The sequence below is a fragment of the Zea mays genome, chromosome 9, assembly GCF_902167145.1.
Source record: "Zea mays cultivar B73 chromosome 9, Zm-B73-REFERENCE-NAM-5.0, whole genome shotgun sequence".
In the NCBI taxonomy this organism is placed as follows: domain Eukaryota; kingdom Viridiplantae; phylum Streptophyta; class Magnoliopsida; order Poales; family Poaceae; genus Zea; species Zea mays.
Window position 1 is genome coordinate 119,895,964 of NC_050104.1, and position 72,089 is coordinate 119,968,052.

At 47.6% G+C, this 72,089-nt stretch overlaps 1 protein-coding gene across 9 annotated transcripts; it reads left to right on the plus strand.

The window, feature by feature from the left end:
* Positions 1 to 3,123: 3,123 nt before the first annotated feature.
* LOC103638919 (protein ARABIDILLO 1) lies at positions 3,124 to 55,204 on the plus strand. 9 transcript variants are annotated; one of them, XR_004852737.1, is made up of 13 exons: positions 3,124 to 4,886; positions 4,975 to 5,133; positions 5,223 to 5,303; positions 5,652 to 5,783; positions 10,285 to 10,412; positions 10,536 to 10,623; positions 11,183 to 11,277; positions 11,949 to 12,012; positions 12,995 to 13,170; positions 29,868 to 30,089; positions 30,268 to 30,352; positions 54,034 to 54,466; positions 54,553 to 55,204. XR_004852737.1 is itself a non-coding variant. In XM_008661709.4 (13 exons), exons 1-12 carry the CDS (start codon positions 3,525 to 3,527, stop codon positions 54,434 to 54,436), a joined length of 2,649 nt encoding a protein of 882 aa, XP_008659931.1. In that variant the 5' UTR covers positions 3,124 to 3,524; the 3' UTR covers positions 54,437 to 54,466; positions 54,553 to 55,204. The 9 variants fall into 9 exon arrangements, 6 of the variants coding, with proteins under 6 accessions (XP_008659931.1, XP_008659929.1, XP_020401916.1 ...); XM_008661709.4 differs by having other exon boundaries at positions 54,380 to 54,466; XM_008661707.4 differs by lacking the exon at positions 54,034 to 54,466.
* The last annotated feature ends 16,885 nt before the right edge of the window (positions 55,205 to 72,089 follow it).

Sequence of the window (72,089 nt, forward strand, 5' to 3'; positions counted from 1 at the left end):
GTTGAAAGAGACCCGGCCTTTGTGGCCTCCTCAACGGGGAGTAGGTTTGTGAGAACCGAACCTCGGTAAAACAAATCCGCGTGTCACACTTCTTATTCGCTTGCGATTTGTTTTCCACCCTCTCTCGCGGACTCGATCATATTTCTAACGCTAACCCGGCTTGTAGTTGTGATTAACTTTGTAAATTTCAGTTTCGCCCTATTCACCCCCCTCTAGGCGACTATCAATCGCGAACCTCCCCAGCTCGCCTTCCACTAGTTCCATCTTTGTGATCATAGTGGCATCGTTTCCCTCATGAGATATCTTGAGGGTGTCCCAGATTTGCTTAGCATTGTCCAAGCCACTCACTTTATTATATTCATCCCTGCAAAGTGAAGCTAGCAAGACAGTAGTGGCTTGGGCATTCTTATGAATTTGTTCATTAATGATCACAAGATTATCAGTGCTACCGAAATGCATCCCATTTTCTACAGTTTCCCATATGCTAGGATGGAGAGAAAATAAATGACTACGCATTTTATGACTCCAAAATGAATAGTCCTCTCCATCAAAGTGTGGAGGTTTTCCGAGGGGAATTGAAAGTAGATGCGCATTTGAGTTATAGGGAATGCGAGAGTAATCAACATAATAGTTTTGATTAACCGTCTTTTTCTTGGACGAGGAGTCGTCGTCATCCCTTGGTGAAGAAGAAGATGCATCGCTATCGTAGTAGATGATCTTCTTGATGCGTCTCTTCTTCTTCCCGTCCCTCTTTTTGTGACTCGATCCTAAGTCAGTGGGCTTGTCATCTCTTGGCTCGTTGAAGAGGGACTCCTTCTCCTTGTCGTTAACCACCATCCCCTTTCCCTTAGGATCCATCTCTTCGGGCGGTTAGTCCCTTAGATGAAGAGTACGACTCTGATACCAATTGAGAGCACCTAAGGGGGGGGGTGAATAGGTGATCCTGTAAAATCAAACACTAAATAGCCACAGACTTGATTATTAAAGTGTTAGTTAAATCAAGTGGCTATGGAACACGCTCGTGCGAGAAGCAACACACGAGACACACGATTTTTATCCCGTGGTTCGGCCAAGTAACACTTTCCTACTTCCACGTTGTGGCGTCCTAATGGACGAGGGTTGCACTCAACCCCTTTCAAGCGATCCAATGATCAACTTGAATACCAGGGCTTTCTTCCTTATAGTCTTTCTCCCGTTTGCGAGGAATCTCCACAATTTGGAGCCTCTCGCCCTTACAATGATGATCACAAAAGAAACACAGAAGTAAGGGAGGAGAGCAACACACACATGACTCAAATACGCAGCACAACCACACACACAAGTGAAGACTTGAGCTCAAAGGACAACACAGGGAGTTCTCAACTCGAATGGAGCTCAAATCTCTAACACAATGAATCAAATGCGTGGGAGCGGAGCCTGGATGCCTTAGTATGCTTAGAGAATGCTTGGTGTGCTCCTCCATGCGCCTAGGGGTCCCTTTTATAGCCCCAAGGCAGCTAGGAGCCGTTGGAGATCAATTTGGAAGGCATTTCTTGCCTTCTGTCGAGTGGTGCACCGGACAGTCCGGTGCACCACCAGACAACCACTGTTCATGTCCGGTGCACGATCTCCTTCTATATCGGGCGCATCCGACCGTTGCTCCTCCGGACCCGTTGGCGCACCGGACACTGTCCGGTGCACACCAGACAGTCCGGTGTGCCCAACCGACCGTTGGAGCGAGACACACGTCGCCCGCAGATTGCGCAGCCGACCATTGGCCGCGAGCGCCGTTGGCTCACCGGACAGTCCGGTGAATTTTAGCCACGTCACCTTTTTCATTTTCCGAGACCGACGAGTTCGTCGCGGATGACTCACCGGACAGTCCGGTGATTTATAGTCGTACAACTCCGTCGATTCACGAGAGGAGCCGGTTCAACGTCGGCCAGCCTGGGGCACCGGACACTGTCCGGTGCGCCACCGGACAGTCCGGTGTGCCAGGCCGAGCTGGAGTTAGCTGTACACAACCAACTATTTCCCATTTCTTTTCTCCTTCTTTTGTCACTGTTTCTAGCACTTATACAAACACATTAGTATTCAAAAACAATGTACTAAGTCTAGAACCATACATTGTAATATGATTTGTATTTCTCTCTTTGTTTAGCACATAAGAACTTAATCAATCGTGTTGGACATTTAATCACCAAAACATTATAGAAATGGCCTAAAGACACATTTCCCTTTCAATAATGCATATACCGTATTGGTATAGGTAGGACAAAATAGTGTTTGTGCTGTACAAATGGTGAGCCGTCCATGTAATAGAGACCGGATTAGTGACCCAAAGCAGGCATAACTAGTAGACTATAACCCCTAGTCAGACGACTAATCGTGATTAGTCGGTGACTAGGACGACTAATCTCTTCCTAGTCACTCTAGTTGAGTCAGAGACCCTAATCGAGCTAGCTTTAGCGATAAGGCCGACTAATCATGACTAATCACGATTAGTCGGATGACTTTAAAATCTTGATGTAATATGATCGAACGAATGCACATTTGGTGTTTTGAAGATGAAGTGGAGAATTTTGTTGGATCTACCAAGACAAACAATAAAAAAATACATACATGCATGACTCTTCATTTTTGTTTGGTTTGTTTAGTCATCCTCTTAAACTTTAAACTTTAGTGACTAAGTTTTAGTCACTAGAAATTTTATTTGGAAGACCTATTTTAGTCACTATGGTATTTTAGAGACTAAAAATAATTAAGGAGGTGTCACCTTAGAGCATCTCCAAGAGACTAGCTAAATAAGTTGCTAAGCTAAATTTTGGCTACTCAATAGTAAAATAAATCTCCAAAAGACTAGCTATATGACTCGCAAGCTATCTAACTCTTTAAATTGGCTATCTCACTAGCTAAATTTGGCTAGCCACCAGACTAGCCAAACTAGATAGATAGTCTGTTGAACTGAGATGTTATATATATAATGTAATCTTTATAAAAACGTAAATAGATAGTCAAATAGAGAAAAAAAATGAAGAGTCTCTTGGAGATGCTCTTAATCCATACGTATTATTGAGATGTATTATTGAGATGGATTAAAGTGTAAATTAATTTAATTTATATTTAAATCCACTCAAGATTAATCAAACAATTTAATAAGTCGTCTGGATCAGTTTATCCAAAGTTTAACAAAAACACTGTTTTTAGTGTAAACTACACAGAAAAACTACACAGAGTGAAATTTCGGAAGCACGCAGACCCGGTCGGATCCACCGGCCCGCGGAACGGATCGAGGCCACCGGCATCCTCCGCTTGCGTCGCATTGCGGCGCCGAGCTCGAAACCCCTGGATCGGTTGCAGCTTTCCCACTGCCCCCGCCCGATAACGCGGCGGTAGGGTGGTGGCCTGTCGATCTCGCGGCGGGAGCCGGCTAACTACCTGCCGTTTTGTGGATTTGTGTGCGTGCTTGATTTTGGTGCGTGTGGTGGCGTGGAGTCGCCGGCGGGGGGGGGGGGGGAGCTAGGGTTTTGGTTTGGGCTTTCGGGATGACGCGCCGGGTGCGGCGGCGGACGTGCAGGGAACGGGAGGGTAGGGTGGTGCGGGGCGCGTGGTGTGTTGTTTCGGCGAGGCCGGAAGGCGAGGACGATGCGGCAGCGGTGGAGGTGGACTGGAGGGCGCTGCCGGACGACACGGTGCTGCAGCTTTTCGCGCGGCTGAACTACCGCGACCGCGCCAGCATGGCCTCAGCGTGCCGGGCTTGGCGAGCGCTGGGCTCGTCATCCTGCCTGTGGAGCACGCTCGACCTCCGTGCACACCGCTACGACCGGGAGGTGGCGTCATCGCTTGCCTCGCGGTGCGGGAGCCTTCGTCGGTTACGCCTGCGCGGCCACGAGGCAGCAGAGGCCGTCCCGGCCCTCTGCGCGCATGGTCTCCGCGAGGTGGTGGCCGATGGCTGCCGCGGCCTCACGGATGCCACGCTCGCTGTCCTCGCCGCGCGGCATGAGGACCTCCAGAGCCTCCAGATCGGGCCCGATCCTCTCGAGCGCATATCCAGTGACGCCCTCCGCCACGTCGCTCTTTGTTGCTCCCAACTCCGCCGCCTGCGCCTCTCGGGTCTCCGTGAAGCTGACGCGGATGCCGTCGGAGCGCTCGCCCGCTGCTGCCCCCTCCTCGAGGACGTGGCTTTCCTCGATTGCGGCACCGTGGATGAGACCGCTCTTGCTGGTATCCACTCTCTCCGCTTCCTCTCTGTAGCAGGATGCCGGAACCTGAAATGGGCTACTGCATCCACCTCCTGGACTCAGCTTTCCTCCCTTATTGCCCTTGACGTCTCCCGCACGGATGTTTCACCAAGTGCTGTTTCACGGCTCATTTCCCATGCCAAAACCCTCAAGCTTATATGCACGCTGAACTGTATTTCTGTTGAGGAGGAACAGCTTCATAATCCTGCTGTTTTTAGTAACTCTAAGGGCAAGGTCGTGCTAACGATTAACAGTGACATCTTTAGATCTTTTGAGACCATGTTTCCAATTGTGGATGCTAAAGAGCACGGGGTTTTCCATCAGTGTAACTGGAGTCACAAAGACAAGATAGCTGGTGATATAACAACATGGCTCGAGTGGATCCTGTCACAGTCACTTCTCCGAATTGCAGAGTCCAACCCACAAGGCATGGATGGTTTTTGGCTGCAGAAGGGCACCACACTGCTGCTTAGACTATTGAAGAGTTTGCAGGAGGATGTGCAGGAGCGGGCAGCCACTGCACTTGCTACGTTTGTAGTTATGGATGACGAGACTGCAAATGTGGATCCTGCAAGGTCGGAGGCGGTGATGCAGAATGGGGGCATCCGAATGTTGCTGGACCTTGCAAGGTGCTCAAGGGAGAGCGCACAGTCTGAAGCAGCAAAAGTAATTAGTTGTTTCTCTCTGCCTGTTATTTTTTAGTGTTCTTGCTTGCATTTACCATCTTCTCACATTAGTTAATGCCACCATGAAGGCTATTGCCAACTTGTCAGTGAATACCAAGGTTGCCAAGGCAGTTGCAGATGAAGGCGGCATTACAATACTCACTGATTTAGCCAAGTCGATGAATAGGCTTGTTGCTGAAGAGGCTGCTGGTGGCCTTTGGAATCTCTCTGTAGGCGAGGACCACAAGGTTGTTATTCTATGGATGCTGATTCATTGCATGTATAACTTATTATTATTGGGATGTTTTTTTGTGATAATTCAATGGTTGCACTTCAGGCGTCTATTGCAGTATCTGGTGGTATCAAGGCCCTGGTAGATCTAATATTTCGTTGGCCTGCTGGAACCGATGGAGTTCTTGTATGAAGCCTTCAATGCTCAATTTCTCATATTTCTAATGGCAACAACTAATATGCAATCAGATCTTATCTGCAAGCGTGCAAGCGAGGCTCCTGATCCGTTAGATCTCGATCCAACCACATATCACATTTAACACATAAACCCTTCCACCACCGGCTCGTGCAGATTTATAGGAAACCCCCTAACAAACTACAACTATATCTACAGTTGGATCATGATCTAACGAACCAAAAGGTTCGCTTGCACGCTTGCACATAAGGTCTGATTGCATATTAGTTGTTGCCATTTCTAGTATAACTAAGTATCTAGACCAATTAGTCTATATATGTTCCTATATGTTTTCTTTAGGAACGTGCTGCTGGTGCGCTTGCAAACCTGGCTGCCGACGACAAGTGTAGCTTGGAAGTTGCAAAGGCTGGTGGTGTCCATGCTTTGGTTACACTTGCTCGATCATGTAAACTTGATGGCGCCCTAGAACAGGTAAACGACACATGGCACCAGTGGCGGATCTAGGATTTTTGTTTAGGGTATGCCGTCATAAATTTTCCATGTGCATTTGGAATAACCATGTGCATTTGGAATAACCTATATATATATATATTGGTAAATAGCACATAAAGCATAACATTCAACAATTAAATACGAATGTCGCAAAATACACACCAATAAGCTTACTCGCATGCTGCTTCTTTGATGCATGCTTCCGAAAAAGTGATGCAATATCCCCACCTCTCTTCATAATTCAACCACTCTAGAAATAAAAAAATCACAGCGCATCAAACACCAAAAATTCTAAATAGTGCAAATTGTCATCCATTAAACACATAAACTATTGCAACTGAAGCTACGATTTAGAAATTAGAAATTGCGGTTAGTTAAACAAACCTTGGGGTTGGGATTCCACCTACTGGCCTAACCCTAACAAGGCCATAAACTTAGACCAGGGGGCAAAAGAGGTGAGGAATAGGAAGGTGCTAACCTGCGGAGAGGTGCCCGAATTCAACGAGGGGAGTACCAGAGCAGAGCGAGCGCCTGGGGGCTGGCCTGCTGGGAGTCGCCCACGCGTGGACTGGGAGCACTAGTTGGAGTAGAGCGAGTGCCCGGGCAGGGGGCTGTCCGATTTGGAGTCACCACACATGCAGTGTGCCGCCATATCGTCACCGCGTCTCGACCAGGCAACGATGCAATAGCTGTTTGCTTAGGTCCCAGCCGAAGGGAAGGGGTGGTCCTTGGTGGTGTGGGCCTTAGGGTATGCCGCAGCCCACCTGGGCCACCCTGTAGGTCTGCCAATGCATGTCACCTTCATTTTTTTTCTGTCAGCAGCGACTATTCATTTATTATAGGTGTTCTGGTACTGCTAGTTATATGAGCTCCATGAAACCAACATGATGTGATAAATGCCAAACACGACAAGGATCATGCAAGCTCTCATCTTTGATTTAGTCCTTCATAGCTACATACCTATGCATTTGGACATATTACATGTACCATCTACATCATATTGCTTGGGTATCAAACTTTGCTTTACCATATAAGAAATAAGCTGCCCATGCGATGGACGTCTCATTAAACACAAATCACTAGCAAAAGCTTGTGAGTTATCATTTTATCGTTTCATAAGTTTATGCCTTGGGTGATGTAGTTGATCATCATGTTAGTCTTACGCAGTACACACTAAAGGTCCCCAGTTTGAACCTGGGCTCGAATAGTCCGTTTTTCATTTTACCAACATTTAAGTATGAAGGAAGGAGAAGGGCGGGCCTGGTGCAACGGTAGAGCCTACCGCTGTAATCGGAAGGTCCCGGGTTCGAGCCCTAACCTCTGCATATTATGCCGGTAATACTTGGCGCTTAAAGATACCACCCTTCCCCAAACCCCGCACAGTGCGAGAAGCCTACGACACTGGGTACGTCATTTGAGTATGAAGGAAGGAGAGGAGCGGAGGACATATATATAGGATGGCTAGGGTCTATGAGAGGAAGACAAGGGACTTCAACCAAATTAAGTGCATTAGGATGAAACATAGCACCTCTTGGTGGAGGATGAGGTCAAACATAGATGGCGAGAGTATTTTAACAGACTGTTCAATCATAGTCACAAGAAACAAGTACAGTGGTAGCGGCCCTGGACCCGGAAATGTTGTCCCCAACCCGAGTACGCATGGTCTTTTTCGTTCCCACCGTGTAAAAACCTCTCATAAGTAACGTACCACGTTCCTCGACCCTATCGACCCGATAACTTTGTGACTATGTTTCAATGGGAGAATGGGACACAACCTTTAGTTATGGCTCTTTTGATGACACCAATAGCCGCTTTGTGCGTAGGATCCAAGAATATGGGGATTAGAGAGGCATTGAAAAGGATGAAGGGGGTGGGGGTTAAAGCGATGGGCCCTGATGGTATCCCAATTGAGGCATGGAGATGCCTCGACGACATAGCTATAGTATGGCTAACCAAGTTCAACCATATCTTCCGGTTGAACAAGATGCCGGACGAGTGGAGAAGTATATTGGTACTGATCTACATGAATAAGGGAGATATTCAAAGTTGTGCTAACCAGGGAACTAAGTTGACGAGCCATAATATGAAGATATGAGAGAGAGATAGAGTTACCAAGCATCGTAGGAATAACGAGGATTTCTATTAACCAATTTGATTTTATGCCCAGAAGGTTAACCATAGAAGCAATTTTCTTAATAGAACAATTGATGGAGTAGAAGGACCTACACATAGTATTCATTGGCATGGAGAAGGCCTATGTCAAAATACCAAGGAATGTTATGCGGTGGGCTTTGGACAAACATAAAGTTTAAGAAGTACGTTGGACTCATTAAGGATATGTATAATAACAATGTTGTGACTAGTGTTCAAACAAGTGACAGAGACACGAATGACTTCCAGATTAGAAAAGGACTACATCAAGGGTCAACTTTGATCCCTTGCCCTTTTGCCTTATTGATGCATGAGGTTACAATGGACATACAAGGGGATCTCTCTTTATGTTTTTTTGCGAATGATGTAGTGCTAGTTGATGAAAGCCGTGCAGGAGTAAATAGAAAACTGGAGTTGTGGCGTGAGACTCTAGAATCCAAACGTTTTAGACTCTTTAGAACTAAAACCGAATATATAAGTTGTGACTTTGGCACTACTACATATGACGAAGGAGATATTAGTTTGGAAGGTCAAGTAGTGCCCTGGAAGGATACCTTTTGGTATTTAGTATCAATGCTACAGAGAGACAAGGATATTGATGAAGAAGCAGAGTGGATGAAGTGGCGTCAAACATCTGGTGTTCTATGTGACAAGAGGGTACCGTATAAGTTAAAATGCAAGTTTTATAGGACGATAATTAGACCTACTATGTTGTATAGTGCAGAATGTTGCCTACAAAAGACGACATGTTCAACATATAAGTGCTGCGGAAATGCGTATGTCGCGTTGGATTTGTGGCCATACAAGACAGGACCAAGTCTAGAACGATAACATACCTAATACGCTAGGGGTAGCACCAATTGAAAAAAAGCTTGTCCAACACCAGTTGAGATGGTTTGAACATGTCCAATGGAGACTTCTAGAGGCACTAGCGCGTAGTGGGATGCTAAGACACAATATCCATGGGAAGAGAGGTAGGGGAAGGCTGTTGACATGGGAAGAGGCAACTAAAGGAAACTTGAAAGGATGAAATATATCTAAAGATTTAGCCTTGAATAGGAGTGTATAGAAAACAACTATCCACGTGTTTGAATCTTGACTTGTGGTTTTTGATGGGTTTCAACTCTAGTCTACCTCGACTTGCTTGGGACTATTTTTGTTGTTGTTGCTGTATAGGTCTCAAATTGGGCCATATAATGTACTACCTCCGTTTACAAATATATGACACCGTTGATTTTTTTCGAAAACTTTGACCACTCGTCTTATTCAAAATATTTATTAAAAAATGTAAAATTTTAAGTCAAGCACAAACTACCTTAAGTGATAAAACAAATCACAAAAAAATAAATGATAACTCATTATTTTTTTGAATAAGATGAATGGTCAAAGTTTTTTAAAAAGTCAACAGTGTCATATATTTATGAACGGATGGAGCATTTATCAGGGTTGTGAAGGTTTGGTGTAAATTTTCTTACTTGATATACTTTCTACAAGCTTATGTGTTTCCCTTCATTGCATATACATATTTATGACTCCTGTTCTGATCAGGAGAATGGAACTCTTATAACCTACGCTCCTACAGTACTTAAGTTGTAGTTTGCTGCTGTATTATCGATACTTCACTAACCCAATCAACAATCATACTGTATCAGACACTTCAATACACTGGTGCTTTCTCTATATTACCGGTGTTAATTCCTTGAAATTGTGTACGGTCGTACCCTTATCGTGTATTACTGGTAAATAGGCTTGTTGACTAGGATTTGGGTTTAGCCTATTGTTTCTAGCTTCAATGTTTGGTTTAGACCTTTTTAATTTGCTTTTAAGCTGCTCCAATGATGTTTTTATGTAGAAGCTCCCTGCCTAACTGTCTTTTTAATGTTCACCATCTCTATTTTTCAGCGTTCACCTAAATACTAAATAGTCGGTCACCTATTATGTAGCCATTTATTTGGGCTAAATGGCTGTTTAAAAAGAATAAGCAGCCTATTAAAAGGATATGATTGTCCACTTTGTAGCATTTAAATAGGCTAAACGCCTGTTTAGTCTAAGTAACATTCCTTAGGTCTTGAGTTTGACTCCTCGTGGGAGCGAATTTCAGGCTGTGATTAAAAAGATCTCGTTCGTCCCACGCCAAAGCGCACTTCTAAGGTTCCGGTCACGGTCGCGGTCATTCTCACATGGGATACGGTGCCGCTGTTTATGGGTGGGGCAGGAGTTCGGGGTTTTCTCAATGTATGTGAGAAGGTCTTCTCTTAATACAGTGCCCAGGGGCTGTATTACCCCCATAGGCCGAGTTTTTTTAAGGCTACTTTTCTTATATCTGCAGGCTGCAAGAGGTCTAGCTAACTTAGCTGCACATGGGGACAACAATGACAACAATGCTGCTGTAGGTCAGGAAGCTGGGGCTCTGGAGGCACTAGTGCAACTAACAGGTTCTCAAAACGAGGGTGTAAGGTATACATATAACTGTTTTGATATGCTCCAACTTGCATGCCTTCAGGGCTCAATACGAGCATTATCCCTGATAGTTCATACAAATCTGCATTAATATTTCACAACTTCTATGTATCAAATTAGACAAGAAGCTGCTGGTGCTTTGTGGAACCTGTCATTTGATGACAGAAACCGTGAAGCCATTGCTGCAGTGGGTGGCGTTGAAGCTTTGGTAAGCCCTTTTGCCCGCCGTCCTCTGCACCCCATGCCCTTTGGTGTCCATTAGCTGTTTTTTTAGAAAAAAAGAATATAATATCCTGGCCTCAAAATTCACAAGTGAATGAGTATAGCCAATTACAACAGACCCATAATACTTAGACTATGCTTCACCAATCAGAGTACAAATTACGGAACAAAGAAAAGAGACTCAAATTCCTATCCTATTTCTTCTTTGACACATAACTTGCTGAAGAGCTTAGAAGACATCTCTGAAGAGACTTGTATACTTTTTAGTGATGCAGAATGATGCTGTCTTAATATAACAGTTAAAGTAGGCTAAAGTTGTTTGGTTGCAATCTTTGTACAAGAGTTATCTTCAATTTTATGGTGAAGTACGATGTCAAAGACACTAAGCCTGTGCAAACATGAGAAAGTAATTGATAATACTGATAGGATGCCAAAATATTTCTAGGAACTCTTCTATCCCAGCCCTTCCATATAGTCTTAATCTCACTTGAATAGAATAGAAGATGTATGTTTCTTCTTTTCAGATAATGACTTGTGTTTCTTAGGTTGCCCTAGTGCAACAATGTTTGAATGCTTCAGAAGGCCTTCAGGAGAGAGCTGCTGGTGCATTATGGGGATTATCTGTTTCAGAAGCTAATAGGTAACTTCAAATGATAAGATTTTCCTGCAGTTGTATTTATACTTCAGCATAAAAGGCATAGGCAGCTTACCACTTTCTTATAATTGGTTCTTATGTGCTAAATGAAATTATGAAAGAAATCTTCTCTGAGTTTAATTTTATCTTTTTCACTTCAAGCAAGGTTGCATTGTTGATGAAGTACACTCGAGTTTGTTACTCTGTTGTGTTTCATGACAAGCTTACAATATGTTGAGTGGATGCCATAACCAGTTCAATCCAAAAGCTTAAGCTATCAGGAGAAGGTATGCAATCCACGTATACACTTCAGCACCCCAACTCACGTGTAGCTAGAGAGAAAGGCTCAAACGTGGAAATTAAGTGGGCGGAGGAGGCACAAATGAAGCCTCTGTCAGTGGGTTGAACTGGTTAGTGCGTCCACTTTAACACAATATACCATTTTGTTGATAACATATGGTAGTTCAGCTTAAATTTTTGTGGAAATTTCTAATTAACCTTTGTTGATGAAGTAATGAAAGGTAGCATAGAAGGGAAGTACATGAATAGAAAATTAATGTTTATTCTTCTATTTCAGAGGCGCCTGATTCTTTAACCTTTTGAAACTTGTGCCATTCTTGTAATCATATTTGATTCCCACGTTGTTGATAACTTCAAATTTTCTTTGCATTGGTTAGCATTGCAATTGGGCAGGGTGGTGGGGTTGCACCTTTGCTCACATTGGCACGCTCAGAGGTTGAAGTAAGTTCTGTTTGCCCTTTATGTAGTCAACAAGTTTGACAAATAACTGTTCATGTACGGAGATGTTCAGTTACTGAAGAATTTTGTATTGTTTTTACTTTATGAATAAAAGCCTTCTGTTGGTAATACATAATATTGCCATGAGAATTCTCTGAATCCTTCACACATTAGTCACTAATGCCCGGATGTACAAAAATCATTAAATATGTGGCTGAAAAATTTTACCCAGGTTCAAACTCATTTGACTGCACCATGGCAGCTTATGATTTACTTAGGGGGTTTTTGGTTTGAGGAATCACTCCATCCAACATGAGGTGGTGCATCATGAGTCTATTCCTTAAATTTGGTGGGCTGATCCTATTTTTCATGTTAGTACTAACTAACTATGAGAAATGAGGTGGTGATGGATTAACTCATTCCATTACACAAACCAAACAAAAAAGTGAGGAGTGAGAAGATGGTTGACTAACTTATTCCTCAAACCAAACATCCTACTAATGTTCTGTTTTTTTCAAGTTAATCACATGGTAGTGTTAGTTGTACCTTTTAAATGTGCAAGCTCTTGATTCATTCTTCTGGATATGGATATGGATATGCAAAAACTATTCAATAACGTGTTGAATTTCTTTGGTGTATTTTATTTCAAGTGATCTCAGATTTGGTGACGCTAGATAGCATTGGCCGTTATGACATAGTTTTATTTGTATGAACACATCACTCTCATTTCTTAAATGCTTGGAAAATTTAAAAGGTTGGCATGCCGCACATGCGCCATTCATTTTTAGTTTAACTGCCTGGTTTCAAGTCAAGTAGACTGTTCATTTAACCATTCCCATCAATTTGTTTTGGTAACTTTTGCTCGGACTTTGCAGCATTAAGTGATATTAGTATATAATAGAAAGTTTTCATACTTAGTACTTCTGCCTTGGAATTGGAAACGAAAGATGTTTGTTCCTTAGACAATGACTCCCTGTTTCCACAGGATGTTCATGAGACAGCTGCAGGGGCACTATGGAATCTTGCTTTTTATTCTGGTAATGCTCTCCGCATAGTCGAAGAAGGTGGGGTGCCTGTTCTTGTAAAAATTTGCTCATCATCAGGGTCCAAGATGGCACGCTTCATGTCTGCACTAGCACTAGCATATATGTTTGATGGAAGGTATCGTTTTTGCTTATTTTTCTTTATTGCTACACGTGTTTTCCTATTAATATTAGAATCTGTTTTTTAGTTCTTAGTTGAGCAAGGCCTACAAGCAGCCGGCACTTCAAGTTTTGTTGTCGGTTAGGCTTCAAAATTCTGTATGTTTTATTGATTATTACTTTTTTTTTCTCGAAAGCGCAGGGGAACTGCGCCTTTAATTATATTAAGAAGAGGAAAAAAACATAATACAAAAAGACGCTCCTTACGGAGGCCAGAAACAAGCATAAAGAAACAAATCCATGAGGAATTCAGGCTACCGACAATGGAGCAGCCAAATAGGAGAGACCCTTGGCTCCTGCTAGTTCCCAAAGGTTTCTCTCCTCATCAGCCTGCTTCAGGATTCGAGAAAGGCTGGGGGTCTCCATCAAACTCACATCTATTGCGAAGGTTCCATATCTTCCAGGCTCCCAAAATGATGAGAGAATTCAGCCCTTTCTTGACCATTCCCTGCACTGCCTCAGCAGCCCCCTTCCACCACTGTAAGAAGGATGTGAGGCCAGGCTGTGGGGCCAGGGCATGTAACCCAAATTTCCTTAAGAGCATATACCAGAAAATTCTTGTGAAGACGCAGGAAATAAGGAGGTGGTTCATGGTTTCATCTTCCTGGTCACAAAGAGGACACCTGTGTGGGTGATTCAGGCCCTTTTTGGCCAGACGATCAGCAGTCCAGCATCTGTTGTGTGCCACCAACCAAATGAAAAAACAGCACTTTGAGGGGGCCCAAGATCTCCAGATTCTTTTGTAGTGATCAAAAGTAGCAGATCCTAAGAACAAGCCTTTATAAGCTGCTTTTGCTGTGTATTTACCATCAGAAGCAAGGCTGAAAACATGTTTGTCCCTTATGTTTGGCTGTAACTCAATCTCTGAGAGGGATTCCCAAAGATTTAGATAATCGACCAAGACTCTTACTGTAAGAGCCCCCCAATATCTGAAATCCATCTCCTGTTTAAAAGTGCTTCTTTCACCGACCTTCTGTTAGCAATTCTTCTTGGAATAGACTTGTACAGGCTGGGGGCAATATCAGAGATTCGAGTGCCATGCAGCCATCTATCATTCCAGAACAAGGTGTTTGAACCATCCCCAACCTTAGAAATAAGGGCCATAGAGAAAAAAACCCTAGCTTTGTTTGGGACATGTATGGGAAGGTTTGCCCAAGGCCGCCCCAAATCAGTTTTCTGCAGACACAGCCATCTCATGCGGAGAGCCCAACAAAGCTCTGGGAGACTAGAGATTCCCAAGCCTCCCAGCTCACCTTCCCTAGGCTACCAAACAATGTTCTCCCTTTGCTTCCTTTCTGCCTCTCCATAGAAAACCTTTTCTTATCTTATCAATGGCATCTAAGGCCCATTGGGGAATGTCAATTGCCATTGCTAAATATACCGTCATGCCTGTGAGAACATGTTGCACCTGAATTCTCCTTCCTGCTCTGGACATCAAGTCAGCTTTCCAATTAGGGAGTTGATCTGCAATTCTTTCAACAAAGGGCTGGAACTGCTGCCTAGAAAGCTTATGCAAGGATAGGGGGAGCCCCAAATACCTGCAGGGGAAGGTTGCCATCTCACAAGGCAGCAAACTCTGAACTTCCATCAAGGTCCCCTCGGGGCATTGGATAGGATATACATTTGATTTCTGTGCATTATTTACGAGGCCAGAAGCATCTCCAAAAAGTTGCAGGATGTCTAAAGTGATAGAAGTTTCTTCAGCCGTAGGATGTAAAAACACAGCCACATCATCTGCATATATAGAAATCCGATGGAGCTTCTTTCTTCTAGATAACTGTTGTAGCAAACCTGCTTCTTCCGCTTTAGAGAATAAAAGGCCAAGAACATCCATAACTAGGATGAAAAGCATGGGGAAAGAGGGTCTCCCTGCCTAAGCCCTCTCCTATGGGCTATATGTTCCCCCGGGGAACCATTGAGCAACACTTGTGTAGTGGAGGAAGCCAATAACCCACAAACAATATCCCTCCAGATATGACCAAAACCAATCTGCTGCATGACTTCAATTAGGAAGGGCCAGGTCACTGAATCAAAAGCCTTAGTGATATCAAGTTTGAGGAGCAGACGAGGCAGTTTTTGTTGGTGTAACAGCCTTGCAGTTTGTTGTACCAACATGAAATTATCTTGGATGAACCTCCCCTTTATAAATGCGCTTTGAATCGGCGAGACCAACTCATTTAGCCTTTTGGCCAGCCGGTTAGCAAGCATCTTAGTGATCAGTTTTGCAAAACTATGCACAAGACTAATAGGCCTAAAGTCTTTGACCTGCTCTGCCCCATCTTTTTTCGGTATCATGGTAATAAATGCCGTGTTGAGCTTGTAGAAATTGTTGAACTTCCTGCTCCAAACTGCCCTAACTGCAGCCATAACTTCTGCTTTAATACTACCCCAGCAATCTCTATAGAATCGCCCTGTGAATCCATCCGGCCCTGGGGCCTTATCCAAAGGCAAGCCTCTAATGGTTTCCAAAACCTCTTGTTCTGAAAAAGGGGAGTCTAGATCAGCTAGATTGTGTCTAGGCAGTCCAAGGGCTTCCAGATCAATAGTCCTTTTCCTGTTTCCACAATGTCCAATGAGGTTTGTATAAAACTGATCCACTGCCGCTGCTTTTTCAATATGGTTGGTTAGGATACGATCTCCATCAACCAACATGGCTACGAAATTCTTCCTCTTACGATGCCTTGCATGCATATGGAAAAATCTTGTATTCGCATCCCCCTCTTTGAGCCATGAGATTTTTGACCTTAATCTTGCCATGGTTCGTTTAAATGAGGACAGCAGCAAAGATTGTTTTTTGAGCCTGTTTTTAAACCAGATCTCTGCCGGGGTAAGAGGTCTTTCGTCATGTGCCATCTCCAGCCTATGCAGCAAATCCTTTGCCAAAGCTAACTGCAATCTTACATGCCCAACCTGCTTGTCACTCCAACCTTGCAATCTTCTAGCTGTCACCTTTAGCTTCTTCTCTAGTGTCTGGAAAGGGCATCTGACAGCGTCGACTGAGACCCAGGCTGAATGCACTTCCTCCTGAAAACCTTCAAGCTTGGTCCAAAAGGATTCGAAATGAAAACGCCATTTTCCAGGCTTATTGTCACTGAGTCCCAAAAGCAAGGGACAGTGATCCGAATCAAGTGACGCAGCACTATGGAGAATAACTCTAGGGAAGGTTAGCTCCCGGTCCACAGAACAAAACACTCTATCAAGCTTAACAAGGACGGGGTTATCTTGCTGGTTAGACCAAGTGAATTTGCGTCCTAGTAGCGGAATCTCCTTGAGGGCAAAATCATTGATCCAACCCCTGAAACGACCCATCATAGCTCTATTATAATTGGAGTTATTCTTATCTGATGTTTTATAGATGAGGTTAAAATCCCCAGCCACCAGCCATGGACCAGCACAGGCTGTTCTGACATCTCTGAGTTCCTGAAGAAAAAGGATTTTTCCATCATCTCCTTGAGGCCGTACACACAGGTAAGCCACCAAGCCTGCCCCTGCTCCCTGCACAACTGGACTGAAACACTGTGATTGTCGATTCTTTGCTGCCCTGTATGACCTATATGTCTTTTCCAAGTGATCAAGATGCCACCACTTGCGCCCATTGATGGCAGGTAGACATAGTCAGAGAACTCAGCTCCAAGCATGGAGAGGATAGTTCTTGTTGAAATGCTCTGCATTTTAGTTTCCTAGACACATACCACATCCACTTGAGAAGAGTCCACTAGCTCTTTAACTGAGTCTTGCCTTACAGAGGAGTTCATACCTCTTACATTCCAGAATAAAATTTTGTTTGGATTCATGGATAACAGTCTACAGAACACTACCACAAAGAACGGGGGGAGGAGCTTAGGCTTAAACAAGCACTTCTGGTGGCGTGGGCCAACCGAAAAGGGCTGACAAGGCCTCCACCTGGTTTTGAGAAAGTGGGTGCTTGAAAAGCTTTGTATAAGTCTTGAGGGCCTCCTGACTGATGCCTTCAGCAGTTCAGCATCAGTAATGATCTGCAGGGCTTTCATGGCTTTTTTGGTGGCCCTGCCACCCCAATCTTGCATGCTGAATTCCACCCTAGCTCCAGCGACCCGTCAGCTTCGTCTTGGCGCAGCAGCAGGTGTTGTTGGAGAGGGTGGAGTTGCTTTCCTGCTGTTTTTGTTTGGTGTCAGCAGACAAGCGTCAGGTCTTCTACAAATTTTGTTGAGGAACTCTTCCTTTCTTGTCTCAGCCGGAGCACCCATGGTTGTGAGGGCGTCAGGTCCTGGATCAGTTGTATGCCCATTCTCCATTACCAGCAAATCCTTTCCTGTTCCATCTTGTTGACCGTCATGAAATTGACTTGCTCTTGACCCTCTGCGGTAATAGACTTCCAGAGTACTAGTTGGCTCTGTCTGCAAGGTTGCAGCTGTCTCAAGCGTCCCAGGCAGATACTGAGGCGAGACAGGCTCAGGCATGGCCATCTCCAGCGGCCCAGTATCTTCAAGTGGCGAGACAGCATCTGGGGTCATCTCTGGCGTCCCAACTCGGGGCCGGGGCGAGACATGCACAGAAGGCACAATCTCAAGCGACCCAACTCGAAGGTGGGGCGAGACAGACCCATACATCGTCGTCTTCAGGAGCCCAGATAGACAATGGGGCGAGACCGGCGTTGGAAGCCTCGTCTCTAGCGGTCCCGGGCAAGGCTGGGGCGAGACAGGCCTTGGGAGCCGTGTCTCTAGCGGCCTAGTTGGCCGATGGGGCGAGACCGAGGCATTCTAGGCCATCTCACGCGGCCCATTCAGGCTCCGGGGTGAGCCCGGCTCTGTTTGTTCACCAATCGACATATCCACCAGCACGGTTTCAACAGTCCTGTCGCATGCAGCAATCAAGTGGCATCGGGGACTATTTATCTTCCCTGGGGAGATCTGTCCCTCAATAACTGCCTCGGGAACCTCTCTGTCTTCCTGGGGCTCCTCGGATACCGGTGTTTCTTCAATACGCAGAGAAGAAAGCGCATCACGCTCAGGATCTCGCTCAGGATTTGATGTTTCCCCTCCCGAGGTCCTTGACGGCGCAGGAAGCGCAGCCCGAGGCACCAGAGTTGCAGCACCACGTCCCAACGACAACTGCGGGCCCAGGCGAAGATGAACCGGTCGCCGCTGGAACTGGGAACCGCTCGAACGGCGAGACTGGGGGTCCTGGTCCTCGCCGCCACCGCCGTCACCATCAGGTCTCCTGCCGTACGCTGGAGGTGGGGGCGGTGGAGGCCCCATGTCCGCCGCAAGTAGGTCTGTCTGGGTAGCGCTCACACTGATCTTGTAAGTGAGGCATCTCTTCTCAAGCGTGTGCAAGCCTGGCTCGACGATGTGGAGGTCCATAACACGATGTAATCTTCCAGGATCGAAACACCAAGCACTGACCCGAAAGGATGAGTAATCTTTCTTTTGCAAAGTATCAGGATGCACTTCCGATATCCAGCATGAGTCTCTCAAGATGTTTGCTGCCGTAGAACGAAACCAAGCGTGCTCTGGAATCCCTCTAATCTCAACCTCCACCATACCAGACATGATCGTCGAAGATGCATGAGTAAACCTCGACCAGCGCTTGAACTTCAAACTGAAATGAGCCCCCCTATATGCCTTGCCATCATTAAGCACCCTTGAGGCATTTTCTTCATCAGGTAGAATCAAGAGGAAATCCTCTGGCAGGACTTGATGAATCCACATGGCTTCAATATTGACATCAAAATTATGAGCAACTTCCTCTAACACTTCAACTCCTAACACCTCCGGCCTAGTCCCAACAACGGTTACGAACAGGGCACGACGGAGAGTTACCTCTTCACGCGCCATCTCGGTGGTGAATTTCAAAACACAAGAAGGCAATGTCTTCTTGAATATCTCCATCTGTCCTCCAGACCTCAGCGCCGGCATATGGACCTTCCGGGGGGCTTCAACATTATCAGATGAAACCGGGGACATAGAGCCTGGACCAGCACCAGGCATCAACGATCCTTTGCCCCGTTTGGAACGTCTTTTCTTCTTGTTGCGTAGGCTTCTTTGAGAGTCGCCTGCAGCAAACATCCTTGAGGTGTCTTCCTTCAGCGCGGGTTCCAATGGAGTGTTGATCCTCCTCCACACCGACCTTCTTCTATGGGAGTCTGCAGCAAACGGAGGCGGGTGTTTCTGCTGCCCTGCCAAACGTTGCCACACTGAAGCTCTCTCACTCTGGTTACTCAGCTGTTGCCACACAGAGTTCTTCTTCGCTGCTACTGGGAGGGAAGGACATCCGGCGGCCTGGTGTCCAAGCTTGTAACACTTAAAGCATCTAGTAGGCCGGCGACAGGTCACAACAAGATGTGTGGAGGAAAAACAGTTATAGCATTTTCCCCGAAGGTCCACATGGGACCAGCGACGGGGAAGGTGATCACCGTGAAACTTACTTCTGCACTGCACCACCTGCCAGCCGTCCTTGCCCAGTCGCTGGGGCACCAACCGACTCTGCACCTCAGGTCGTGAGCCGACCACCGTCTTCTCTTCACTGGCTTGTTTCTCTGTCGTCACCGGGGTAGAAGCCACATGGTTCGTGGGGGTGGCTAGCAGGGCTTCTTTATAGGAATGGGGCGCTAGGCAAGAATCTCCAGAAGAATCTGGGCTAGCGTCACTCCACCGCTGGGACTTCGGACGACCAACTTGGGGGTCAGGGATACTCCTAGCCGGGGCACGTAGAGTGGGTTCACTAGGGTGGTCGCCGGGTCCGGGATGGAGGCCAACGAGGGGTGGTGGTGGGAGGACAGGGGAGAGTGGGCGGGGTTGGGTGTGTGGAGGCCATCTTTGATGAGTACAGAATATAGAAAAGGAATTAGGATACAACTATTTCCTTTATTGATTATTACTACTGGTAGAATGGGATCAATATCATGTTTGTAGGGTTAATATGATGCATTTGCTTATGAAATAGTTTTCATCAAGTTCATTTCAAGTTTGGAGGATTTCTGTGTTGGCATTTAGAAGAGCCATCTGTTAGATCTTTATCATGTTCAATTTCTTTGATCATATATTGCTAGAAGTTCTATTTGTAACTTGTAAGCTGACTTTTATATTTTGCTGCTGATCATTGAATCTTTAGAGTTCAAGTTTAGCAGGTCTAAAATGTTATTTGCAAGATTCATGCTCTGCAAAAGGTCTGCATTCATGTAGATGTAGGAACTAGGTTGGTTTTGTCTGGATGTGTGGTGGTGTGGTTTTCATAAATGGCAAGTCAAACTGCAATGTTGGTTGTTAGAGTGTCCTATAAACCACATGACATGGAGTCTTGCTAGCTTCAACACTCACATTATGGGCCTGCTGGATCTCCTAAAAATTATGAGAATGGGACCCAAACGAGTGGATTCCAGGAGGAGATTCTTCCAACCACCAAATCCAGCTTAACCACGTACACCATCCATTTGCAGATTGTGGGTGTTAAGCACCTTCAACCATGTATAATCCAGGGATCCAAACATACCTTGTTATTTCTAATCCAGAATCCAAATTCTACAGTTACTCTCTAGAATCCAGATTCTAATAGTCTTTTGGAGATCCAAACATGACCTAAATTGCATAAGACATAAGGTAGAATATATTTTTGACACTTCACAAATTTACATAGATGGGGCCAATGGTATATTTCACCAGAAGTAGTATTATTCTTAGTTGTGTATTGTTTTATCAAATAATTTTCCATTTCCTTTGTAACAACTCAAGCGAACTATACATGTAGTTGCTTGCTATATGGCTCATACTATATGGCTCATATAGTATTAATTCACTGAAAAATTGTGTTGTAGGTAGGGATGCAAGTGGGTACCCAATGCCCAACGGTGTTTTTGGGTCAGGCGGTCAGCTAACTAATTACAGTCAAATACCATTCTATTTCATTTTTTCACTCTCCAGAAACTACGGAAATGCCATCCTAGTTCATTTTATCAATTTTTTTGGGGTCAACCTGATTACCCAAAATAGTTTGAATTTGCATCCCTAGTAGGTTGTTTATGAAGCATCTGGTACCCTGGACAAATTTTCCTATATATACACACACGTTAATTGGCATCCTAGGTGCTAAATAACTATTTGACATCAAATATCCCCGAATAGCGGGCGCGCAAGCAGTCCCACCACCACTCTCACATGCAGTCGGTTACATCCAAAAAAGAAATGCATGGAGCCGGTTAGATCCAAAAATGAAACGGTCAAACACATGCATTCATGGGTTGTTCCACTAAAAAAAAATCAATATCTACTAAATCGAGTGTCAAAGTTGAAAACCGATCTCACCATTGTGTCTGTCGCGATTAAAACTTCAAAACTAGACCCCACTTGACATATTTATCTTAAGGTTTTATCAGGGTCAATCATTATAGTTATTAGAGTCAGTCATTCTATGAATACTTAGTCATTCTATCTTTTAGCAGCAGTCATTCATGGGAATTAACGAAACATCAGTCATTTAGTGAGTCAATCATTCTACAAAAAATAAGCATTACTAGAATGGACTCGAACAAGCTCAATAATACTATAAATACTCAGTCATTCCATCTTTTTAGCTCCAGTCATTCATGAGAATAACTAAGATAGTAGCCATTTAGTGAGGGCAACGTATCAGGTGCCAACCAAGTTTCCGTGCAAACTTCATGCAAACCAACTAACAAATATCACAAAAAAATCTCAAAAAATTATAGATGTACTTCATTGCCTACTCTACCACTGTATAAAATTTTAAGTTCAAATTCATCATATGTTAAGAGATACAAAAAAGAGAAAATTCCAAGATACAAAAAAGTGAAAATTATCTCTTAACATATGATGAATTTGAACTTGAAATTATATACAGTGGTAGAGTAGGCAATGAAGTATATCTATAATTTTTTTGAGAACTTTTTTGTGACTTTTGTTAGTTGGTTTGCACGGAGTTTACACGGAAAATTATAGATGTACCTGTCAAGCGCCTCGACGCCCAACGTCGCTGGACCGCAGCTACGCAGTTCGTAGTCGCGCTCCAGACCTTCACCGTGAGGGGTTCCTCACCGGTGGCTTGAGAGAGGCAAGGGAGAAGAGCAGTTTTGGATAATTGATCTTGCTTCCTTATTTCCCAGTCTATTACACGGCATATATAGCCTCTGGTTCAACCAATCTCTCCTATGATTAAGGCATATGAAAAGGAAACTAATCTTAACCAATCTCTCCTATTATTAAGGCATATGAAAAGGAAACTAATCTTAACCAATCCCTCCTATGATTAAGGCATGCAAAAGGGAAACTAATCCTTATCTTTCTAAACTTAGCCACTGATTGTGGCGCCTGCCTTGGCTGCGCGATCTGCAGCCCTCCTGGCGTCACGACGGCGCCTGTAAGTGCGGCCGTACATGACATCTCTCCCCCCCTCGAAGATCAGCTCGTCCTCGAGCTGAAAATGGGGAAATTTGTCGCGGAAGTCGGCGACATCTTCCCATGTAGCATCAGTAGTGGCCTGCCCTTTCCAGCGGATGAGCACCTGCTGAATACCCCTGGCCAACCTGTACCGAACAGCCTGCTCCGGTTCTGGGATCACCGCCCCATTGTGAGTGGGTAGAAGAGGAGGTGGTGTAGCTGGTGGGGCGCCGACGAACTTCTTGATAAGGCCGACGTGGAAGAAATCGTGCAACTTGGCACGCGGAGGTAGCGCTAGGCGAACTGCCACCGGATTGATGAGCTCTGTGACTTGATACGGCCCGACGAAGCGCGGCTTCAGCTTGCCCTTGGGCGCGTGGGGAAGGGAGGAGGCTGCCCGATGACGCAGGCGCAACAGCACCCAGTCGCCCACGGTATAGGAGACCGGTCGGTGCAGGCGGTCGTAGAACTTCTTCTGGACGGCCTGGGCTTGTTCCAGACGGTAGTGAACATCCGCTAGGAGCTCCTCGCGTTCAGCCATTGTCTTGGCCACCGCCGCCACCCGGGTATCGCCAGGCTCATAAGAGCGGATGGAGGATCCCTGCCGTAAACCACCTTGAAAGGAGTGTCCCTGAGTGATGATTGGTACGCCGTGTTGTAGACGTACTCCGCCCACGGTAGCCAACGTAGCCACTGACGGGGCCGGTCCCCAGTGAAGCACCGGAGGTACATGACGATGACTTTGTTGGCCGCCTCCGTCTGGCCATCGGACTGCGGGTGGAAGGCGGACGTCATGTGCAGCTTGGTGCCTGTGAGGCGCATTAACTCCTTCCAGAACGCCGAGGTGAACACGGAGTCCCGGTCCGATACCATGGACTGAGGAATCCCATGGAGGCGAACGATCTCGCCGAAGAACGCCTGGGCCACAGACTCAACACTGTAGGGGTGAGCCAGAGGAAGAAACTGAAAATATTTGCTGAACCTGTCGACCACGGTGAGGATCACTGATTTGCCCCCAACGCGGGGCAGCGCCTCGATGAAATCCAAGCCGATGTCGGACCACACGGCCTGGGGAACAGGCAGGGGCAGCAGCAGGCCCGCCGGGTGTAGGTGCTCATACTTGTTGCGCTGGCACGTAGCGCAGGCGCGGACGAAGTCTTGGACCACACGGCGCATGGCGGGGAAGAAGAAATCGCGGCGGAGGCGATGGAGAGTGCGCTGCACCCCTTCATGACCGTCGTCGTGCGTAGCGCCACCACTTCTAGCAGCAGCGGGGAGTCCGGTGGGATGTACAACCGGTCTGCGTATGCCACCATGCCGTCGAGCAGCGACCATGGTGCGCCCCTTGTGCCGGCCGCGAGTTCATCCCAGATGGCGACCAGGGCCGGATCCTGAAGTTGAGCCTGACGGAGACGGTCGACGAAGTCGAAGCGGGGCGCGGACAGCACCAAGACCGAGCCTTCCGTGTCGGTGTCGCGCTGAGACAGCGCATCAGCTACGGTGTTCGTGGCGCCTGACTTGTACTCCACCGAGAAGTCGAAGCCGAGGAGCTTGCCCACCCAATGGTGCTGCGGGATTGTCGAAAGGCACTGGTCGAGGAGGAACTTGAGGCTGTAGTGGTCGGTGCGGACGAGGAACGCGTGCCCCCACAGGTACGGCCGCCAGTGTCGCACGGCGTGCACCAGCCCGATGAGCTCCCGCTCATAAGGTGCCAGCGCGCGGTGACGGGGGGCGACTGGCCCGCTGAAGTAGGCGATCGGATGATGTTCTTGCAGTAAGACCGCCCCGAAGCCGTGTGTGGATGCGTCACACTCGACGATGAAGGCCTTGGTGAAGTCCGGCAGCGCCAAAACCGGAGCCGAGGTCACGGCCATCTTGAGGTCCTGGAAGGCTGCCTGGGCCTCGTCGCTCCAGGAGAAGCCCTCATTCTTCATCAGCGCGGTGAGGGGTGCTGCAATCTTGCCGTAGTCGTGGACGAACTTGCGGTAGTACCCGGCGAGGCCCAAAAAACCCACGCACCGCGCGCGCCGACCGAGGTGTCGGCCAGTCGTGAATGACCTGCACCTTGGCCGGGTCCATGGCCACACCGTGGGCGGAGATGACGTGGCCTAGGTACGCCACCGATGGGGACCCAAAAATGCACTTGGATCGCTTGACGAAGAGGACATGGCGGAGAAGTTCGTCGAGGACGGCGCGGATGTGGCGCAAGTGATCTGCCCAGGTCTTGCTATAAATCAAAATGTCATCAAAAAAGACAAGAACGAACCGACGGAGGAATGGCCGGAGCACGTCGTTCATGAGCGCCTGGAAGGTTGCCGGTGCGTTGCATAATCCGAACGACATCACCAGGAACTCGTAGAAGCCGTCGTGGGTGCGGAACGCCGACTTGTGCACGTCAGCCGGCCGCATCCGGACTTGGTGATAACCGGAGCGAAGGTCCAGCTTCGTGAAGAACTGCGCACCATGCAGCTTGTCAAGGAGCTCGTCGACGATGGGGATGGGGAAGGCATCTTTGACGGTGAGGGCATTAAGGGCGCGATATTCCACGCAAAACCGCCAGGCCCCGTCCTGCTTCTTGACCAGCAGAACCGGTGAGGAGAACGCCGAGTCGCTGCGGCGTACGATGCCTTGGGCCAACATGGCGGCGCATTGCCGCTCCAACTCATCCTTGTGTGCCGCCGGGTAGCGGTACGACCGGACCGCCACAGGTCTAGAGCCTGACTTGAGGACGATGGCGTGGTCCCGAGCTCGCTGCGGGGGCAGACCCGCCGGCTCAGCAAACACCCCGTCGAAGGAGTGCAAGAGCTCCTCAAGGAGGGCGCTCGGTGTCGTGGTAGCGGCGAGCAGGGGTGGCTGGCGGTCGGCGACGTCTGACCAGGAGACCTGGCGGCCTTGGTGCAGGAAGGAGACGGAGCGGTCGATGAAGTCCCACACCATGCGACCAAGGGTGACCATCCATTGAGTCCCCAGGACGAGGTCGTACCCTGCGAGCGGCATGACGAAGAGGTCGATGAAGAATGGCTCGCCCTCGATGATGACCTGGGCGCGGCGAATGACTCCTGGGCAGGTGACGCGTTCACCGTTGGCCACAGTGGCTGTGAGGTGCGGCCGCGGCTGGATCGGCAGGCCGGTGCGGCGGGCGGCATCCTCCCCGATGAAGTTATGCGTGGAGCCGGTGTCCAGGAGCGCGAGGAGGGTGGTGGCGCCTAGGGTGGCCCGCACCTGCATGGAATTGCAGATAGGCATGCCAGTGACTGCCCTGAGGGAGAAGACAGGGGCGCCGTCCTGCGGGTCGTCCCCTGCGGGTTCCTCGGCAGCGGCCGTGAGCTCGACGCCATGGAGGTAGAAGATGCGGCGGCAGACACGGTTGTGGCCGCGGGTGTACGGCTCATTGCAGTTGAAGCAGAGGCCGAGGCGGCGCCGTTCCGCCTGTTCCTCCGGTGACAGTCGCTTCAAGGGCGGACCCTCTGGTCGCGACTGGGGCGCGCCCGCTGGTGGTGCAGGGAGGGCGAGCAGCGGCTGCTTGGGCGCCGGCGCTGGGGGAAGAGCGCGAGGGGCTCCCCTGGCGGCCGGTGGCGGTCCCCGTGCCAACTCCAGCTGCTCGGCCTGACGGGCGAGACTCATGGCCCCATCAAGTGTCTCCGGGTTGTGGATGCGAACGACGTGGCTCAACGGGGGAAGAAGACCGCCTGTGTAGAGTTGGACGCGCTGGCCCTCCGTGAGGCGACCCGCGCGCGGCAGTAGGGCCTGGAACCGGTTGGAGTGTTCCTCCACGGTCCCGGTGCGGCGACACTCCGCCAACTCGAACAGGGGCGCTGAGCGGAGTGGTGGCCCGAAGCGAAGATTGAGGAGGTCCTTGAACCGCCCCCAGGATGGTGTGCCCTCGTCGTCCTGCAGCTGGATGAACCACAGCTGCGCGACGTCCTCCAGATTATAAGAGGCCATCCACACGCGTTCCTCCGCCATGGTGCGCTGTTGGCGAAAATAGGATTCACATTTGTTGATGAAGAGCATCGGGTCGGTGGTGCCATCGAACCGGGGAAAGTCGAGCTTCTGGAACCTGGGGGGCCGATCCACACGAGGGGGATCCTCGCGCTCGCCGCCGCCGTCGGTGGACGACGAGGACGACTTGTCCTTCATGGTGGCTTTCACGACAGCCAACTCGGTCTGGAAAGACTGCATCAGCTCCATGAGGTCCTTGATGGTGGGCTCAGCCATGGTGATGGAGTGGTCGGTGGAGGCAGTGGGCGTGGAAGGGGATGGTGGAGGGCAAGAGCGGGTGGGTGAGGATCGACGTGACGCTGATACCAGGTTGTCAAGCGCCTCGACGCCCAACGTCGCTGGACCGCGGCTACGCAGTTCGTAGTCGCGCTCCAGACCTTCACCGTGAGGGGTTCCTCACCGGTGGCTTGAGAGAGGCAAGGGAGAAGAGCAGTTTTGGATAATTGATCTTGCTTCCTTATTTCCCAGTCTATTACACGGCATATATAGCCTCTGGTTCAACCAATCTCTCCTATGATTAAGGCATATGAAAAGGAAACTAATCTTAACCAATCTCTCTTATTATTAAGGCATATGAAAAGGAAACTAATCTTAACCAATCCCTCCTATGATTAAGGCATGCAAAAGGAAAACTAATCCTTATCTTTCTAAACTTAGCCACTGATTGTGGCGCCTGCCTTGGCTGCGCGATCTGCAGCCCTCCTGGCGTCACGACGGCGCCTGTAAGTGCGGCCGTACATGACATCTCTCCCCCCCTCGAAGATCAGCTCGTCCTCGAGCTGAAAATGGGGAAATTTGTCGCGGAAGTCGGCGACATCTTCCCATGTAGCATCAGTAGTGGCCTGCCCTTTCCAGCGGATGAGCACCTGCTGAATACCCCTGGCCAACCTGTACCGAACAGCCTGCTCCGGTTCTGGGATCACCGCCCCATTGTGAGTGGGTAGAAGAGGAGGTGGTGTAGCTGGTGGGGCGCCGACGAACTTCTTAAGAAGGCCGACGTGGAAGACATCGTGCAACTTGGCACGCGGAGGTAGCGCTAGGCGAACTGCCACCGGATTGATGAGCTCTGTGACTTGATACGGCCCGACGAAGCGCGGCTTCAGCTTGCCCTTGGGCGCGTGGGGAAGGGAGGAGGCTGCCCGATGACGCAGGCGCAACAGCACCTAGTCGCCCACGGTATAGGAGACCGGTCGGTGCAGGCGGTCGTAGAACTTCTTCTGGACGGCCTGGGCTTGTTCAAGACGGTAGTGAACATCCGCTAGGAGCTCCTCGCGTTCAGCCATTGTCTTGGCCACCGCCGCCACCCGGGTATCGCCAGGCTCATAAGAGCGGATGGAGGATCCCTGCCGTAAACCACCTTGAAAGGAGTGTCCCTGAGTGATGATTGGTACGCCGTGTTGTAGACGTACTCCGCCCACGGTAGCCAACGTAGCCACTGACGGGGCCGGTCCCCAGTGAAGCACCGGAGGTACATGACGATGACTTTGTTGGCCGCCTCCGTCTGGCCATCGGACTGCGGGTGGAAGGCGGACGTCATGTGCAGCTTGGTGCCTGTGAGGCGCATTAACTCCTTCCAGAACGCCGAGGTGAACACGGAGTCCCGGTCCGATACCATGGACTGAGGAATCCCATGGAGGCGAACGATCTCGCCGAAGAACGCCTGGGCCACAGACTCAGCACTGTAGGGGTGAGCCAGAGGAAGAAAATGACAATATTTGCTGAACCTGTCGACCACGGTGAGGATCACTGATTTGCCCCCAACGCGGGGCAGCGCCTCGATGAAATCCAAGCCGATGTCGGACCACACGGCCTGGGGAACAGGCAGGGGCAGCAGCAGGCCCGCCGGGTGTAGGTGCTCATACTTGTTGCGCTGGCACGTAGCGCAGGCGCGGACGAAGTCTTGGACCACACGGCGCATGGCGGGGAAGAAGAAATCGCGGCGGAGGCGATGGAGAGTGCGCTGCACCCCTTCATGACCGTCGTCGTGCGTAGCGGCCACCACTTCTAGCAGCAGCGGGGAGTCCGGTGGGATGTACAGCCGGTCTGCGTATGCCACCATGCCGTCGAGCAGCGACCATGGTGCGCCCCTTGTGCCGGCCGCGAGTTCATCCCAGATGGCGACCAGGGCCGGATCCTGAAGTTGAGCCTGACGGAGACGGTCGACGAAGTCGAAGCGGGGCGCGGACAGCACCAAGACCGAGCCAACTCGGTCTGGAAAGACTGCATCAGCTCCATGAGGTCCTTGATGGTGGGCTCAGCCATGGTGATGGAGTGGTCGGTGGAGGCAGTGGGCGTGGAAGGGGATGGTGGAGGGCAAGAGCGGGTGGGTGAGGATCGACGTGACGCTGATACCAGGTTGTCAAGCGCCTCGACGCCCAACGTCGCTGGACCGCGGCTACGCAGTTCGTAGTCGCGCTCCAGACCTTCACCGTGAGGGGTTCCTCACCGGTGGCTTGAGAGAGGCAAGGGAGAAGAGCAGTTTTGGATAATTGATCTTGCTTCCTTATTTCCCAGTCTATTACACGACATATATAGCCTCTGGTTCAACCAATCTCTCCTATGATTAAGGCATATGAAAAGGAAACTAATCTTAACCAATCTCTCCTATTATTAAGGCATATGAAAAGGAAACTAATCTTAACCAATCCCTCCTATGATTAAGGCATGCAAAAGGGAAACTAATCCTTATCTTTCTAAACTTAGCCACTGATTGTGGCGCCTGCCTTGGCTGCGCGATCTGCAGCCCTCCTGGCGTCACGACGGCGCCTGTAAGTGCGGCCGTACATGACAGTACCTCATTGCCTACTCTACCACTGTATATAATTTCAAGTTCAAATTCATCATATGTTAAGAGATAATTTCACTTTTTTGTATCTCGGAAACTTGGTTTGCACTTGATACGTTTTTTTTTCGAACACGCAGGAGAGCTGCGTATCATTGTATTAAGAAGAAGGGTCTAAAAATTAGACCAATTACAAACACAACAGAGAAAGAAATATAAAGAAAAAGAAAAAGAAAAAGGAGAAGAAAGAAAAGAAAATGAACAAACTGAGTCATTCTATGAATGTCCAGTCATTCCATGTTTTAGATTCAGTCATTCATGATAATTACTGATATAAATAGTATTTTGTTATGGTCGTTATAGTTATCATGATCAGTCATTCTATCTTTTAGTTTAGTTATTCATAAGAATTAATGAGAATGAGATAAGCGGTTATTTTGTTTTGGTCATTGTATATATATGATCATCAGATGTCTAAATCTGAAACTTTTGAACTGACAGAATGGATGAAGTTGCTTTGGTTGGAGCATCCTCAGCTAGCAGTTCCAAGAGTGTTAATATTGAAGGAGCTAGAAGAATAGCATTTAAGCATATAGAGACCTTTGTGCTCACTTTCTCAGATCCACAAATGTTCTCTACGGCTGCTGCCTCCTCAGCCCCGGCAGCGCTGTCTCATGTTGCTGAAGCAGTGTTTATACAGGAAGCTGGACACCTGAGATGCAGGTTTGACTCTACATTTAGTTTTTGAGGCTTTATGAAATTCTTACTCAGAGCATATGAAGAATTGAAGATCCTTTTGGAGGATTCATATTTGTTGCATGCATCTTATTTTCATCTTTTGTCTTTGTCATGATATGTAGTTAGAGCAACATAGTACTAATATGGTGCTTACTTTCGTCAGTCGCTCTGAGATTGGTAGATTTGTTGTCATGCTTCGGAATCCTTCACCAATTCTTCGTGCTTGTGCTGCCTTTGCCCTTCTTCAGGTTTGTTTCCTTTATCCCTTCTCAACTGATAATGCTGTTTATCTTGTAGCTCTATCTAGAGGCATTATTGTTTGAGACATGGGCCATACTGTCCATTACAAGAGCAGTTCTGGCTGCTTTGTTGACAGTGATATTGTTATCTCTTTCTTTCATATGTCTCAGCATCTTGTATAGTACTATAAAACACATGAGTTTGTAACTAAGCTAAACTTAAATTGGGGTAGTGGATATAAAGCACTTAACTGACCATCCTGAATCTGCAATTCGAAATAGGTCATTAGACCCAAATATGCCTGTACTTCATTCATGTATTTAACACATCATCATCAACAATAATAATAACAAAGCATTTTAGTCTTAAGCAAGTTAAGGTAAGCTGTGACGGAACCTCCCAAGTAATTAGGCCCACCTACAGTTGTCCTTGTCCAACAGACATCAGACACCCTGTAGATGTTCCTAAGTCACTTGACAAGTTCGGTATCTTTCCTTACCTTACCAGGAACGTTTCACCCGTCTTGCAGACATTACAGAACATCGGAGATATAGAAGTGCGGAAGCAATTACATAAACTTACATTTATTTTAAAAGCAAGCTTAAGTTATTTTATTACAGACCAGAACTAAAAGCGAGTGCAGAGTAGTAATATTATACAAACCAAGGGAGGCACAAACTCCTCCCGATAAGTTTTAAGCAAAAGATCCTATGTGGAGGACCAAGTCCTCCCGCACTTTAGTCTTGTTTTTCTTCATTTGGTACCACCTTGGAGCAAAAGCAACAAAAATTTGTCGCTTCCTCACCTAAAAACAACAAAGGGATAAACCCTGAGTATGGAATTACTCAGCAAGTCTTACCCGACTAAGGAAAAGACTCTCAAGAGTATGCCGGATAAATAGGAGTCAAGGAGAGGCTTTAGCAAAAATCAACTTATATTTTTGCAGAAGTAGCTTACTAAAGTGAGTCCTTACTTTCAATCTTTTAACGCCATATTAAGTATTAATAGACTCTATTTGCATCTAGTCTAATTTCAACATCTCATCAATACAACATCATTTTTATCCATAGTGTTCACATCCTGACTTTAGGTTGCAGGGAAGTGACCAAGTCTTCATAACCGCGAAGGTACGGCGATCCGAATCGATTATACCCAGCTGAGGATCTCCAATCACACGACATATGTAGCACTTAACCCTTGCATATGTCAACCCGCCACCGGGGTTCTTAAGACCAGATCAGGTTCACGCAAACCGAGAGCACACATACACCACCGTCCAGCCTCTTGCCACGGAGGGTACACGCCACTCTCGCCACCGCTCCACGCCTTAGTCTGCCCGAGGCAAGGCTTACCCATGACGAGGCATGTGACCAGTTAAAGGGTCCTCGGTCAGCACGCCTACATACGCATTAATCCTTAACCAACTTGGGTAGAACATCACCTGTTCCTAACCCAAGTCTCAATTTAAGTATTTCCATCCTTAGGATTGTGTCTGTTCCTTAGGATGAAAGAGCATCACAGGGAACTTTTGCAGTAAGATCCCATTATTGCTCCAAATGAAAATATTCTTGCAGGTAGAAGCCATCCTCTCCCGGGTTAGACTGAGGACAACCTCTATCCACAAGATCTAAGCAAGGCTAAGCATTTTTGTAAATCATAATTTTGATACTTCACAGAAGTATCCATAAAGGTATGGATATCAAGGAAAGCAATGCATCAAAGGGTTTCAAGCAATTCCTATGAACCTAATGCACATTTCACTAGACTTAAAGTGTGCGAAAAGTATTTAAAAATGTTAGACTACCCGTCTAGGGTTTGTGTTATTCCCCTTGTAATGACCGTTATACCCCCTGTGTAATGGGCCTGGCCCAGTTACTCACTCTATTAATATCACTCCCAACCCCTGTTTAGGGTATGGGTTCCTATTCCAACATGGTATCAGAGCGCTAGGTTTAGGTTTAGGTTTTTTTTCAGCCGTCAGTCCCAAACGACCGGCCTCCTCCCCGCCGCCGGCTCCAGCCACCGTCTCCTCTCCCTCCCACCTCCGGCCGCCAGCCTCCCTCCCCGGCGCGCCGCCCTCCCGTTTCCCGTCGCGCCCAGAGCCCTCCCGTACCCGCGCATCCGTCGCACTCCCGCGACGCCGTGCGCTTGGCCGCGCCTGCGCCAGGCCGCCCGCCGCCTGCGCTCGCGCGCCCGCCTGCTCCAGGCCGCCCGCTGCCTCCGGAGCCGCGCTCCCGTAGCCGCCGCTCGTCGCCGACTGCCGCCGAGGACCCGACGCCCGCGCGCCGAGCTCTGCACCCCGCCCGGTCCGTACACCCGCCCCTGCTCATCCGGCCGCACGCCCCGGCGCCCTGCCGAGCCGCCCGTTCAGGGCCGCGCAGCCCCGACGCCCAGCGGCCCGCGACCGAGCAGCGCCACCGCTCCTGCCCCGACGCCGCCCCTCGCCTCTCCGACCGGACCAGGCCGCAGCCGCCAGGCCGACCGTGCCTGGCCCTGCAGCACCCGACACCTGTACGTCTCCGGCCATCGACGCCCCCTGGAAGCCAGCAGAGCCGCGTCCCACCCCGTCCAGCGGAGCCCCTGCTGCGGCGCCCTCCCGTCGTCGCCCCGATGGACACGTCCACCGCCGCCACCACTGCGGCTATGTTGGCTGCCATGGACACCACCGCTGCCACCACCAGCCCTGGCATGCACCTCCCCATCGCCCTTGCTGCGATCAGCGGCGGCCTCGCCCATGGAGGGCCCCCCTATCTCGCCGGCCTCGGGCCGCTCCATGCCGCTCCCCCGCCATACATGAGCCTCACCCCACCCGCCGCTCTCGTGACTGTGCGTGTTCTCCTCCACAACGGCCAACTCATCCGGGGCATGTTCGTGTCCTTCGATCCAGTCTGGAACCCTATCCTTCGGGACTGCGTCGAGGTCCACCCTCAGGGGGGCCGTCACGTGCCTGGCCCGCTTGTCTTCCCACGTGCTGCGATCGCCTCCCTAGCGGTTGAGCCCGTGTCATCTCCCTCCCTTCCTTGTGCCTCTATCGGGGCACCTCCTTTGGCCCTCTCCGCTCACACCGTACCTTCGCCACCACCACCTCCCCGAACCACCACCGATTGGGTGGTTGACTCCGGGGCCTCCTTTCACACTACCCCCACCACTAGTTCGTTACTCCACTCCCATCCACCCCACCCCTCACATCCTACCTCCATCGTCGTCGGCAACGGTTCCACCCTCCCGGTCACCTCAGTAGGTACATCGGTTCTTCCAGGACCATTCTGCCTTAACGACGTCCTTGTTGCTCCCGGACTGACTCATCCCCTCCTCTCGGTTCGTCGCTTCACTAGTGACAACCAGTGCTCTATGGAGTTCGACCCCTGGGGCCTCACCATACGCCACCTTCCCACACATGCTGTGCTCGCTCGCTGTGACAGCTCCGGCCCCTCTACTCTCTTCACTTGCCCTCCACTCCCCACACCAGAGTAGCCTCCTCTCCTGTACTTACTACTACCACCCCATCACATGCCCTTGCTACTACCACCATCTCCTCCGCCATTTGGCACCGTCGCCTCGGGCACCCTGGACCCGACGTCATGTCCCAGCTTTCTGGCCACTCCGACATATCATATACTCGGGGCCCTTCTGAGCGCCTCTGTCATGCCTGTCAGCTCGGCCGTCACTCCCGTCTTCCTTTTTCCACTTCCACGTCCAGGGCTGTTCAGGCCTTTGATCTTGTCCACTGTGATCTCTGGACATCTCCTGTCCTTAGCCTCTCCGGCTACAAGTACTACCTGGTCATTCTGGATGACTACTCCCATTTCCTTTGGACTTTCCCCCTTCGGCTGAAGTCCGACACGTTTACCACCCTCACTCACTTCTTCACCTGGGTATCCACTCAGTTCCGGCGCCCGGTCCGTGCCCTGCAGTGCGACAATGGCCGCGAGTTCGACAACAACGCCTCCCGCTCTTTCTTCCTCACTCGCGGTGTCCAGTTGCGTCTCTCGTGTCCCTACACCTCTGCTCAGAACGGCCGGGCCGAGCGCATGATTCGCACCACCACCAACATGATCCGCTGCCTCCTCTTTCAGGCGTCTCTCCCTGCCACCTACTGGGCAGAGGCCCTTCATACCGCCACGCATCTCCTCAACCGTCTTCCCTCGAAGGCGGTGAGCCACCCTACCCCTCACTTCACCCTGTACGGCACAGCCCCTTCCTACCACCACCTGCGCGTGTTCGGCTGTGCCTGCTACCCTAACACTTCCGCTACCGCTCCACATAAGCTTTCTCCTCGCTCCACCCGCTGTCTATTCCTTGGCTACTCCCCTGACCACAAGGGGTACCGGTGTCTGGACCTCACCTCCCACCGCATCATCATCTCTCGTCATGTCATCTTTGACGAAGATGTGTTTCCCCTTGCTGGCTCCACCCCACCCACCGATCTTGACTCCCTCCTCGAGTCCGATCCGATTCCTCCCCCACCTTCGGCTCCCCGTCTTGCGCCGTTACCTGCTTCTCGTGCGGCCCCCACGACCTCTTCCGCGACACGCGCGGCCCCGCCGACCCCGCCTGCGCCACGCGCGGCCCCGTCGACCCCGCCTGCACCACGCGCGGCCCCGTCGGTCCTGCCTGCGCCACGCGCGGCCCCGTCGACCCCGCCTGCGCCACGCGCGGCCCCGTCGATCCTGCCTGCGCCACGCGCGGCCCCGTCGACCCCGCCTGCGCCACGCGCGGCCCCGTCGACCTCGCCTGCACCACGCGCGGCCCCGTCGACTCCGGCTCGATTCGCCAACCCCGCCCTCGTCTACCATCGCCGCGGCCACGCCACTACCTCGGCGCCCCCCGCCTCGGGCCCGTCGACGAGCGCGGCCCGATTCACCGACCCCGCCGTCGTCTATCACCGCCGTGAGCCGGCCCCACCAGTCGCTCCCGACGTTCCGGCGGCTCACTCCGAGTCATCCGTATACCACCCGGTCGCCATCCACCGCGACCCCGGGCACGTCCACCCGATGGTGACTCGGCGCGCTGCTGGCGTTCTCCGCCCCGTTGACCGGCTCATCCTGGCAGCCGCTACGACCAGCACTCCACCCGACGCTTCCCCGGTACCCTCCTCCGTTCGCAATGCCCTCGCCGACCCACATTGGCGTCGCGCTATGGAGGAGGAGTACGCGGCCCTCTTGGCCAACCACACCTGGGACCTGGTGCCGCGTCCACCAGGCACCAACGTGGTCACCGGCAAGTGGCTATTTCGCCACAAGCTGACCTCGGACGGCTCCCTCGACCGCTACAAGGCCCGTTGGGTCCTTCGGGGCTTCACCCAGCGCCCCGGAGTGGACTACGACGAGACCTTCAGCCCTGTCGTCAAGTTCGCCACTGTTCGCGCCGTCCTCTCCCTCGCCCTCTCCCGCGACTGGGCGATCCATCAGCTCGATGTCAAGAATGCCTTCCTCCATGGCACTCTGACGGAGACTGTCTACTGCAGCCAGCCCACCGGCTTCGTCGACGCTGACCGTCCGGACCTGGTTTGCCGGCTGAACCGGTCCCTGTACGGCCTCAAGCAGGCGCCACGGGCTTGGTACAGTCGCTTCGCCTCCTACCTGGCCTCCGTCGGCTTCGTCGAGGCCAAGTCGGACACGTCCCTGTTCATCTACCGGCGCGGCGACGACACCGTCTACCTCCTGCTCTACGTCGACGACATTGTGCTCACGGCATCCACCGCCGACCTCCTTCACCGCACGATCGTCGCCCTTCAGCGGGAGTTCGCGATGAAGGACCTGGGGCCCCTCCACCACTTCCTCGGCATCACCGCCGAACGTCGGCCTCAGGGTCTCTTCCTCCACCAGCGCCAGTACGCCATCGACATCCTGGAGCGGGCTGGCATGTCTGACTGCAAGTCCTGCTCCACGCCTGTCGACACTCAGGCGAAGCTTTCTGAGGACGACGGGCCTCCGGTCGCCGACGCGACGTCATACCGGAGCCTCACCGGCGCGCTCCAGTACCTCACGTTCTCCAGGCCCGACATCGCCTACGCCGTCCAGCAGGTGTGCCTGCATATGCACACTCCGCGGGAGCCCCATCTCACTGCGCTCAAGCGGATTCTACGCTACCTCCGCGGCTCCCTCGACTACGGCCTCCTACTCCGCCCATCCCCGACGTCGGAGCTCGTGGTCTACACCGACGCTGACTGGGCTGGCTGTCCCGACACGCGCCGGTCCACCTCCGGCTACGCCGTCTTCCTGGGCGCCAACCTCGTCTCTTGGGCCGCCAAGAGACAGCCCGTCGTCTCTCGCTCCAGCGCTGAGGCCGAGTACCGTGCCGTGGCCAACGGCGTGGCCGAGGCCTCCTGGCTGCGCCAGCTCCTCCACGAGCTCCACAGTCCCCTCCAGCGCGCCACCCTCGTCTACTGCGACAACGTCAGCGCGGTCTACCTCTCCACCAACCCCGTGCAGCATCAGCGCACGAAGCATGTGGAGATCGACCTGCACTTCGTCCGCGAGCGTGTCGCTGCCGGTGACGTCCGCGTTCTCAGCGTCCCCACCACGCTTCAGTTCGCCGACATCTTCACCAAGGGGTTACCGTCGAGTGTCTTTTTAGACTTTCGATCCAGTCTCAACATCTGTACAGGATAGAGTTGTGACTGCGGGGGGGTGTTAGACTACCCGTCTAGGGTTTGTGTTATTCCCCTTGTAATGACCGTTATACCCCCTGTGTAATGGGCCTGGCCCAGTTACTCACTCTATTAATATCACTCCCAACCCCTGTTTAGGGTATGGGTTCCTATTCCAACAAAAAACACAAGGAAAGGGGTTGTATACACCGGGGCTTGCCTTCGTTAGTAGGTGAGTCAGGCTCGGATCCACAAATATCGAAGTAGAAACAGTTGCTAGCTTGCGAATCCGAGGGTGGTGGTATCCCTTCTTCGGTGACTTCTATTTCTTCTTCACGTTCTAATCATAACCATACATATGTATAAGAATGGATGCCATGGGATGCTCATGAGGATGCAAAGATAATATAAACTTATTATCTAAGTCTTGAGTACAACTTTCCTTCACGGAACTCCGAGAACTTAGGGTTTCCGGAGTCGGTAAAGGAGTTCACAGGGCAGGGGGGGTGTTTTGGGGTTTGGTGATCAAACAAGGTCCAAATCAATTCAAACTCTACCCAAGGCTTCTAAATATTGTTTTAAGTTCCCATAAAAAGTTTGGGCATTTTTGGACTTACCAATTATTTTCTAAAAATCCATAACTAATACTTTTAACCACTTTAAATGCCCTAAAATTTCTTATTTCTACTAAAAATCACAAAACTATTTTTACTAAATTCTAGGGAAAATAAGGAGCCTAGGAAAATTGGTTTCACAATTTTATCATTTTTCTACTGTTTTCTATAATTGTTTTGGCTCTGGAGTAAAAAGAAAAAGAGAAAAAGAGGAACGGATCTGGGCTAAATCCAGCCCAGGCGGCCCAGCTAGGGCAGAAAGGCGCCCGCGCGCGCGCCCGAGCTGGCAGACTTGCACAGAGGCCCTCGGGGTTTGGCTAATTGGAGAACGAACTTCTTTACTGTTGCACTGTGTCGCTGACAGATTGCAAAGGAACCCCTGAAATCCTAATTCTTTGCAGAGGGAGGTCCCCGACGGCGCCCACGCGCGGAGAGACTCCGGCGAGGTCCTAGACCGGCCGATTGGGGCTACGGCTGGGTTCCCTGAGCAGCGGACATGAAATCGGGGCTACCATGATCATTTCCCCTAACTTAATTGCGCTTATAATCAACTACGGAGCTCTGGCCACGGCGGCCGTGAGCATGGCGGTTAAAGTGTTGCGTTCCCGGCGATCCCAGGCGGTTTGGTTCGATTAAAGGGGTCGGGGAGCATCGCAGATGCATGAGAACGCTTAAACAAGGGAGCAGAAGACGGGAACTGACCGGAGTATGGCTGGCGACGGTGAGGCTCGTTTCACGGTGGCGGAAACTGAATTGGGGGAAGTGAGCGATTCTCTGGCTATGGGGGTTAATCGGAGACGGGAGTGGTGGCTATGGCTTTGGTACGACCTAGAGCAGCTGGCCGGTGGCTCAATTTATAGGCGGAGCGAGCGGTGGCGCTTGAATTGACGATGGCGCGGTGGCGGCCGGAGATGAGGAAGAAGCCTGGCGCGGTGAATACGTGTCCTATGGCGTGGCAGTAACTCCGGTGAGCCACGGAGAGCGAGGGTAAGGCGCGGTGGTGCGGTGGAAAGCGAGAGCCACGCTGCGCATGGCCGGAAGACGGCGGTCGCCGGCGTGTTAATCCGCTCAGCCGCAAAGAGGGAGAGAGAGCCACGGTGATGTCACCGGAGTGACCTCCAGCTCACCGTCGGCGAGGGGCTTCTACCGCACGATGTTATCCACTCGCCCAGAGCACGAATCCAACAGCGGTGGCGTGAATCACGGCGAAGGTCGTCAGCGGTGGGATTCTTCTGCGGCGGCTGATCTGATCCGGTTGGGCACTGTACCATGGGCTGCAGCATTCAGTCAACCTGACAGCCATAGTTTAGGCTCGATTTGCTCACAAATTTTCATGGCAACATACCCAATGATCTGCAGCAAAGTTGTAGAACTACAATCCATCTATAACTTTGCTACAATGTGCTCCCACAAAAAGTCACTGGATCTTGCTTAAAATCAAGCCCTAAGTTCATGTCATCCCACTGTTAATCTGAATTTCAGACATCAAGCAGTCTGACAGTCCAACTTCAAGCTCAATTATTTCCCAACTTTTCACAAGAACATGGCTTGCACTCTTAAGCAAACTTGTCCTATAATTGGGCTACAATTTTGATGTGGTGACCTAATATGAATTCTCACTCTTGTGAAAGCTACACAACCCCAAAGTTGGGTCTATAACCCTGATTTCAGACTTAGCATAGGAATCAAAATTGGGGTCCTTTTTGCAAATGAGTCCAAAACTTAGGGTTTGGCTTTCAAGTCCACATATTTGTGAACCAAATGACTTAAAATACCTATTTGGCTTGGTTTTTGCACTTTAGCCCAAAAGTGGACCAATTTTGCACATAAGCCCCTAGGGTTTGGTTTTAGGGTTCTCCAGGGTTCCAATTAGGGTTTCTGGTATCTTAGGGGTATAAAGGTAATTCAAGTTTATTCTTGGGGTCATTTTATGACTTTTCCCCTAAAGTTTTTTAGGTTTTCTCAATTTGGGTTAAGTTTTACCCCTCTAATGCCTATTTAGGGTTAAAGCTTCCTATCCAGGGTCCTATTTGCAAAACATTAAAACAATACAACTTGTTTCGAAATTTTTGCCTAGTGAATGCATTCTAGGTGTATCAAACATATGCAATGCCAATGCTTATGATGTCATGCTCAAGTTTTAGTTATAGTAACACCAGGGGTGTTACATCCTTCCCCCCATAAAAGAATCTCGTCCCGAGATTAAAAGTCCTAGGGTAAGTAATGGAAAAGGAAACGTGGAATACTTTTATTTCCTTATTTCTGGTACAAGGCAGGGGTGATGTGGGGGTCACTTCTTTATTACACAGCTATACAGACTTTACAATTTACAAGAGGCTAAAAAGCCTGGGAAATTCTTATCTAAAAAGTCTTGAGTTTCCCATGTAGCCTCATCTTCAGAATGCTGGTTCCACTGTATCTTATAAAACTTGAGAGTTTTTCTCCGGGTAACCCTGTCTTTTTGATCCAAGACTCGTATAGGGTGCTCAGAGTATGTCAAGTCTGGTTTAAGGACAACATCTGTCACTTCAACGGTTCGATCAGGAACCCGAAGACACTTCTTCAATTGTGACACGTGGAACACATTATACACATTATGCACAGACTCGATATTATACAGACTCGATAATGGGTAATGTATCCTGTTATGTAATATCGAGTCTGTATAATTACTTTTTATAGTAATGTAAAATGGAAGGTTTCTCTGGCACATTATGTTTACTTCAAATGTTCTTTGCCACAGATGCCGACCAGGACTCGAGGACAGGACGCAGCCGGAACTTCTGGGGGAAGGGATGTTACCCCAAACCCACCTCCGGTTCCTCCCACGTTAGCCGAGGCGATTGCCGCCTTGGTGAATGCCACCGCAGACAATACCCGCTTCCTTAGGGAAATGGCGGGTCAGCAGCAATTCCAGCAGCAGGCAGGAAGGGGTTATCAGCAAGGCCCCCGTGAAACCACCTATCTGGACTTCTCTGAAACCCGTCCACCCCTATTCGTCAAAGCTGAAGATCCACTAGAAGCTGATGAGTGGATACGGGTTATTGAACAAAAGTTTGGTCTTCTCCGTTGTTCAGAGACACAGAAGCCGTTATTCGCAGCACAACAACTACGTGGTCCTGCCAGTACTTGGTGGGGAAATTTTGTGGCTATTCAACCTGTCAACCATCAAGTCACTTGGGAAGAGTTTAAAGCAGCCTTCCGTGAGCACTACATACCTGAAGGAGTGCTGCATATGAAACAAGAAGAATTCATGAAGTTAAAACAAGGGGGAGATACCGTCAATCAGTATCTCAACAAGTTTAATCACCTGTCGCAGTATGCCATCGACCAGGTGAATACTGATTTAAAGAAGAACTGTTTTATGCAGGGTTTAAATGATCGGCTACAGAGGAAAATGGCCACATGCATAGATCTCACGTATGGAAAGGCTGTCAGCACGGCCTTATCTGTTGAAGCAAAATACGCAAGTTCTGGGAAGAATAAGGGATTCGGTGGTGAGAGGCCTAATCAGGGCCAGGCGAAGAGGCAACGGTTTGTGATCCGACCTTCAAACCAAAATCACACTTTTTCTCGTCCACCCTCATTCCCTTTCAAACAGCCAATCATTATTCGCCCCAACAATACCTCCACTACCCCAAATCAGCCGGGTGCCCCAGGCGCTCGATTCCCTGCCTTGCCTAGTTCTTCAACTGGGTGTTTTAATTGCGGCAAGTCAGGACATTTCATCAAAGACTGCCCATATCCTAAGCAAAATCAATCAAATGCTCCGCAAGGATCTGGGAGATCAGCTCAGCCCAAAGGAAATGCTGTGGGGAAAAATACAAAGAAGACGGGGCGTGTATATTACACCCAAGTGGCCACTACACCGGAAGGAGAGCCGGTGATGATGGGTACGTTTCCCGTGGCCAGTCACCCTGCAATTATTCTTTTTGATTCTGGTGCTTCACATACGTTCATTAGCAAGAAATTTGTGGAGCAACATCATATTGCATGCCATGAATCAAAAGAGGGATTTAAAATTCATTCACCTGGGGGACACATTTTTACTAGAGAAGTGGCCTATGAAGTGCCAGTAACAATGGCCGGACGGAACTTTCCTGCTAACATGATTGTTCTAAAAGGCCAGGATATAGATGTAATTTTGGGTATGAATTGGTTAACCCAACACAAGGCAATTCTCAACACTGAACTCAGAACCGTCAGGTTGAGCTATAATCAAGAAGAGATTCTTTTGTCTCTCCCCGTAACCAATCCAGCCAAAGCTTCTGGTAGAGTATATGAAGCCATGTACCGGAGATCAAGAACATTCCGGTAGTATGTGAGTTTCCAGATGTATTTCCGGAAGATTTGCCTGGACTGCCCCCTGAAAGAGATGTAGAATTCGTAATTGAGCTAAAGCCCGGTACGGCTCCCATCTCCCGAAGATCGTACCGTATGCCCCCTAATGAGTTGGCGGAATTGAAGATTCAATTACAAGATCTACTGAATAAGGGATTCATCCGGCCAAGCTCGTCCCCATGGGGTTGCCCCGCCATTTTTGTTAAGAAGAAGGATCAAACCTTGCGACTGTGCGTGGATTATCGACCCCTGAATGAGGTCACCATCAAGAATAAGTACCCTCTTCCAAGGATCGACATCTTATTTGATCAACTGACTGGGGCGAGGGTATTTTCCAAAATTGATCTCAGGTCGGGCTATCATCAAATCCGTATTCGGCCCGAGGATATACCGAAGACCGCGTTTACTACGCGGTATGGATTGTTTGAATACCTGGTAATGTCTTTCGGGCTCACAAATGCTCCTGCCCACTTCACCTATTTGATGAACTCGGTGTTCATGCCCGAGTTGGACAAGTTCGTGGTAGTCTTCATTGACGATATCTTGATATATTCTAAAAATGAAGAGGACCATGCTCAGCATCTACGGATTGTATTGACGCGCCTGAGAGAACATCAGCTGTATGCCAAATTCAGCAAGTGCGCGTTCTGGCTGGAAGAAATTCAATTTTTGGGGCACGTGTTATCGGCTAAAGGAATTGCGGTAGATCCTAGCAAGGTCAAAGATATTTTGGAGTGGAAACCCCCAACCATTGTTCACCAAGTCCGGAGTTTTCTTGGACTAGCTGGATATTATCGCAGATTCATACCAGATTTTTCTAAGCTTGTGAAGCCAATCACAAGTTTATTGAAGAATGACATTAGGTTCAATTGGTCTTCTAAGTGTAATGAAGCCTTTGAGCAACTGAAGACATTATTAACCACTGCTCCGGTATTGGCTCAACCGGACATCACTAAGCCTTTTGATGTATATTGTGATGCATCTGGCAGTGGGCTCGGCTGTGTACTGATGCAAGAGGGCCGAGTAATTGTGTATGCTTCAAGGCAGTTGCGCCGACATGAGGAGCATTACCCAACTCATGATCTGGAGCTAGCTGCTGTGGTTCATGCCCTGAAGATTTGGCGTCACTATCTGCTGGGAAATATCTGTCACATATATACAGATCATAAAAGTTTGAAGTACATCTTCACCCAGTCAGAATTAAATATGAGGCAAAGACGATGGCTTGAGCTTATTAAAGACTATGAACTGGAGATCCATTATCACACAGGTAAAGCCAATGTGGTGGCAGATGCACTGAGTCGTAAGACTTCCTGCCACTGTCTTATGGCGAAGACCTCCGAGAACACTTTGTGTCAAGAGATGGAGAAGCTAAACCTGGGGATAATCCAACAAGGGACTCTAAATCAACTAAAGCTTGAGTCAATCATTTTGCAAAGGATAATTGATGCTCAAAAGGATAATCTGGGTATGAAGCACATACGAGAGAAGATAAAGGCTGGAGTAGCCAAATGTTTCAAGGAAGACGATCAAGGTGTGATATGGTTTAAAAACCGCATAGTAGTGCCAAAGAACGAAGAACTCCGCCAGCAAATTCTTGATGAAGCACATCTTAGTCGTTATTCTATTCATCCCGGAAGCACTAAGATGTATCAAGACTTAAAGCAACATTACTGGTGGACAAAGATGAAGATCGAAATTGCACGCTATGTGGCTAAGTGTGACACTTGCAGACGTGTCAAGGCCATACACATGAAAACTGCTGGTCCATTACAATCTTTACCAATCCCAACATGGAAATGGGAAGACATAAGTATGGACTTTATTGTGGGACTGCCCAGGACGGCCAAAGGGTATGATTCTATTTGGGTTATCGTTGATCGACTCACCAAGATTGCCCACTTCTTACCCGTCAGGGCCAAATATACAGTAGCCACTTATGCAGCATTATATATCGGCCGTATTCTCAGTTTGCATGGTATTCCAAAGACCATAGTGTCGGATCGTGGACCTCAGTTCGTATCCAAGTTTTGGGAAGAGTTTCATAAATCCTTGGGTACCAAATTGCTCCACAGTTCGGTCTATCATCCCCAAACCAGTGGACAGACTGAGAGAGTCAATCAAATACTTGAGGATATGCTGCGGGCATGTGTTCTGGACTTCTCACAGAAATGGGATGAATGTTTGCCCTTAGCGGAGTTTTCATACAATAACAGTTATCAAGAAAGTATCAAGATGGCACCTTTTGAAGCTTTATATGGGCGACGGTGTCGAACTCCGCTAAATTGGTCTGAACCTGGAGAAAGATACTTCTTTAGGCCTGATATGGTGAAAGAGGTCGAAGAAAAGGTTCAGAAAATTATTCATAATATGAAGAAAGCTCAGACTCGACAAAAGAGTTATGCATACCGACGGCGACAACCCTTATGTTTTCTGGTAGGCGATTATGTCTACTTGAAAGTTTCACCAATGAAGGGTGTATCGCGTTTCAGGGTTAAAGGGAAGCTTGCACCCAGGTACATTGGTCCATTCCTGGTGATTGAGCAATATGGACCAGTGGCGTACCGACTTCAACTACCCGAAACATTGTCTGCTGTGCATAATGTGTTCCACGTGTCACAATTGAAGAAGTGTCTTCGGGTTCCCGATCGAACCGTTGAAGTGACAGATGTTGTCCTTAAACCAGACTTGACATACTCTGAGCACCCTATACGAGTCTTGGATCAAAAAGACAGGGTTACCCGGAGAAAAACTCTCAAGTTTTATAAGATACAGTGGAACCAGCATTCTGAAGATGAGGCTACATGGGAAACTCAAGACTTTTTAGATAAGAATTTCCCAGGCTTTTTAGCCTCTTGTAAATTGTAAAGTCTGTATAGCTGTGTAATAAAGAAGTGACCCCCACATCACCCCTGCCTTGTACCAGAAATAAGAAAATAAAAGTATTCCACGTTTCCTTTTCCATTACTTACCCTAGGACTTTTAATCTCGGGACGAGATTCTTTTATGGGGGGAAGGATGTAACACCCCTGGTGTTACTATAACTAAAACTTGAGCATGACATCATAAGCATTGGCATTGCATATGTTTGATACACCTAGAATGCATTCACTAGGCAAAAATTTCAAACAAGTTGTATTGTTTTAATGTTTTGCAAATAGGACCCTGGATAGGAAGCTTTAACCCTAAATAGGCATTAGAGGGGTAAAACTTAACCCAAATTGAGAAAACCTAAAAAACTTTAGGGGAAAAGTCATAAAATGACCCCAAGAATAAACTTGAATTACCTTTATACCCCTAAGATACCAGAAACCCTAATTGGAACCCTGGAGAACCCTAAAACCAAACCCTAAGGGCTTATGTGCAAAATTGGTCCACTTTTGGGCTAAAGTGCAAAAACCAAGCCAAATAGGTATTTTAAGTCATTTGGTTCACAAATATGTGGACTTGAAAGCCAAACCCTAAGTTTTGGACTCATTTGCAAAAAGGACCCCAATTTTGATGCCTTGTCACATAGAGCACCAAATGTTTGACGCCACATCATCCACCTTGCTTTGATTCTATAGCTAACATCTTCATCAATATTATTGTCTCTTTGTAGCATTGATCCTAGATACCGAAAGGTATCCTTCTTGAGCACTACTTGATCTTCCAAATTGACACCCTCTTCCTCATGTGTAGCAGTGTCGAAGGCCCATCTCATATATTTGATTTTAGTTCTACCGAGTTTACAATCTTTGGACTCTAGTCTCCCATCACAACTGCAATTTTCTATTTACTCTTGCTCGACTTTCGTCAACTAGAACTACATCGTTTGAAAAAAAACATATATCAAAATATATCCCCTTCTACGTCCCTCGTGACCTCATTCATCACCAAGTTAAAAAGGTAAGGGCTCGAAACTGACTCTTGATGTCGTCCTATTCTAATCAGGAAGTCATTTGTCTCCATCACTTGCTTGAACACTAGTCACAACATTGTTATACATGTTCTTAATGAGTCCAACGTGCTTCATTGAAACTTTATATTTCTTCAAAGTCCATGACATGACATTCGTTGGTATTTATTGTGCTTCATGAGCCTTCTCTTAAGTCAATGAATACCATGTTTATTGTGCTCCCTATATTGCTCCATCACTTGTTCTACTAAGAAAATGGCTTTCATGGTTGACCTTCCGGGCATGAAACCAAATTGGTTAATAGAGGTCCTCGTTATTTCTCTCAAAAGATGCTCGATTATTCTCTCCCATATCTTCATCGTATTGGCCCATCAACTTAATTCCTCGCCTCCTCGGTAATTAGTACAACTTTGAATATCTATCTATTCTTTGTATATCAATACTGATATATTTCTTCACTCATTAGGCATCTTGTTCGATCGAAAGATATGGTTGAATAACTTGGTTACCATACTTTTTTTTCTCGAAAGCGCAGGGGAACTGCGCCTTAAATATATTAAGAAGAGGAAAAAGGTCTGTAGCAGACCAGAGGTTACAACATTGAACTCCTTACGGAGGCCAGTACCGCACATAAGTGAAAGAGTCCAAGGAAGCCGGACTCAAAAAACTACTAAAGTAAAAACAGGGGGGGTCAGTCATTAGGCAAAGAAGCTGCCAAGAAAGAGAGACCCTTGGCCCCAGCTAATTCCCAAAGTCTTCTCTCGTCGTCAGCCTGCCGAAGGATAGAGGGGAGACTGGGAGTCTGTCCGTCAAACACGCATCTGTTGCGGTGATTCCAGATCATCCAGGCCCCCAAAGAGATCAGAGAACTCAGACCTTTCTTGACCATTCCTTGAACTGTTTCGGAAGCTATCTCCCACCATTCCAGGAAGGATGTCAGGCCTGGCTGGGGAGGCAAGTTATCTAACCCAAACTTTCTGAGCATATTATACCAGAAAATCCTTGCAAACACACATGAGACCAGCAGGTGGTTAATAGATTCAGGTTCTTGGTCACATAATGGACAACTGCTAGGATGATTGAGCCCCCTCTTTGCCAAAATGTCAGCAGTCCAGCACCTGTTATGGGCCACCAGCCAGAGGAAGAAACAACATTTTGATGGAGCCCAAGTTTTCCATACCCTCTTATAGTGGCCAAATGTGCAGGATCCCAAGAAGAGACCCTTGTAAGCTGCTTTCGCCGAATACTTTCCATCTGGGGCTACACTAAAGATATGTATGTCTTCAATGAGAGGGTGCAACTCAATTCCAGAGAGACAGTCCCAGAGCTTTAAGTAATCTGCCAAAACTCCAACAGTAAGACCACCTCTAATGTCATATATCCATCTGCTGTTTAACAAGGCCTCATGAACTGTTTTACTTTTTGCTATCTTCTTTGGGATTATAGAGAATAGTCTAGGGGCAATGGTCGAGATGCTTTTACCCTACAACCAGTTATCAGACCAGAAGAGGGTACTATATCCATTTCCTACCTCCGAGACAAGGACTTTACTGAAGAACAGTTTGGCTTTACTTGGAACCTGAATAGGTAGCCCTGTCCAAGGTCTTCTAGAGTCGGTTTTTTGTAGCCACAGCCATCGCATCCGGAGGGCCCATCCAAGTTCCGGTAGACTAGAAATTCCCAGACCTCCAAGCTGAAGTGGACGACATACCTTGCCCCAAGCCACCAAACAGTGCCCCCTTTAGCTTCCTTTCTTCCTCTCCAAAGAAAGCCCTTTCTTATTTTATCTATAGCATCAACGGCCCAATGGGGTATATCAATTGCCATTGCAAGATACACAGTCATACCTGTGAGTACATGTTGCACTAGGATTCTCCTGCCTGCTCTGATCATCAAATCAGCTTTCCAATTAGGAAGTTGGTCAGCAAATCTATCAACATACGGTTGGAAATGCTGCTTGGACAGCTTGTGCAAGGATAGAGGAAGTCCCAAGTATTTGCAAGGGAAAGCTGCGATCTCACACGGTAGCAGACTTTGGACTTCCAAAAGAGTTGCCTCTGAGCACTGTATGGGGTAGACATTAGATTTTTGCACATTATTCTTTAGACCAGAAGCACTGCCAAAGAGCTGCAAGATATCCAGAGTGATGGAGATTTCATCAACCGTAGGATGTAAGAAGAGGGCTACATCATCTGCATAAATGGAGACTCTGTGTAACTGTCTTCTTGCTGCTAGCTGTTATAATAAACCTGCCTCTTCTGCCTTTAGAAAGAGGTATCCAAGGACATCCATGACCAATATGAATAGCATCGGTGAAAGGGGATCCCCTTGTCTAAGCCCTCTTCTATGCTGAATTTGTTGTCCAGGAAACCCATTGAGCATGACTTGTGTGGTGGAGGAAGCAAGGAGACCACAAACCATGTCCCTCCAGATCTGTCCAAACCCAAGCTGCTGCATGACTTCAATTAAAAAGGGCCAGGAGACTGAGTCAAAGGCCTTGGTGATGTCAAGTTTGAGGAGCAGCCGGGACAATCTTTGTTGATGAAACAGTCTTGATGTCTGTTGTACTAACATGAAGTTGTCTTGGATGAATCGCCCCTTAATGAATGCACTTTGATTCGGGGAAACCAATTCATTCAGTCTTGGTGCTAGTCGGTTCGCGAGGAGTTTCGTAATCAATTTTGCAATGCTGTGGACGAGGCTAATTGGCCTGAAGTCCTTAACTTGCTCAGCCCCATCTTTTTTAGGCACCATAGTAATGTAGGCAGTGTTAAGCTTCCAGAAATTGATAAATCTTCTGCTCCAAACAGCAGATACCACTGCCATGACATCACCTTTACAATGTTCCAGCACACTTTATAGAAAAGGCCAGTGAATCCATCCGGCCCCGGGGCCTTGTCAGAGGGTAACCCTTTGATGGTTTCCAGGACCTCCTGTTCTGTAAAAGGGGAGTCCAAGGCCGCCAGGTTGTATCTAGGAAGGCCAAGAGCTGCCAGGTCAATTGTTACATCCCTCTGTCTGTCCTGCCCAATGAGATTTTTGTAGAAGAGGTCCACTGCTGCTGCCTTTTCACTATGCCCAGTTAGAATGTGGCCGCCATCAGTTAACTTGGCAACAAAATTTCTCCTGTTGTGGTGCCTAGCATGAATGTGAAAAAACTTTGTATTAGCATCACCTTCCCCTAACCATGTGATCCTAGATCTCAGCCTTGCCATAGTGCGTTTGAAAGAAGACAACAACAATGAGTGCTTTTGAGGCGGTTCTTGAACCAATTTTCGGCTGGGGAGAGGGCTCTTTCATCCTGTGCCATCTCAAGCCTGTGAAGCAGTTCTTTTGCCAAAGCTAACTGCAACCTCACATGGCCCACCTGTTTGTCACTCCAGCTTTGAAGATATCTTGCTGTTACCCCTAGCTTCATATCCAGGGTTTGGAATGGACACCTGATATTTTGCACCGAATCCCAAGCTGCCTGGACCACCTCAAGGAAGCCTTCCAATTTTGGCCAGAATGCCTCGAAATGAAAGCGTTTCTTCCCAGGTTTGTTCCCTTTGAGGCCCAAAAGGAGCGGACAATGGTCAGAAGCATGAGATGCCATGCTCTGGAGGAGGACATTTGGGAAACGTTGCTCCCAAGACACAGAGCAGAACACTCTATCCAGTTTAACTAAAACAGGATTTGCTTGCTGGTTGGACCATGTATACTTGCGCCCATGTAATGGAATTTCCTTAAGAGCAAGGTCATTGATTGTTTGTCGAAAACGACCCATCATTACCCTATTAATATTGGAATTGTTCTTATCAGCAGAGCAATAGATGAGATTGAAATCCCCAGCCACCATCCAAGTACCATCACATGCATTTCTGATGTCTCTAAGTTCCTGGAGGAACTGAATTTTTTCTCCCTCTCCCTGAGGGCCATACACGCAAGTTAGCCACCAGGCCTGCCCCTCTGCCTTACAAAACTGAACCGAAACACTGTGATTGTGAAGTTTTCGTTGTTCTGTGTGACCAATGTGTCTCCTCCAAGCAATCAGAATGCCACCACTTGCCCCCACAGATGGAAGGTACACATAATCAGGAAAGTCAGCTCCCAACATAGACAAAATATTTCTCCTAGTAATGTTCTGCATTTTTGTTTCTTGAAAGCATACCACATCAACCTGGGAAGAATCCACCAACTCTTTTATTGAGTCTTGCCTAACAGAGGAGTTCAACCCCCTCACATTCCAAATCAAAAAATTTTCAGGATCCATTGAAAACAAGTAAAAGACACTACTGAATAAACCTGATAGCCAGAAACCTAATATACCAGGCCAGGTGGAGGGGTCCAACCAAAGAGGGCTGCCAAAGCTTCTACCTGGTTTTGGGACAACGAGTGCTTGAAAACCCTTGCATAAGTGTCTAGTGCTTCCTGGGCAGTACCTTCAGCTTCAGAGATGATATGCAATGCTCTCATAGCCTTTTTAGTAGACCTGTTACCCCAATCTTGCATATTAAATTCAACCCCAGCCCCAGCAATACGTCGGCTTCGCCTAGGAGCAGCCACCCGAGAAGAATGTGGGGATGATGAGGTATTCAGAACTTGCTTTGGAGCCAGCAGTATTTCTTCAGCTGCTTTACTGATTTTTCTTAGGAATCCTTCCTTCTTTGATGTAGGTTGGTTCATAATCCTCGAGGCCGAGTGCAAGGTGTTGTTTGTCTGAATTAAGCCTTCCTCTATCCCCCCATTCTGACTGATTTGGAGGAGATTTGCCTTAGTTCTTCTGCGAAAATAGACCTTGAGGGCTTTTGTTGCTTCGTTGTGCAGGACTGTTATTGCCACCCTCCCAGCCATCCCTGACAACTGAAGAGGCAAGCCAGAACTTCGAATCGTTGTCTCAGGAGAACCAGACACTGGAAACGTTGTCTCAGGGAAACCAGAAACTAGTTGGGGCGAGACCATCCTAAGGGCGTTCGTCTTCAGCGGCCCAGAACGCAGTTGGGGCGAGATAGGCATCGAAATGCATGTCTCCAGCGGCCCAACCGGCTCATGGGGCGAGACAGGAGCAGGCCCAGATGTCTCTAGCGGCCCAACCAGGCACCGGGGCGGGTCCGGCCCAAGAATCCTTAAATGCCCATTATTCACAGGGCGGGAAGGAACTGGCAGAGACGCACCCGCCGACCCGCCCGCTTCGTGCACCGCAAAGCAGCCGCCTTGGGGACTGTTTATCTTCTCCATCAAGACCTGTCCCGCCGCTTCGAAGACTGGTGAAGTTGCGCCACCAGTTTGAAGAGACGCCTTGGAGTGCGCCTCAACTTGAAGGGGCTCCTCGGACGCCGGAGACACATCAGTGCCCGGTATTAAATGCATATCACACCCAGGATCTCCAGTCCCCTCCCGCGAGGCGCATGGCAGCGCAGGCGCCTCGGTGCCGCGGCCCAAAAACGGCTGTGGGTCCAAGCGAAGGTGCAGCGGCCTCTCCTCGGACGTTGGAGACACATCAGTGCCCGATATTAAATGCATAGCACGCCCAGGATCTCCAGTCCCCTCCCGCGAGGCGCATGGTGGCGCAGGCGCCTCGGTGCCGCGACCCAAAGACGACTGTGGGCCCAAGCGAAGGTGCAGCGGCCTCCGCTGTACCTGAGAGCCACCCGGACGTCGAGGATGGGGGTCTTGAACTTCATTTTCGTCATCATCCCCTGGGGGTTTTTCGCCAGCCACGGATGAAGGGGGTCTGCTGGTGTGATGTTTGAACCAGCCTGCAACACTCTAACTTGGATCTTGTATGTGAGGCATCTTTTCTCAAACATCTGTAACCCAGGCTCAATAATGTGAAGATCCGAAACACGTTGGAGTTTCTCCGGATTAAAGCACCAGGCTCTGATAACAAACGAAGATAAATCTTGCTTGTGCAAAGTATCAGGGTGCACTTCAGCGATCCAACAGGAATCAATCAGTATACTCTTCACCGTAGAAAGCGACCAAGCATGTTCTGGGATCCCTCTGATTTCCAAGTCTACCAGCCCCGACATGATCGAAGATGAAGCGTGTGAGCATCTTGTCCACCGTTTGAAAATCAGACTGAATCGAGGTCCTCTCAAAATCTTGCCGCCATTAACCACCCTTGAACCAGTAGCTTCGTCAGGTAGTAACAGAAGAAAATCTTCTGGCTTGGTTTGATGGATCTTCATATCCTCAATCTTGACGTTAAAACTGTGAGCAACTTCCTCGACTACTTCAGAACCCTTCACTATTGGCCTGGTTCCCACGATTGTAACGAAGAGAGCCCTCCTGAGATTTGCTTCTTCACGAGCCATATCATCACTGAACTCAAGGATACAGGAAGATAATGTCCCCAGGTTCATCTCACCTTGATCACTTGGCCTCAGAACAGGGGTCTGGCTATTCATCGGAGGTACCGCTTCATCTGACGAGGCCGATGACGCCTGACCGAGGGCGACAACGGACTTTATTGATCCTTTCCCATGCTTTGAACGTCTTCTTTTCCGTTTGTTGCGGAGGCTTCTATGGGACTCCCCATCATCAGCCATCCTAGGGGTATCTTCCTTCATCGCAGCAGCCTCAGGTGTGTTGATCCTGACCCACACCGAGCGACGCCTACAGGAATCAGCCCACTTCGAGGCCGCTGACGAGACTCCGCGCTGCTCCGAAAAGCGCTGCCACACAGACCCCCTTGCTTGTTGTTTTTCCAATCGCTGCCACACAGTCTTCCTTTGCATTTCTAAGCGACCTGGACACCTGGCAGCCTGATGTCCAGGCTTGAGGCACTGAAAACAGCGCGTGGGTCGACGGCAGACAGAAGCAAGGTGGCCGGAGGAGAAGCAGTTAAAACACCGTCCCCGGAGATCCACCGGGGGCTCTCGACGAGGGAGATGATTACCTCGAAACTTCCTCCTCTTACTCCGCACCACTTGCCATCCGTCGTCGACACGCCGAGGGCCAGCCCGCCGACTTTGCACCACCGGATGAGTATCAGCCACCACCTTCACCAAGCTGATAGGCTTCACTCTTGGCGCCGGGGGAGGAGCCGCGGGACACAAGGGATAGGCTAACAGAGCCTCCTTATATGACTGAGGTGCCAGCCAGGAATCACCAGATGATGAGACCGGGCTAGTATCACTCCAGCGTTGAGCCTTTAGGCCGCCCACATGTGGAGCGACGGATCGTCGACCAAGAGGAACGCCAAGGGGATTTTCTGGGTTGGTCGCCGCTCTAATATCAGATTCTTGGATCCTATGCACAATGCGTTTATTGGTGTCATCTAAAGAGTCATCCAATTGAAAGGCTGTCCCATTTTCTCCATTGAACAATTTGTTAAAATATTCTTGCCATCTATGTTTGATCTCATTATTTTTCACCTAGAGGTGCTCCATTTCATCCTTACTGCTTTTCCTTCGTACTTCATACTCAAATGTTGGTAAAGATTCTCGTACACCTGACCCTTTGCCACACTTAAAACTCACTTTGCATTCTTTGCTATTGCTACCTTGTACTTCTCTATGTTATCTACACTCCTGTCGTGGTATAATCGTCTATAACATTCTTTCTCCTTAATAATCCTTTGGACTTCCTCATTCCAGCACCAGTTATCTTTAGCTTCATCTTTCACCCCCTTTGGTTGCTACACACACTTCTGGGCCACCTTCTGAATGCATCCGAATGCAGGTTGCCATCTTCTCCCATAGGTTATTTGCGCCATCTTCTTCCTTCCAAGTGTATCTTTGATGGCCATTTTTTGAAGATTTCTGATGTCTCTCCTTTTAGTTTCCACCCCTTCGTTATTGCAATCTTGGCTTAGTTTCAAACGGGAAGCATGATGACTAATCTCAACTTCTATAGTTTTTCTTTGTATTTTCTTCCTTACCAGTGTTCGAACTGTCAATTTGTCAGCTCCTTATTTTGTCAGTTATTATATTTCTGTTTTATTTGGCTCGTTCCAAAGATTGATTACCCATTTCTATGCTTGGCTTGAAAATTACTGTATCTAACTGCTCGTTGACGGATGTCTTCTCTCTTTTTTCCATATACTTGTGTGGGCACAATGAAGACTTCACTTTGTACCTTTGTAGACTTCTTTCTCGAACACGCAGGAGATCTGCGTATCATGCATTATATTAAAGAAGAAAAGAAGGGTAGAAACCCTAAAAATAAATTACAAACTACCACCACCCACTAGGGTTTAGAGATACATTTGCGCCTGTGTAGACATAAAGACAACCAATGACATCTTAGCCTACTGAACAGGCTATGGGGCTGACAAGAAGGAAATCCCTCTAGTCCCGACCAGCATCCAGCAAGGAGCAGGGCCCTTGCCAAACTAAGCGCCGCACCCTCAAAGACACACAAGTTCTGATGCTTCCACAGAATCCAGGCCCCTAAAATAACAAGGGAATTAAACCCTCTTTGGACTAGATCAGAAACCTTCATACTCTGCTCCACCAAGCATCAAGGCTCTCATCCTCAGGTAGAGGCGTAATGTTTTGGAGATTCAAACGACTGAGGAGAGCGAACCAGAACTACCGTGCGAACACACAATTCGTCAACAGGTGGTCAATAGTTTCCTCCTGATCACAATGTGGGCATGTATCAGGGTGCTGCAAATTCCTCCGAGCAAGCCGATCCGTGGTCCAGCATCTCCTGTGGGTGACTAACCAAATGAAAAACTTACACTTATTAGGTGCCCAAGACCTTTGTAGACTTCACTTTGTACCTTTGTGTATCTTCTTTTTCATCTGATCTGATGAGTACTCTGAAATAATGCAGTTCACAATCCCAGGAGGTCGGCATGCGGTGCACCACGCAGGTCTCTTGCAGGAAGCAGGAGCAGGTCGAGTGTTACGCCCAGCGGCGGCAGCGACAACAGCTTCTATTGAAGCCAAAATCTTTGCCAGGATTGTCCTCAGGAACTTGGAACACCATCAGTCAGGGACGTCAACATGAACACCCAGCAGAGGTGCATCCTCCAACAAACAAAGGCTTCTGCAACGATGGGCTGCTTGGCCGATGCAGAATGGACTACTTTGGCTTTCGGAGCCTTTTTACATCACAACAACAGTTTTTCTGTGCAGACAGTGACTGAAGGGACTTCACCGAAGGTATAACCCACAACTCTGAAGTGACTGAATGAAACATAAGTGACGGCCCTTCCCGTATCGGGCGTTTAAGGTGAACCTGCAGTTTTCTAGAGATTATTTTGTGTATAAGTAAAAAACTTTTAGCGTCGATGAGAATTATAAACTGGCATAGCTAAACTTATGGATATTTATTCCTTGTTCGTTATTGTTGAGGTGTGTAGCGGCGTCATGTAGAAATTGGGCTATTCCTCCTAGTATACATGTAACTTTATAAATGTACTGTTATGTATTTTCCCCCATGATTGATTCTGTGCATTTATAGATCGAGGTGTTGTTAAGCACTTACTGACACAAGGGTTTGATTTCGTCATAAATATGCACATTAGTAAGCTAATTGAGCCTGATACAATAGCCAACCTCGTTTTTTTTCTTAAAAACAAATGTACCAAAGTTTTTCAGTAATGTTTTAGAAAAAAGCTTAGTCGGAGAATCTCCACTGAAAACATTCTAGAAAATTCATGGAAGTCTTTGTACATTTCTTTTAGATTTTAGAAATGATTCTTCGACCTCCATTTTTGGAAAAATTAGAAATAAAATCTTTTTGCAAAACCTATTCTCAAAATATGTCTATTTTAAAATGAATAGAACTTCACAAAAAGTTTCCAAGATGTAACAAAAACATCACAAATTTTATTAGAAAAGTGAAAGAAACAGAAAATCAAAGAAAAATGAACATGGTTATATTTGGCCTCTAGCTCTCATGGCTTTGAGAGGCAGTGAATATCTAGTGACTTTTCTCGGGCGCGGTAGTGAAATTCTAGTGATGTGATGAATATCTAGTGGAGATGGTGAATATCTTGTGAGGAATATGGGTCTCTGGCCATCTTAGTTATTTTGTCAATTATAATGACAACCAAATTAATAGGATTGATTAATATGTGTGAAGAACTAACATACATGCTAAATAGAGATGAAATTGGATATCCGAATTATTAGGATATATATATATATATATATATATATATATATATATATATATATATATATATATATACTGTATTTATATATTACACCTGGGTGCATTCAATATAGAGAATGCACCCAGGCCGAACCTATGTGCTAGGTCCGAGCCAACCGTCCCACCCAGGCCGGTTTCGTCCCTCCCGCACGCTCCGGACAGAACCTTTTCATTTTCCCGCCCCCGCCCCTCTTTCTCCGCGAACGGCTCCTCCGCGAACGGCTCAACCTCCTCACATAAGTTGCAATCACACCAGACTTGCAGTTGCAATTATACCAGACAGCAGTTGCAATCATTGTTTTGTTTTAACAGATTTTTGGACATAGTTATATAGAAGTTGCAATCACACCAGACCAGCAGTTGCAATTACACCAGACACAGTTGCAATCATTGTTTTGTTTAACAGATTTTTGGACATAGTTATATAGGAGTTGCAATCACAACCAGACCAGCAGTTGCAATTACACCAGACAGCAGTTGTAATCATTGTTTGTTTAACAGATTTTTGGACATAGTTATATAGAAGTTGCAATCACACCAGATCAGAAGTTGCAATTACACCAGACAGCAGTTGCAATTATTGTTTGTTTAACAGATTTTTGGACATAGTTATATAGAAGTTGCAATCACACCAGACCAGAAGTTGCAATTACACCAGACCAGCAGTTGTAATCATATTTTTTAACAAAATTTCTCAGAGTTATTCAGTACTTGCAATCACATAAGAGCAACTCAGCAGTTGCATCCACACTACACCAGCAGTTGCAATTACAACACACCATCGGTTGCAATCATTTTGTTTACATTTTTAACAGATATTTGAGTAAAATTATACAACAGTTGCAATCACACATAATGCGGGCTTGCAATCCCAGCTAATGCGGGGGACAGGGAGGCACACAGACAGAGAGGCGCGCGGCGGCGCGGGGACAGGGAGGCGCGCGGCGGCGCGAGGACAGGGAGGCGCGCGGCGGCGCGAGGACAGGGAGGCGCTCGGCGGCGGTGGGATCTAGGTTTAGAGGATTGGAGGAAGGAGGAGACGGCGGCGGCGCGGGGATAGGGATGCGCGCGACGGCGGCGGGGAGGCGCGCGAAACAGGACTTACGCCTGGGTGCATTCAATATAGAGAATGCACCCAGGTGCATTTTAGCAGCGCCGTATATATATATATATATATATATATATATATATATATATATAGGACGAGGTAATGGAAGCGCAGGGCTTCCATTAGTACCATGAAGCCCTAGCCAGGTATAGCGTGCGTTCTATCGGGCACGGGTTTTACTCGGACAGATTTTAGCGTAAAACGTGAACCAAAACAACGTAAATGATTACGAATTTTAGCGTAAATCGTAGATCTGTTTCGAAATGGTGAATGCGGCCCGAAAATTACGGCGTAAAAATATCGCGCGTCCCATCATGATCGGGTTCTGACTCGGACAGATTTTAGCATAAAACATGAACCAAAACAGCGTAAATAATTACGAATTTTAGCGTAAATTGTAGATCTGTTTCGAAACGGTGAATGCGGCCCGAAAATTACGGTGTAAAAATCTCGCGCGTCCCATCGTGATCGGGTTCTGATTCGGACAGAATTTAGCGTAAAACATGAACCAAAACAGTGTAAATAATTACGAATTCTAGCATAAATCGTATATCTATTTCGTAACGGCGAATGGGACCCGAAAATTATGGCGTGAAAATCTCACGCGTCCGATCGTACACGGGTTCTGGCTTGGGTAGATTTTAGCGTAATACGTGAACCAAAATAGCATAAATCATCGATCTGTTTTGTAACGACGAATGGGGCCTAAATTACTGCGTGAAAATCGCACGCGTGCGATCATGCGCAAGTTCTGGCTCGGGCGGAGTTAAACGTAAAACATGAACCAAAACAACACAGCGTAAATGTGTATGAATTTTAGCGTAAACCGTCCATCTATTTCATAATGGCAAATGTGGCCCCACATGAGGTTGTCAAAAACACATCAATAAATGTCATAAATTAAAGTAAAACATATCAATATATGTCAAAAATTGGTGAAAAAGGCAACACGTGATTTGAGGTAATTATAGCATAAAATGCAAGCTAACCATCTACAGAACAAATGTTTCAGATTTTACAATGAGATACAATAGATAATTATTCTTGTACTCAACTATGAGAAGGACATCTTCTTTTGGCAAGGCTTTCATAAAAGAGTACGTAGTCTGAAAGTCGCCTAGAGGGGGGGGGTGAATAGGGCGAATCTGAAATTCACAAACTTAAACACAAACTACAAGCCGGGTTAGCGTTAGAAATAGAAACGAGTCCGAGAGAGAGGGCGCAAAACAAATCGTGAGCGAATAAAGAGCGAGACACGATGATTTGTTTTACCGAGGTTCGGTTCTTGCAAACCTACTCCCCGTTGAGGTGGTCACAAAGACCGGGTCTCTTTCAACCCTTTCCCTCTCTCAAACGGTCACCTAGACCGAGTGAGCTTCTCTTCTCAATCAATCGGAACACAAAGTTCCCGCAAGGACCACCACACAATTGGTGTCTCTTGCCTTGATTACAAATGAGTTTGATCACAAGAAGAATGGGAGAGAAAGAGGCAATCCAAGCACAAGAGCTCAAATGAACACGACAAATCACTCTCTTCTAATCACTATAGCTTTGTGTGGAGTTGGGAGAGGATTTGATCTCTTTAGTGTGTCTTGTATTGAATGCTAGCTCTTGTAAGGTGTAGAAGAGTGGAAAACTTGGATGCCATTTAATGTGAGGTGGTTGGGGTATTTATAGCCCCAACCACCAAAAATGGTCATTGGAAGTGTGCTGTCGCATGGCGCACCAGACAGTCCGGTGCGCCACCGGACACTGTCCGGTGCGCCAGCCACGTCAGCAGACCGTTAGGGTTCGACCGTTGGAGCTCTGACTTGTGGGGCCTCTAGGCTGTCCGGTGGTGCACCGGACAGGTCCTGTAGACTGTCCGGTGCGCCTCCCGCGCGTGCTCTGACTCTGGCGCGCACTGTAGCGCATTTAATGCAGTTGCAGTCGACCGTTGTGCGCGAAGTAGTCGTTGCTCCGCTGGCACACTGTACAGTCCGGTGTGCACCGGACACTGTCCGGTGTGCACCGGACACTGTCCGGTGACTCACCGGACAGTCCGGTGAATTATAGCGAAGCGCCCTTGGAAATGCTCGAAGGTAGCTAGTTTGGCTTCGAGTGCCCTAGTGCACCGGACACTGTCGGTGCGCCAGACCAGGGTGCCTTCCGGGTTGTCTTTGCTCTCTTGTTTGAACCCTTTTCTTGGTCTTTTTATTGGCTTATTGTGAACCTTTGGCACCTGTAGAACTTATAGACTAGAGCAAACTAGTTAGTCCAATTATTTGTGTTGGGCGATTCAACCACCAAAATCAATTAGGAAATAGGTGTAAGCCTAATTCCCTTTCAATCTCCCCTTTTTGGTGATTGATGCCAACACAAACCAAAGCAAATATAGAAGTGCATAATTGATCTAGTTTGCATATTTGTAAGTGCAAAGGTTACTTAGAATTGAGCCAATATAAATTCTCATAAGATATGCATGGATTGTTTCTTTATTTTTAACATTTTGGACCACGCTTGCACCATATGTTTTATTTTTGCAAATTCTTTTGTAAATTCTTTTCAAAGTCCTTTTGCAAATAGTCAAAGGTAAATGAATAAGATTTTGAGAAGCATTTTCAAGATTTAAAATTTTCTCCCCCTGTTTCAAATGCTTTTCCTTTGACTTAAACAAAACTCCCCCTCAATAAATTCCTCCTCTTAGTATTAAAGAGGGTTTTAAGATATCAATTTTTGAAGGTGCTACTTTCTTCCCCTTTTGAACACAATAAGATACCAATTTGAAAAACTCTTTTAAAATAAGAGTTTAAAATAAGGGTGGTGGTGCGGTCCTTTTGCTTTGGGCTAATACTTTCTCCCCCTTTGTCATGAATCGCCAAAAACGGATACTTTGAGTGAAATATAAGCCCGTATGTTAACTACTTTCTCCCCTTTGGCAAATAAAACATGAGTGAAGATTATACCAAAGACGGAGAGTTGCTCGGAGCGACGGCGAAGTATGAGTTACGGAGTGGAGTGGAAGCCTTTGTCTTCGCCGAAGACTCCAATTCCCTTTCAATACACCTATGACTTGGTTTGAAATATACTTGAAAACACATTAGTCATGGCATATAAAAGAGATATGATCAAAGGTATACTTATGAGCTATGTGTGCAAAACATCAAAAGAAGTTCCTAGAATCAAGAATATTTAGCTCATGCCTAAGTTTGTTAAAAGTTTGTTCATCTGGTGGCTTGGTAAAGATATCAGCTAATTGTTCCTTAGTGTTAATATATGCAATCTCGATATCCCCCTTTTGTTGGTGATCCCTTAGAAAATGATACCGAATGGCTATGTGTTTAGTGCGGCTATGCTCAACGGGATTATCCGCCATACAGATTGCACTCTCATTATCACATAGAAGAGGAACTTTGGTTAATTTGTAAGCATAGTCCCTAAGGGTTTGCCTCATCCAAAGCAATTGCGCGCAACAATGGCCTGCGGCAATATACTCGGCTTCGACGGTAGAAAGAGCTACGGAATTTTGCTTCTTTGAAGCTCAAGACACCAAGGATCTTCCCAAGAACTGGCAAGTCCCCGATGTGCTCTTTCTATTAATCTTACACCCCGCCCAATCGGCATCCGAATAACCAATTAAATCGAATGTGGATCACCGAGGGTACCAAAGCCCAAACTTAGGAGTATAAACTAAATATCTCAAGATTCGTTTTACGGCCGTAAGGTGAGCTTCCTTAGGGTCGGCTTGGAATCTTGCACACATGCATACGGAAAGCATAATATCCGGTCGAGATGCACATAAATAGAGTAAAGAGCCTATCATCGACCGATATACCTTTTGATCGACGGATTTACCTCCCGTGTCGAGGTCGAGATGCCCATTGGTTCCCATGGGTGTCTTGATGGATTTGGCATCCTTCATCCCAAACTTGTTTAGAATGTCTTGAATATACTTTGTTTGGTTAATGAAGGTGCCCTCTTGGAGTTGCTTCACTTGAAATCCTAAGAAGTACTTCAACTCCCCCATCATAGACATCTCGAATTTCTGTGTCATGATCCTACTAAATTCCTCACATGTAGATTCGTTAGTAGACCCAAAGATAATATCATCAACATAAATTTGGCATACAAACAAATCATTGTCAAGAGTTTTAGTGAATAGAGTAGGATCGGCTTTTCCGACTTTGAAGCCATTAGTGATAAGGAAATCTCTTAGGCATTCATACCATGCTCTTGGGGCTTGCTTGAGCCCATAAAGCGCCTTACAGAGTTTGTAAACATAGTTAGGGTACTCACTATCTTCAAAGCCGGGAGGTTGCTCAACATAGACTTCCTCCTTGATTGGTCCATTGAGGAAGGCACTTTTTATGTCCATTTGGTAAAGCTTAAAGCCATGGTAAGTAGCATAGGCAAGTAATATACGAATTGACTCAAGCCTAGCTATGGGTGCATAGGTTTCACCGAAATCCAAACCTTCGACTTGTGAATATCCCTTGGCCACAAGTCGGGCTTTGTTCCTTGTCACCACACCATGCTCATCTTGCTTGTTGCGGAAGACCCACTTGGTTCCTACAACATTTTGATTAGGACGTGGAACTAAATGCCATACCTCGTTCCTAGTGAAGTTGTTGAGCTCCTCTTGCATCGCCACCACCCAATCCGAATCTTAAAGTGCTTCCTCTACCCTGTGTGGCTCAATAGAGGAAACAAAAGAGTAATGCTCACAAAAATGTGCAACACAAGATCTAGTGGTTACCCCCTTATGAATGTCGCCGAGGATGGTGTCGACGGGGTGATCTCGTTGTATTGCTTGGTGGACTCTTGGGTGTGGTGGCCTTGGTTCATCATCCTCCTTGTCTTGATCATTTGCATCTCCCCCTTGATCATTGCCGGCATCTTGAGGTGGCTCATCTTTTTGATCTTCTCCTTCATCAACTTGAGCCTCATCCACATTTTGAGTTGGTGGAGATGCTTGCGTGGAGGAGGATGGTTGATCTTGTGCATTTGGAGGCTCTTCGGATTCCCTAGGACACATATCCCCAATGGACATGTTCCTCAGCGCGACGCACGGAGCCTCTTCATCACCTATCTCATCAAGATCAACTTGCTCTACTTGAGAGCCGTTAGTCTCATCAAACACAACGTCACAAGAAACCTGAACTAGTCCTGAGGACTTGTTAAAGACTCTATATGCCCTTGTGTTTGAATCATATCCTAGTAAAAAGCCTTCTACAGACTTAGGAGCAAATTTAGATTTTCTACCTCTTTTAACAAGAATAAAGCATTTGTTACCAAAGACTCTAAAATATGAAATATTGGGCTTTTTACCGGTTAGGAGTTCGTATGATGTCTTCTTGAGGATTCGGTGTAGATACAACCGGTTGATGGCGTAGCAGGCGGTGTTGACCGCCTCGGCCCAAAACCGATCCGATGTCTTGTACTCATCAAGCATGGTCCTTGCCATGTCCAATAGAGTTCGATTCTTCCTCTCCACCAAACCATTTTGTTGTGGGGTGTAGGGAGAAGAGAACTCATGCTTGATGCCCTCCTCCTCAAGAAAGCCTTCAATTTGAGAGTTCTTGAACTCCGTCCCGTTGTCGCTTCTAATTTTCTTGATCCTTAAGTCGAACTCATTTTGAGCCCGTCTCAAGAATCCCTTTAAGGTTTCTTGGGTATGAGATTTTTCCTGCAAAAAGAACACCCAAGTGAAGCGAGAATAATCATCCACAATAACTAGACAGTACTTACTCCCGCCGATGCTTATGTAAGCTATCGGGCCGAATAGATCCATATGTAGGAGCTCGAGCGGCCTGTCAGTCGTCATGATGTTCTTATGTGGATGATGAACACCAACTTGCTTCCCTGCCTGACATGCGCTACAAATCCTGTCTTTCTCAAAATGAACATTTGTTAGTCCCAAAATGTGTTCTCCCTTTAGAAGTTTGTGAAGATTCTTCATTCCAACATGTGCTAGTCGACGATGCCAGAGCCAGCCCATGTTAGTCTTAGCAATTAGGCAAGTGTCGAGTTCAGCTCTATCAAAATCTACTAAGTATAGCTGACCCTCTAACACTCCCTTAAATGCTATTGAATCATCACTCCTTCTAAAGACAGTGACACCTACATCTGTGAAAAGACAGTTGTAGCCCATTTTGCATAATTGAGATACGGAAAGCAAATTGTAATCTAAAAAGTTTATAAGAAAAACATTGTAAATGGAATGGTCAAGTGATATAGCAATTTTACCCAATCCTTTGACCAAACCTTGATTTCCATCCCCGAATGTGATAGCTCGTTGGGGATCTTGTTTTTTCTCGTAGGAGGAGTACATCTTCTTCTCCCCTGTCATGTGGTTTGTGCACCCGCTATCGATGATCGAACTTGAGCCTCCGGATGCATAAACCAACAAAATGTAACACCCTGAATTTGGGGAACAAAATTTTCTTATCTTTACTCTAAAACTCAGTTGTTACCTTTCCTTTTTCTTTTTTATCTTATCTTTTCACTTTCCTAAAAAAGGGAAGTTAACCTAGTATTTATGGGCATTATTTTGAATAAATATGTGTGTTATACTTTATGCCGAAGCTCAGTATTAGTTTGCTAAAACTAATCTTGGAGGTGTTCACGTTCGGAGGGAGGAAAACTACTGAATTTTAATTAGTTGAGCATGATCTATTGTAAATAAATATATTTATATATATATAATTATATATCTATGCATATAAAAAAAATAAAAAAGAGACATTTTTTATGCCACTAGGCACTAGCCCTGGCAACCGGCTTGGCCTGCTCGGCCACCCAGCACCAATGTGGGCAGTGCCCAGCCATCCTTGGTCGTAGCCCCGCCTGTCAGCCGCTTGTAGCACTGCATTGTGGATCCCGCACGTCATCTCTATCCCCTCCCTCCTATAACTGCTCAGATCCATTTCCTCCTCCGCTAGATGCGTCCATGGCTTCGGTAACTGACGCTCCTTCAAGCCTAGTAGCAACTGCCCCACTACACACAATCCACGTTGCGCATACCGTAGCGACCCTCCTCGTCGGGGCTTCGCCGTAGTGCCTCGCCGAAGCACCTTGCCAGCCACGCCATGCCCACTGCCGTGCGCAGGGAGCCGCGCCGCGACCGGGCGTCGTCGAACGCAGGAGACCCCCCCCCCCCCCCCCCCCCCCCCCCCCCCGCTGCTTCGCAGCTCCCGTCCGTCGCGCGTCATTGAACACCCGTGTGCTGGAACTTCCCCAAGCCAAGTTGGTCACGCGCTGGAGCGGGCTTCGCCATCTCTCCCACCGTGCTACGTCGCAAGGTGAGAAGTCCAAACTCCAGTGAGTCACCTGGCCGCGTGCTGCATCTAGCCACATTGGCAGTAGGCTGTGCGTAGTTGTGCCGCCCGCCGACGAGCGCCGTGTCCCCTGTGTCCTCCAGCCTCGGCCATGGTGGCCGAGCTGACCTCCGCTCGCTTCCCCCACAACCCCTGCTAGCTGGCCCGCTCCTAGCCCTTTCCCGCGCGGCTTCCTTCGCAGCAGGGAGCAACCAGCGGTGAAGAACCTGACCGGGCTCCGATCCGCTTCACCCATGGAGTGCACGCCCAGGCTGCCTCCTGACTTGGCCCCTGCGGCATGGCCGTGGCCAGCCCCTTGTCTAGAGCACCGGCTCCCCCTCCTCCCATGGCCACGTCCCCTCCTTCTCCCTCCCCTTTGCTGTTAATTCCATGGAGAAAGATGGATGAAGGAAGAAGGACCTTACATGTTCGTGCGATTGGATATGAGAGAAGAAAAGTGACGTGCACATGAGAGAGAGAAAAGAAAATTGTGTTTCAGCCTGACGTCTGATCTTCTATGGCTATGTTCCCTATGTTCCTAGGTGTGGCCACCCCAGCCAATTATAATGCACCACATCATCCAATTCGTTAAATATCAATATCTTTTGTGTTATAAATATGTTTTGGCCTATTCAAGTTGTGTTAACTTCGTACTAACGTTGTCTACGCGTTAATAAAGTTGTTTCACCCTGTCACATGTTTTAATTTATTTATTAATCCAAAGGTTATTAAAATGACAATTTAATTAAGACTACTTTATAGTTTTAATTTGCACTTTTACAAATACATGTTAGTGTGATTAATGCCTACTTAAATGTTTTGATCTAATACTTGTTTAGTATAAACGTGACATCTGTTAATGATTCTCGCGTGCGCCGTTTGCGCGCCGTTCGCACGTGTTGCGCTCGCCGTCGTCGCGCCGTTCGCGCGCGTCGTCGCACTACTCGCATATGTGGTGCTCGTTGTCGCGATGTTCGCGCGCAGTATCATTTGCGTGTGTCATCGCGTTGTCCGCGTACCGTTCGCGCGTGTCGCACGTGTTGTTCCACGTGCCGTCCGCGCGCTGTTTCGTCTATTGCCGCGCGTCGTTCGTATGTTGTCAGCACACTGATTCGCGAGTCGTTCGCGCGTGTCGCGCGTGCTGTTCGAGCGTCGTCACACGTCATTCGTGTGTCGCGCGCGCCGTTCTTGCGTGTCGCGCGCCTTGCCGCGCGTTGTTCGCGCATATCGCACGCTGTCCGCGCGTTATATTAAACCGTTCGCTTATAATCACTCATGTCAATTAATTAACTATTTGTTTAATCGTTCACTAATAAAATAGTAAGTTAGTCAAAACTAAGTACTAGTGTTAATTTACATTTGATAAATGTCAATTAATATAATTATGTTGAATTAAATGTTCTAACTGATACTTGTTTAACATAAACACGATAACTTCTCGACCGTAGCCTTGAACGTCGCATTTCTCTTTTCTCGCGTAACCGTAGTATCGATCTCCATTCCGTATTGTACGTTTTGTTCCATTATATGATGTAATGTTCTTATGCATGTATATGTTTGTTTGTTTATGCCTGTTCGTATTCGCTACGTGTCGCGAATAGATGTGATCTGTTCCCGAGCTTTGAGGGATTGACGATCAAGTTTTGGCGGCCAAGTGATCAAGCTTTTCAAGATCTACAAGGTTGAAGACCCTGAGCACTCGTTTGGTGAAGGCAAGTGTCCTCTGACCTATTATGTCCCATTTACTTTATAATTCATCAACCGCATACCATGATCAACTTAAGGATTGACTAGCTTTGTATTTACCTCACCCTTGATTACCTTTTGGGCTACTATGGTTAGCTTCATGCTATTGCTTTACTCTAATCAATGAACATGATGAGATACAATGATGATACTATGGTTTTATTCTGGATATGATGATATACTTGTGGCATTTAAGGGGACTCGGGCTGTTTCCCGAGTACCTCTCCGTAAGGACCTGTTCGTTGAGAGACCACCCGGGATAACAGTGCAACCATGAGGGTGAAATGGGATGCCCTTAGCTAATTAATTAGAGGAACTAGAGGTGTAGTTGCTTCGCCGTCGTGCCGTCAATGGGGTCCAGGCACAGTGCTTGCTCTGCCGAGGCTGAGTGCCGAGGTTCTTTCGTTTTGCTTTTGTTAGTCACCCTCCTGCGGGGAGAGGTACTGTGTTTATCAAACTGGAGAAACCTAACGGGCGGCTATGACCTCTAGGGAATCTTTGTAAAAGCTACGTAGTGATACCCTGCCGCACCACCTAGGAAGTGATCAATGGGGAGTCATGATCCCCGGGCAAAACGGGAATCACGGCTCATGGGTAAAGTGTGCGACCTCTGCAGAGGGTAATGAAACTGATATATCAGCCGTGCTCACGGTTATGAGCGGCCTTGGGATCCTCTTTGATTAGAGATACAGATGGTTCGAGATACAATGGTTCTACTAATGTTTTTGGTTCGATGATGATCATGATGTTTCCTCGATGAGGAAATGGCTCATGGGATGGTTATATGATAAAACTTGGCTTCTACAAATAATAAATACCTGACCAACTAAAAGCAACTGCTTGAGCTTAACCCCACATAAAGCTAGTCCACCTCAGCCAAACGGGACATTTGCTGAGTACGTTGATGTGTACTCACCCTTGCTTTCACAAAATACCAGGCTGCCTTTGGTGCAATCCATGCTCAGATAAAGGAGAAGATGTCGAGGCGGATCTCTAGGAGTTCCATGATTTCGACGAGTTCGAGGATTAGGCTAGCGACCTCCCCCAGTCAGCTGCCTGTGGTGGGTTAATTTACGTTGGCTACGTTTCTATTCTGTGTACTTTGATTATATTATGTAAATGACTCTAGTCTGTAATATTATTACTTACTCTTTATTGTAATTCGAAGCATTGTGCTATGATGAGTCATTTATGTAATCGCCGTGTACGTGAATTTCTGATCCTGGCACGTACATGGTTCGCATTCGGTTTACCTTCCAAAACCGGGTGTGACATAAGTGGTATTAAAGTCGTGCTGATTGTAGGACCGCTGACCTAGAGTAGCATTGACCATTTTAAGGACTTATTGATTATTACTTCACCTCATCCTTGATTCTTCTTCAAAATATTAGTCACCTCGACTAATTCTATGTTGTGCTCCTATATGCCCCCTTGCCAAAAGTATTTTATTCCAGTATGATCTATACTTCTCTCAATCTATTAGATCTGATCTCACTCTTGTGCTTGCGACATCTTTATAGATGCCCCCTGACCATAACCTTTTTGTCTGTTTGGATTCTTCCTTCCTCCGTCATTAATTTGCTACCCCTGGACTATATTTATCCCCTTGGTATTGACATGCTCGTACCCCTAGATTCTTTAATACTCTTGCTTTAAATACCTGCCTAAAAAAACTCTGTTATCTATTTAAACATTCCAGTTTACATGTCCATGAACTTCTGGTCTTCTGAGATCCCTTCCTATTCTGATGTTAAGTTATTATCCTTTGCCTTATTCCATTCCCTTGTCTTGGTATGCCCGTATCCTTGGAATCTTGCATGCTCTTATATTCTTATGTACACTTATTTTCATACCCCAATGATTGTTCAAAACATTTTAGTTAACATGCCCATGACCACCCTTGTCTCTTAATGATCCATGATTGGTCATTTTACCTTTCATATCCTTCGTGATCTCTTTGTCTCCTTGTAACTCCACTTGGTAATGAATTTTTTTACTTCAACTCTTTCGTCGGAACCTCACTTATCTTATACTTGATTGTTTTCTCCACTTCGTCACTTTGCAAGTCTTGCCCTAACTCTGTCCATGGATTATGCTTTTCATCATCATCATCACCTTTACCCTTATCACCTCTATATCTTACCTTGATGTTTATCTTATACTGGCCCTTTAAAATCTCCTCTTTTCATCTCAATCTAAGCGTTGTACTTCATCTATTTTCCCTTGGTCGTATCCCCTTCCTTGTCGCTTGCGAGTTTTTAACTCCATCCTTTGTTGTGCTCCGGTCGGGTATTACCTCTACCTTTCTCATCTCTCGATCTTACCTTGGTAATTACACTAAGTCCGTTCTCTGAAATCTCCAATCTCCAATCTCAATGTGAGAGTGGTGTTTTACTTACCTCACCCTTGGCTATATCCTCTTCTTTACTACGTGTAAGCTTGGGTGCAACTCCATTCTTTGTTGTACTTATACCACTGACTCTTCTATGCCTTCATCTTTTCTCTTATACCCTTGACTGTTATCATCCTTGACCCTTGCAATATTTATGTCTTCTACCTAAATGTTTACCTTGAGCTTATCCTTTAAAAGCCTCCCCTTTCCTTCAACCCAGTTTGAGGCTGAGAGTTATCTACCTCTCCCTTGATTTCTTTTCACTTCTTGTCGCCTTACGAGTTTCGTGTTAATTCCATCCCTTGCTGTGTTTTTATTTGCTATCACCCTCACCTTGCCGTCCATCGATCTTGCCTTGATACTCATCTTTATTCCTGCTCTTCAAAAATCTCCTCTCTTCCACCTCAATTTGAGAGTGGCAAGTTACTTGTCTGGCCCTTGGACGTACCCTGTCCTTTTTCATTTGCAGGTCCTATCTTAACTCCATCCTTTATGGTACTTATATCTTTTGTCTTATGTCTATTTACCTCCTCTCTTACATTCTTGTCCGGTATCACCTTTAACCCTTGTAATATTCATACCCTTACCTTCATGCTTACCTTGAACCTCCCATTTAAAGCCTTCTCTTTTCCATCCTTGTTCGAGGATAATGTCTTACCTATTTCACCATTGATTGCTTCCCCTTCTTTGACGCCTTGCAAGTTTTGTCTAAGATAAATCCTTTGTTGCGTGTTTGTCCATTATCACCTTAACACTTGTCATCCCTCGATCTTTACCTTGATGCTCACCATGTACCCATATATATTTTTTAAAAAAACTTCCTCTCCCATTTTAGTTCAAGAGTGTTGTCTCACCCCTCCCCGCTCTTGTTCGTTCCCTTCTCCTCCGTCGCGTTGCAAGCCTTGTCTTAACCCAATCTTTTGGTGTACATTTTGCCTGCTACCTCATGTACTTTTGTAATCACTAGGTCTTCCCACGATGCTTATCTTATGCCTAACTTTTGAATTATCATCTTTCTCATCTCGATTTTACAGGTGTTTACCTACCCTACCCTTGGTTGCATTTTCTCGCTTGTCGATTACAATCCTTGCTTTAGCTCCATCCTTTATTATGCTCATGCCCCTATCCTGCATGTCTTATTATTCCCCTTGCCTTTCGATGGCCTTAGAGTAGCTTCCCCTTTGTAAGGAAAGACTACCATCTAGTTAACATTAACGTCTAGCAACGAGATGTTTGTTGTTGTGTGCTCGTGATGTTTGTCTTTGTGTTATGACTGATTTGCTTCTTTGAAATGAGTGTTGATGTGTTGTGGCCCTTGGTCTACAATGACATCAGTTTACTAGCTGAGTGCCATAGAGTTAGGTAGCTGGGTGCTCCCCTTTTCTCTCTTTAATCTATCTATGCTTACCTTTTCTATCTATACCCTTTCCTCTTGCACCTGTCCGGTTGGCAACCTCCAACCTCTCTTAATCAGTCAAGATCAGAGTCGACGACATCTTTATCAAGTGCGTATCAACGCTCCTGTTAAGGGGGTTAGCCGCAAACCCCAATGAAGACAATGCGATCAACATCAACCAACAAGATAGAAGCGGCACAGCGAAAGCGTGTGTGGGTCCTAACCCATAGGTCCAAGGGATCCTCAAGAATTGCATCAATTGGTCTCAAGTATCTGAAGGTCAAAGCAACCAGCCCGCAAATTAAGCTCGCAGAGTCAAAGTTAACTCAAAAAAGCTGTGAAAACCAATAAACCACTCTTGTTCTCTTGCTAGTCTCTTCTTGAATCTCGAGGACGAGATTCTGTTAACGGGGTTAGATTTGTAACACCCTGAATTTGGGGAACAAAATTTTCTTATCTTTACTCTAAAATTCAGTTGTTACCTTTCCTTTTTTCTTTTTTATCTTATCTTTTCACTTTCCTAAAAAGGGAAGTTAACCTAGTATTTATGGGCGTTATTTTGAATAAATATGTGTGTTATACTTTATGCCGAAGCTCAGTATTAGTTTGCTAAAACTAATCTTGGAGGTGTTCACGTTCGGAGGGAGGAAAACTACTGAATTTTAATTAGTTGAGCATGATCTATTGTAAATAAATATATTTATATATATATATATAATTATATATCTATGCATATAAAAAAAGAATAAAAAAGAGACATTTTTTATGCCACTAGGCACTAGCCCTGGCAACCGGCTTGGCCTGCTCGGCCACCCAGCACCAATGTGCGCACGCACGGCGCGCGCGGGAGCAGGGGTAGTGCCCAGCCATCCTTGGTCATAGCCCCGCCTGTCAGCCGCTTGTAGCACTGCATTGTGGATCCCGCACGTCATCTCTATCCCCTCCCTCCTATAACTGCTCAGATCCATTTCCTCCTCCGCTAGATGCGTCCATGGCTTCGGTAACTGACGCTCCTTCAAGCCTAGTAGCAACTGCCCCACTACACACAATCCACGTTGCGCATACCGTAGCGACCCTCCTCGTCGGGGCTTCGCCGTAGTGCCTCGCCGAAGCACCTTGCCAGCCACGCCATGCCCACTGCCGTGCGCAGGGAGCCGCGCCGCGACCGGGCGTCGTCGAACGCAGGAGACCCCCCCCCCCCCCCCCCCCCCCCGCTGCTTCGCAGCTCCCGTCCGTCGCGCGTCATTGAACACCCGTGTGCTGGAACTTCCCCAAGCCAAGTTGGTCACGCGCTGGAGCGGGCTTCGCCATCTCTCCCACCGTGCTACGTCGCAAGGTGAGAAGTCCAAACTCCAGTGAGTCACCTGGCCGCGTGCTGCATCTAGCCACATTGGCAGTAGGCTGTGCGTAGTTGTGCCGCCCGCCGACGAGCGCCGTGTCCCCTGTGTCCTCCAGCCTCGGCCATGGTGGCCGAGCTGACCTCCGCTCGCTTCCCCCACAACCCCTGCTAGCTGGCCCGCTCCTAGCCCCTTCCCGCGCGGCTTCCTTCGCAGCAGGGAGCAACCAGCGGTGAAGAACCTGACCGGGCTCCGATCCGCTTCACCCATGGAGTGCACGCCCAGGCTGCCTCCTGACTTGGCCCCTGCGGCATGGCCGTGGCCAGCCCCTTGTCTAGAGCACCGGCTCCCCCTCCTCCCATGGCCACGTCCCCTCCTTCTCCCTCCCCTTTGCTGTTAATTCCATGGAGAAAGATGGATGAAGGAAGAAGGACCTTACATGTTCGTGCGATTGGATATGAGAGAAGAAAAGTGACGTGCACATGAGAGAGAGAAAAGAAAATTGTGTTTCAGCCTGACGTCTGATCTTCTATGGCTATGTTCCCTATGTTCCTAGGTGTGGCCACCCCAGCCAATTATAATGCACCACATCATCCAATTCGTTAAATATCAATATCTTTTGTGTTATAAATATGTTTTGGTCTATTCAAGTTGTGTTAACTTCGTACTAACGTTGTCTACGCGTTAATAAAGTTGTTTCACCCTGTCACATGTTTTAATTTATTTATTAATTATTTATTTATCCAATGGTTATTAAAATGACAATTTAATTAAGACTACTTTATAGTTTTAATTTGCACTTTTACAAATACATGTTAGTGTGATTAATGCCTACTTAAATGTTTTGATCTAATACTTGTTTAGTATAAACGTGACATCTGTTAATGATTCTCGCGTGCGCCGTTTGCGCGCCGTTCGCGCGCCGTTCGCGCGT

What these genes read in the sequence shown, in the direction of transcription:
- LOC103638919 (XM_008661707.4), top strand. Translation starts at nt 3,525, where the DNA reads ATGACGCGCCGGGTGCGGCGGCGGACGTGCAGGGAACGGGAGGGTAGG. An exon ending in CTGGAACCGATGGAGTTCTT is followed by an intron (nt 5,304 to 5,651) that starts GTATGAAGCCTT and finishes TGTTTTCTTTAG; the next exon opens with GAACGTGCTGCTGGTGCGCT. An exon ending in TCTGTTTCAGAAGCTAATAG is followed by an intron (nt 11,278 to 11,948) that starts GTAACTTCAAAT and finishes TGCATTGGTTAG; the next exon opens with CATTGCAATTGGGCAGGGTG.